The sequence below is a fragment of the Ovis canadensis genome, chromosome 15 (assembly GCF_042477335.2).
Source record: "Ovis canadensis isolate MfBH-ARS-UI-01 breed Bighorn chromosome 15, ARS-UI_OviCan_v2, whole genome shotgun sequence".
Taxonomy (NCBI): Eukaryota; Metazoa; Chordata; class Mammalia; order Artiodactyla; family Bovidae; genus Ovis; species Ovis canadensis.
In genome coordinates, this window is record NC_091259.1 from 34,829,256 (window position 1) to 34,901,344 (window position 72,089).

General features: G+C 46.7%; 1 long non-coding RNA gene across 1 annotated transcript; it reads left to right on the forward strand.

Moving 5' to 3' along the window:
* Positions 1-25,194: 25,194 nt before the first annotated feature.
* LOC138420313 (uncharacterized) lies at positions 25,195-44,624 on the forward strand. Its single transcript, XR_011249219.1, has 3 exons — positions 25,195-25,360; positions 25,644-25,850; positions 44,208-44,624. It is a non-coding gene; the product is annotated as an uncharacterized lncRNA (long non-coding RNA).
* The last annotated feature ends 27,465 nt before the right edge of the window (positions 44,625-72,089 follow it).

Genomic DNA, 72,089 nt, shown 5'->3' on the forward strand with positions numbered 1-72,089 from the left:
AAACCTACAAATAATAAATTCTGGAGTGTGTATGGGAAAAAGGGAACCCTCCTACACTGTTAGGGGGAATGCATATTGGTGCAGCCACTATGGAGAACAGTATGGAGGTTCCTCAAAAAGCTAAAAATAGAGTTATCATATGATCCAGCAATTCCACTCCTGAGCATATATCCAGAGAAAACTCTAACTTGAAAACATGCATGCACCTCAATGTTCATAGCAGCACTGTTTACAATAGCCAACATGGAAGCCACCAAAATAATCCATGGGCAGATGAAAGGATAAAGGCAGTGTGGTCTGTATATGTAATAGAATACTATTCAGCCATAAGAAAGAAGAAAGTAACGCCATTTGCAGCAACAACTGAAGCGACTTAGCAGCAGCGGCAACACGGATGATCACACTCTATGAAGTAAGTCAGAGAAAGACAAATACCATGTGACACCACCATTTCCACGTGGAATCTGAAATACAATGCAAATGAACTTCTTTACAGAACAGAAACCGATTATAGACACAGAAAACAAATCTATGGTTACCAAAGGGGAAAAGATATAGGGGAAGGATAAATTAGAGTTTGGGATCAGCAGATACAAGCTACTATTGATAAAATAAATAAACAACAAGGACCTACTGTGCAATACCGGGAACTATATTCAATGTCCTGTAACAAATCATAATCAAAAAGAATATATACTACATATAAATATATACATATATATTTGTCCAGTTCAGTTCAGTCACTCAGTCGTGTCCGACTCTTTGCGACCCCATGAATCGCAGCACGCCAGGCCTCCCTGTCCATCACCAACTCCCAGAGTGCACTCAGACCCACGTCCATCAAGTCAGTGATGCCATCCAGCCATCTCATCATTGGTCGTCCCCTTCTCCTCCTGCCCCCAATCCCTCCCAGCATCAAAGTCTTTTCCGATGAGTCAACTCTTTGCATGAGGTGGCCAAAGTACTGAAGTTTCAGCTTTAGCATCATTCCTTCCAAAGAAATCTCAGGGCTGATCTCCTTCAGAATGGACTGGTTGGCTCTCCTTGCAGTCCAAGGGACTCTCAAGAGTCTTCTCCAACACCACAGTTCAAAAGCACCAATTCTTCGGTGCTCAGCCTTCTTCACAGTCCAACTCTCACATCCATACATGACTACTGGAAAAACCATAGCCTTGACTAGACGGACCTTAGTCAGCAAAGTAATATCTCTGCTTTTGAATATGCTATCTAGGTTGATCATAGCTTTCCTTCCAAGGAGTAAGCGTCTTTTAATTTCATGGCTGCAGTCACCACCTGCAGTGATTTTGGAGCCCCAAATTATAAAGTCTGACACTGTTTCCACTGTTTCCCCATCTATTTCCCATGAAGTGATATGACCAGATGCCATGATCTTTGTTTTCTGAATGTTGAGCTTTAAGCCAACTTTTTCACTCTCCTCTTTCACTTTCATCAAGAGGCTTTTTAGCTCCTCTTCACTTTCTGCCATAAGGGTGGTGTCATCTTCATATCTGAGGTCATTGATATTTCTCCTGGCAATCTTGATTCCAGCTTGTGTTTCTTCCAGTCCAGCGTTTCTCATGATGTACACTGCATGTAAGTTAAATAAGCAGGGTGGCAATATACAACCTTGACATACTCCTTTCCCAATTTGGGACCAGTCTGTTGTTCCATGTCTGGAGCTTCAGCTTTGGCATCATTCCTTCCAAAGAAATCCCAGGGCTGATCTCCTTCAGAATGGGCTGGTTGGATCTCCTTGCAGTCCAAGGGACTCTCAAGAGTCTTCTCCAACACCACAGTTCAAAAGCATCAATTCTTCAGAGCTCAGCCTTCTTCACAGTCCAACTCTCACATCCATACATGACCACAGGAAAAACCATAGCCTTGACTAGACAGACCTTAGTCAGCAAAGTAATATTTCTGCTTTTGAATATATTTGTTACTATTGTTTAATTATTCAGTCATATCCTACTCTCGGCAATCCCATTGGCTATAGCCTGCCAGGCTCCTCTGTCCATGTGATTTTCCAGGCAAGAATACGGGAGTGCATTGCCATTTCTTCTTCCAAAGGATCTTCCCAACCCAGGGATTGAACCCAAGTTTCCTGCAAGTCACCAGCATTGACAGGTGGATTCTTTACTTCTGAGCCACTAGGAAAGCCCATATATATATATATATATATATATATATATATATATATATATAGCTGAATCACTTTGCTGTACACCAGAAACTAACACCACATTGTAAATCAGCTATACTTCAGTTTAAAAAGAAAGAAAAGAAAAAAGAAGTACAGACTGATTACACGTGGCACACAAAGTCCTGGCCTTTTTTGCTTCTGGCTGAACCAGCTCGTGGCCCTGCCCAGCTACTTTCCCCTCATCCTCTCCTCTTTGCTCAGGGTAATAATATTCAACCTAATGAAGAGAGACCCCAAATTTCATCCATACCCATTATCTCATTTAAATTTTGTTGCATTTTACTAATGAGAATATTGAGATTCATAAAGGTTAAAAGACTTAGCCAAGATCAGACATTCAATAATTGCACTTGAACCCAGGTCCCCAGAGTCTACAACTGGAACTCTTTGCATCTTATAACAGCTGCTGGGCAGGGATGGGAGGAGTGAGGCCAGCTTGTGAGTGGGCATCAGTCAACTCCCTGGCGGCAGGAGGGCAGCAGGGCCAGCGCTGATGGAAGCCCAGGAGCCCACGGCAGGACGGGAGAGTTTCCCCACAAAATGGAGCAGGCCGCCAGCATGCTCATTACCCAACCTTATTCCATTTCATAATAAATGGAGCCCCTGGAGGGCCAGGCATGATGGGGTGGGGTGAGATGGAGAGTGAAGACTATTACAGGATTTTAACCTTCGTCTTCTCTTTCCGGGCCTCTGAAACAGCTGTTCGACAAAATGGATCTGTGCAGACAATCATTTTTGCTGCATTACTTAATATACAGTTGCTCTCGGCAAGAGATATAATTGACTTGCTTAACTAATCAATCTTTCTATAAGCATAGCTGCTTTTCCTCTCCCAGTGGGGGAGGAAAGCAGAGGGAAGGCGGAGGAGGAAAAGAGAAATTGCAAGAAGCAACCTTTGGCATGAATTACAGAGCTCCAACACCCAACTGAGGTTTCAGAGCTAGGGGGTAAAAACTGCTGCCAAGTCTTGCCATCCAGTCTCCTTCTTGGTCCAGATGTGATCTGTGGTCACCTGGAGTAAAGATTGCACCACTGGAAATAAAGGCAGGAGTTCCAGAGGAAGTCAAAGGGGCTATGGCCCCAGCCATTCAAAATTCATCTTCAGTGGTCTTTGGAGCGACTTGCTGTATATTTAGAAAAAAATAAAAGTGTGCCTGATGACCTGGGACTTGAAACACTCAAATGCAAGGAAGCCACAGATAAAGGCTCATTTGGGCTAAGTGTGAAAATATCCCCCCTGCCCCATATGCCACCCACCCTCGCCCGACCCCAGCTAATTTCTCCATCTCTCCTCTTTTGAAATGAGATCCATCACCCAGCAAATTCCCCTAAAGCAGAGGCCCAGGCCACACTGTCCTCTCTCAAATCTCTTCCGCATCTGACTCCCCCTGCCCTCCATTCACAAGAGAAACTTCAACCCCCTTCCTTTTCTTCTCTCTCTCTCTCTCTCTCTCTCTCTCTCTCTCTCACACACACACACACACACACACACACACACACTCCCCAAGTACTACTGAACTGGGGGTTATCATTCTAAATTTATAGGGAATGAAGTTGAAGAATGAGTCACAAAGTAGAGAGGGTAACTGAGTTAAACATGATGATGACACCCAAGAGGCTACATGACAAAGTCAAAAATACCCCCTCAGGGCTCATCCCCACCCCCTCCCAGCACTCCAATCCTGGTAAGTCTATCTCCTTCTCTAAGCAAAGTATACCAAGCTAAGGGAAGTGCCCCTTGGCTGGCCTCCCACTCCTCTGCATCTAGATGGACTGACCAGATGCTGTTAATATTTGTCTATGTGTTCATCACTCCAATGCCACAAAGTGCTTTGTGAAAGCAAAGTTGTTTTTTTTTTTTTTTTGCTTGACCACTATTTCTTCAGTGCCTAGTACTTTACCTGAAAAACCTAGGCATTCAATGTAGGATTGATATGAAATCCTGAAGCCCAAAATGGCAATGTCTCCATTTCAAGGCCCCTCAGTAGAAGATACCTCTCTCTAGAGAAGAGATCCAAGACCCATCTTCTGTCTCATTCAATGTTTTTATCAATGGCATGGATGAAGTTTGAGAAGGGGTGATTACCTAATTTGTAGATGACAAAGTTTAGAGAAATTAATTGCACGGCAGACCTAGACTTAGATATCTGACTGTCTAAGTAAGCTAGAATACAAGCCAAAACCACACAGATGAAATCCAGGAGTGTTAAGGTTTGCATTTAGGTTCAAAGACTCAATTGTACAAGTCTAAGATAAAGGACTCTGGCTTGGCAGAGATCCTTGAGAAAAAGATCTGTGTTTAAGCTGACCACAAGCTCAATATGGTGCTGCAGCTGCTAGGAAGGGAAAGGAATCTTAAAAGTGCCCAATTAAAAGGGAGAAACAAAAGCCACTTGGTAGTTTGCCCTGATAGAACCCATCTGGCTCACTGGGCTATGTTCTTACTAGGTCATTTTAAAAGGGGCAGTGGAGAGTGACTGGATACCAAGGAGTTTAGAAGCAGTACAAAGACTCTGGGAGTGTTTTACCCAGAACAAATGACAGCTAGTTTCAAACAAGAGACAGACTGTTCCTTGCGAGAGAGAGGAGTCAAGATTTGTCTGGCAGTGTAGAGGTTAAAAAAAATAACTGGTTCGGAAGCCAGAGTTTCCTGGATTCAAATTTACCTGGGCTCTGCTGTTTACCAGGTGAATGAGCTAGGGCAAGTTTCCTGACTTCTCTGAGCCCAGTTATCAATAAATAGTTATAATGGTTCTCAACTCATTTAACCTAGAAGCTCAAACACACATATCTTAGAGAAAGGCACAAGGTCAAGTCTCCATAAATGATGGCATGTTACTATGCTGTGACTCTACAACACAGACCAGGAGGAAAGTGCAGAAGCTGGTTACCAGAGGCTTATTTCACTGGAGTGAGAACCTTTAACAACCAGGACTGCTGCCCAAGTGGGATGGAAGTCCCTGTGAGATGGAGAATTTCTGGTTGTTTGACTGCTAGACAGGCTAAGTGCTGTTGATGGGACCTTCTGAACCCGGTAAAGATTCCATTTAAGTTCCCTTAAAAAAAATCTATATATTTATTCATTTATGAATTTGGCTGTGCCGCATCTTAGTTGCAGTATGTGGGACCTAGTTCCCTGACCAGGGATTGAACCTGGGTCCCTGGCATCAGCCACTGGACCACCAGGAAATTCCCTAGGGTCCCTTTCAACTCTAAGACTCTTCGAGTCTCCAGGAAATCTTCTTCCTTCCTTACCCCTTGGGGGAGCTAATCAAGTTTTTCCCTTTTATGGAAGGAGTATAAGAAATGGAGCATCAATAGGATTTCCTACTCCATAGAGGAACCTTCCAACCCTCTCTGGTCCACCAGAGAGGCCTGGATTCCCACCCCATTGAGACAGACAGTCAAGGCCTCACCCCCAGAGGCCCAGAGCACTGAGCTCCCCACAAGGAAGGAGGAGGTACCTTCCTGATGAGCCCCTGAGCCTCACAGAGCAGGCTTAGGTCTTGGCCCCCAAGCCATGAGAGAGCACCAGAAAAGGGCGGGTTCCCAGTGAGACTCAGAGAGGCACTAGAAATGAGATTTAATTACTGGAGCCACCGAGCTCCCCCAGGAACAGAAGCTTTGCAGCCAGGTCTGAGGGTGACATTTTGGGAGGCCCAGGGAAAATGGCTCGCTGTCCCCTTGTGCCTTGCCTCACAGACAGCTGCCAGCATTATTTCATCAAGAAGGCAGCCATGGCCTGGCCCAGGCCCCAGCGGAAAGGCGCTGGTGGAGGTGTCTATTGAATTACTGACCCAGAAAAATGGGAACAGGTGGGAGTGGTCAGCTGTCCTGGTGGCTGCAGCAGAGGTTTTATGCTAAGGAAATGCTGTCTCGGATTCCCCTCCTCTTGAGATCCTGGCTCAGAATTAATAATAACAATGACTTTACCGTGTTCTGCCAGGGTGAACTTGAGCCAAGTACTTCCATCTCTTTGAACCTCCGTTTCCATATCTACAAGATGAGCAGCTGTGCTGGATGACCTCAAATGCCCCTTTCTGATCAAACACAATTTGCCAAAAAACCTCACAGTCTTGGGTTATTTAACTCTCCCACTGAGGTCAGCAGGCCAAATTCTATAGTTTATACAATAGGACCTTTAAAGAGGTAAGTGACTTACCCAAGGTCACAGAACCAGGAAGCAGGAAATGTGAGACCTATGCCCAAGTCCGGTCTTCCCAGGTGGTGCTAGTAATATAGAACCTTCCTGTCAATGCAGGAGACATAAGAGACGGGGATTTGATCCCTGGGGCAGGAAGATCCCCTGGAGGAGGGCATGGCAACCCACTCCAGTATTCTGGCCTGGAGAATCCCATGGACAGAGGTGCCTGGTGGGCTGCAGTCCATGGGGTGGCAAAGAGTAGGACAGTACTGAAGTGACTTAGCATGCACATGACTCCAAAAGGTGGTGCTTTTTTCTTTCTACATCCGGTTTACTCTCTGCACCACACCAGCCCCCATGTGTTTCCATGTCCTGTAGGGTCTCCCCTCTGGTGAAGGGACTACAGGGATGCTCAGTGAGCTGGGTAGGGGCAAGGAAGGGGACTGAGCTCATTCCAGACAGAAGCTCGAAATTGATCCTCCCAAGGAGGCCACTTCCTGCCCCCCAAGAGGAGATTGATCAGGGTTTGATGCTGTAAACGCACATCATTGTTTTGGTACCTTAGCGCTGAGCCTTGCTCTGCAAATGGATGTGATTTTTATGGCAGTGTTTATGGAGCTGAATATTCAGATTGATTCTCTTTTCCCTTTCCCAGGGCTCTTCTGGGAAGAAATAGACAAACACCCCCACCCAAGAGCGGGAAACCACTCCCCGCCACCCCCACCCGCCCCAAGCAGACAATGAGCCTGTCTCCCCACTCCCTGTAGGCCCCTGCACAGGTCCCCAGCCACATCAGGGCCAATTCCCAGAGCCTCGGATGCCTCCCAATCCTTATCCGTTTATTCCCTTGAAATCTAGAAGCCTGTGATTAGGAAAGCAAGATAAAACAAATACAGCAAAACAAAACCAACAGAACTGGCAGAAGGAAAGGCAGCTCTCTGAGCCATTTCCAGGGGGCTGGTCATCCTGGCTTCTGCTTCTCCAATCCTCCACGGAGCACCTGGTCGCCTGCTAATCTCCGAGCAAGTGTCTTCCCATTAAACCAACACGCCGGTTGCCTTTCCTTTACTCACTAACAGATCAGGGACAAGCTCCTTCCTTCCCTAGGACTAGAAGCCCTGCTCCAGGCCCTGCTTTAAAAGGGGCACGATTAAAGAATCTGCCTGCAATGCAAGAGACCCAAGTTCGATCCCTGGGTCGGGAAGATCCCCTGAAGAAGGAAATGGCAACCCACTCCAGCATGCTTGCCTGGAGAATCCCATGGACAGAGGAGCCTGACAGGCTGCAGTCCATGGGGGTCACAGAGTCAGACAGGACTCAGTGACCAGCACTTTCACTTTTCAGTTCATTCTCACCCCACAGGCAGAGTCTCCCACCTGACCACCCACTATTCCTCTGTAGGAAACTGCATCTCTTCACCCACAGTAGAATCCTTCCCATCCGAAACCACAGAATGGCCCCTGGGGCTCAGAGAGGACCTGAAAGGTCACCCCACCCACTGCTGCCATCAACTAGCCAGACAGGTTCATCCTTTCCCAAACCTTGATCTATGAATGTGCTCATTCCCCTTTACACACAACCAGGAAGGTTCTGCAGCCAAACACATTTTGTTAGGGTTCGTGAAGCACATTAACACTGAAAGGCTCCCAAAGACCTACATCTGAAGCAAGGTCTTTTATGCCTTTTATGTCTTATGGCAGAAAGCGAGGAGGAACTAAAGAGCCTCTTGATGAAAGTGCAAGAGGAGAGTGAAAAAGCTGGCTTAAAACTCAACATTCAAAAAACTAAGATCATGGCATCCAGTCCCATCACTTCATGGCAAATAGATGGGGAAACAATGGAGACAGTAACAGACTTTATTTTCTTGGGCTCCAAATCACTGCAGACAGTGACTGCAGCCATGAAATTAAAAGACACTTGCTCCTTGGAAGAAAAGTTATCCATATAAGCTTTTATAAGAAAAAGACAGAATATTAAAATTAATTATTTAATAATTAATTATTAAGAAAAAGACAGCTTATTAAAAAGTAGAGTCATTACTTTGCCAACAAGGTCTGTATAGTCAAAGCTATGGTTTTTTCAGTAGCCATGTATGGATGTGAGAGTTGGGCCATAAAGAAAGCTGAGAGCTGAAGAATTGATGCCTTTGAACTGTGGTGTTGGAGAAGACTCTTGAGAGTCCCTTGGACTGCAAGGAGATCAAACCAGTCAATCCTAGAGAAAAATCAGTCCTGAATATTCATTGGAAGGACTGATGCTGAAGCTTGAAATTCCAATACTTTGGCCACCTGATGTGAAGAACTGACCCATTAGAAAAGACTCTGATGCTGGGAAAGATTGAAGGCAGGAGGAGCAGGGGACAACAGAGGATGAGATGGTTTGATGGCATCACTGACTCGATGGACATGAGTTTAAGCAAGCTCCGGGAATTGGTGATGGACAGAGAAGCCTGGTGTGCAGCAGTCCATGGGGTCACAAAGAGTCGGACATGACTGAGCAACTGAACTGAATGGAACTTTTATGCCCTTAAACCAAAGTTCTCTAAATTTTTAAATCATGGATTCATTTCTCCCTAGGATGATTATTGACATCTTGGAACCAGAGTTCTATGAAACACAATTCCTGAAACTAAGTCCTAGCTGGTTCTCTGGGGGCTCTGTAAGCCCTGATAGTTCATGATTTTATAACTTAAACCTCTACAGTATCATTTAATGTGGTCCAGAAACCATCCAGCCTTTGGGTCTCTGTAATTTGCCTCTATCATCCTGTCTGAAGTGATGGACGTTTCCTCTATTCTCAATACCTGATGAAAAGAGATAGGGTTCAAGGGCTACACTCCCAAATCTCAACACTTTTCATTCATTGCCCCTGCAGTACAGCTGCCAAGGGCTCTAAGGAACCAGGTTTCACTCCATCTCTGCAGTTTACAACTGCAGGGCCTTGGAAAAATTACTCAAGTCCTCTGAGCCTCAGTGTAGAATTCAGAATTCTAAGATAGCTCCCTAGGGTCCCATGCCTGACACACACACCCCTGTACCCCTACCTCCTCTGGAGCATTGGATCTTCTCCATGAGATTAGATCCCTAATCAGTTGATTTTGAGCTCATCAAAAGGAGTTTCTTTTTGATGGACCTGATCTAGAATAAGGAGATCTGGAGCCTCACTTCTATTCTTCTTTTCTCTCTTTCAGGACTCTCCTTGAGTACCTTGGGATTAAGATGGGCTGAATGGGAACAAGCCATAATTTATCACCTGGGGAAAAAAAAAAAACCTTTCAAAAGTAGATTAATAGATTTGACCACATGAAAGTTGGTCCTACCAACTTTGTCCTAGGTCTCCCAAACTCCACTCACCAGGTCGATTTTCCAACTCTTTGCAACCCCATGGACTGTAGCACGCCAGGCTTCCCTGTCCATCACCAACTCCTAGAGCTTGCTCAAACTCATGTCTATCAAGTCATTGATGCCATCTTATCCCCTATTGTCCCCTTCTCCTCCTGCCTTCAATCTTTCCCAGAGTCAGGATTTTTCTAATGGGTCGGTTCCTTGCATCAGGTGGCAGAAGTGTTAGAGTTTCAGCTTCAGCATCAGTCCTTCCAATGAATATTCAGGACTGATTTCCTTTAGGATGGACTGGCTGGATTTCCTTATAGTCCAAGGAACTCTCAAGAGTCTTCTCCAACACCACAGTTCAAAGGCATCAATTCTTCAGTGCTCAGCTTTCTTTATAGTCCAACTCTCACATCCATACATGACTGCTGGGAAAACCATAGCTTTGACAAGATGGACCTTCATCACAAATGATGTCTCTGCTTTTTAATATGCTGTCTAGGTTGGTCATAGCTTTTCTTCCACGGAGCAGATGTCTTTTAACTTCATGGCTGCAGTCACCATCTGCAGTGATTTTTGAGCCCAAGAAAATAAAGTCTGTCACTGTTTCTGTTGTTTCCTCATCTGTTCACCATGAAGTGATGGAATCCAATGCCATGATCTTAGTTTTTTGAATGTTGAATTTTAAGCCAGCTTCTTCACTCTCCTCTTTCACTTTCACCAAAAGGTTCTTTAGTTCCTCTTCACTTTCTGCCATAAGGGTGGTGTCATCTATGTATCTGAGGTTATTGATATCTTTCCTGGCACTCTTGATTCCAGCCTGTGCTTCATCTAGCCTGGCATATCACATGATGTACTCTGCATATAAGTTAAATAAGCAGGGTGACAGTATACAGCCTTGACACACTCCTTTCCAAGTTTGGAACCAGTCCATTGTTCTATGTCCAGTTCTAGTTATTGCTTCTTGACCTGCATACAGATTCTCAGGAGGCAGGTAAGGTGGGCCGGTATTCCCATCTCTTGAAGAATCTTTCACAGTTTGTTGTGATCCACACACTCAAAGGCTTTGGGTAATCAATAAAGCAGAAGTAGGTGTTTTTCTGGAATTCTCTTGCTTTTTCTATGATCCAGCAGATGTCGGCAATTTGATCTTTGTTCCTCTGCCTTTTCTAAACTCAGCTTGAACATCTGGAAGTTCGTGGTTCACATTTCTATTGAAACCTGGCTTGGAGAATTTTGAGCATTATTTTGCTGGCATGCGAGGTGAGTGAAACTGTGTGGTAGTTTGAGCATTCTTTGTTATTCCCCTTCTTTGGGATTGGAATGAAAACTGACCTTTTCCAGTCCTGTGGCCACTGCTGAGTTTTCCAAATTTGCTGGCATATTAAATGCAGCACTTTAACACTATCATCTTATTTGAAATAGCTCAACTGGAATTCCATCACCTCCACTAGATTCGTTTGTAGTGATGCCTCCTAAAGTCCACTTGACCACATTCCAGGATGTCTGGCTCTAGGTGAGTGATCACACCATCATGGTTATCTGGGTCATGAAGATCTTTTTGGTATAGTTCTTCTGTGTATTCTTGCCACCTCTTCTTAATATCTTCTACTTTGGTTAGGTCCATACCATTTCTGTCCTTTATTGTGCCCATCTGTGCAGAAATGTTCCCTTGGTATCTCTAATTTTCTTGAAGAGACCCCTAGTCTTTCCCATTCTGTTGTTTTCCTCTATTTCTTTGCATCGATCACTGAGGAAGGCTTTGTTATCTCTCCATGCTATTCTTTGGAACTCTATATTCAAATGGGTATATCTTTCCTTTTCTCCTTTGCCTTTAGCTGTCTAGGTTGATCATAGCCTTTCTTCCAAGGAGCAACTGTCCTTTAATTTCTTGGCTACAGTCACCATCTGCAGTGATTTTGGAGCCAAAGAAAATAAAGTCTGTCACTGTTTCCACTGGTTTCCCATCTATTTGCCATGAAGTGATGTCATTCTGTCAATTGACAGTAGCCAACTGAGCATCCATTCAATAACAAGCACTAACTCTGTAACAACCATGTGTGGGCCTGGAAATAAGACAGCATCTTCACACTCAAGGAGTTCCCAGTGTGTTTGAGTTGCAAACAGGTAGTGACATTAAGATTTCCATCAGGGTTCCAGCCTTGGATTAGAATTCCATAAACCAACTTGGCTGTGAGCGTTAAAGGAAAGATAATGACTATTTATTCTATTGGTGGGGGTGACCTCAAATGCTCACTCATAAGATTTTCAAGCAGTTCTGTTACCAAGTGTGGGCGTACAAAATGGCTTCAGTCATGTCCAACTCTTTGTGACCCTACGGACTGTAGCCCGCCAGGCTGCTCTGTCCATGCAAGAATACTGGAGTGGGTTGCCATGCCCTCCTCTGGGGGATCTTCCAGACCCAAGCAAACCCACTGTCCTAGGTCTCGTGCATTGGCAGGTGAATTCTTTACAACTAGTGCCACCTGGGGAGCCCTCTATTACCAAGGCTACCCCCTAATTTTGAGGCAGTGAGTGGCCAGTTAGGGGAAGAACATGCACCGAATGGAGACCAAATACCTGAATCAGGTGTAGCAGCCAATCCCTAGAGGATGATGGTTGGTGGGGTTAAAAAGCATTGAGAGAAGCGCTGTGTGTGAGCCTTCACTGTCTCCTACCACTCCTAGCCCTGACAAAAGATGTTAAGAAATAAAAAGGAAACCTTTGTATAACAGATTCAGAAAGTCATCCTGGCAAATTCATTCAACAAGCACCAAGAAACTACACGTGCTTGATCATTGTTCTAGATGCTAGGCATACATCAGAGGACAGATGATAATTCTCCTTTGATAGGGCTTACACATTCTAGCAGAGAGAGGTCAACAAGCAATAGACAAGATTTTTTTTAATAAATCATATGTTCTTAATAGAAGGTAGTGGGGACTGCAGGTGTAGGACGATTTTGCGATTTTTAAGTAAGTAGTGAGTGTGGTCTCACTGAGAAGGTGAGATTGGAACAACGACTTGAAAGAAATGGAAGTTTTAGGCAAGAAGATACCTAGAAATACAGTTCTTCAGATGAGGAAAGGACTGAAGCAAAGACCACAGGGCAGGACCCGGGAGCAGCAAATGATCAGTGATGCTAGATCAGCATAAGGTCCAGTGAGGGTAGTAGAATGTAAGGAAAGGGGGTGGAGTGAGGTCCTTGAATGACTTCAGTTTGAATTCTGAGAGGGATAGGGAGCGGCTCAAGGCTTTGAGCAGAGGAGTGCCATGATCTTTTATAGTCTCTAAAAGGATCATTCTGGTTTCCATATGAGCAATTGCGGGAAGAGTAGAATCAGGAGAACCTGTTAAAAGGAGTGACGCAGCTATGAGATGAAGGTGGTTCCAGGCAGGGTGGGAGCAGTACTGGTATGAGAGCTGATCAGATCCCATACTATTCTCTATAAGTAAAACCAAAAGTAGAGTATTTCCTGGCAGGTTTTTTGGTCTAAACAACTGGAAGATTGGAGTCATCATCCACTGACATTGAGAAGGCTATAGGTAGAGCTTGCTTCCCAGGTAGTTCAGCTGGTAAAGAATCTGCTTGCAATGTGGAAGACTTGGATTCCATCCCTGGGGTGGGCAGATCCCCTGGAGAAAGGAATGGCTACCCACTCCAGTATTCTGGCCTGGAGAATTCCATGGTCTGTATAGTCTATGGGGTCACAAAGAGTTGGACCCAACTGAGCGACTTTAACTTTCATAGATAGAGCCAATGTGGAGCAGAGAGGGAAAGGGCTGTCCAGAGTTCTGTTTGGGGCATGTTGAATATGAGAAGTCTACCAGAATTTAATCAAATGCAGGGTGGTTTCATACTTGTAATAGTTCAGAGTAAGTCTGTTGAGGCTATTGGATACGTAAGTCTCTAACCCAGGAGAGAGGTCAATGTTGGTATCATCAGTAAACAGTCAGTATTTCAAGTCACAGCACAAGGTAAGGTCATCAAAGAAATGAGTATATTGAGAAGGGGACCTAGGAGTGAGCTCAGAATAAGCCCGACATTAACTCATTACTGACCATGGCATTTTTGCAGAAAATAATGCCTGTGGCCAGTGATTTTTATTTTGGCCAGCCAAATATTCTGTTATTTCACTAACACTTTATGGGTTATTACATTCAGTAGTTACATCTGACACACCTGTAAATTCTTCTTCAGCACTGTGAGTTTCATTTTCACTCTTCATATCAGAATCAATCACTAAGGTTTCTTTTTATTGGTCTAATATTCACACTGTCTGAATCAGAACTATATTCTGAAGAACTATCATCTTCTAGACGCTAGTATATATGTCACTGAGACAATCAGAGAAAGCATCTGAATAAAATTCACTGAAAAATTCTTCACTCAAAATTTCACAATGCATCATTTTTGAAAATTTTATGGTAATAAACTTGCATTCATAATAGACATGAAGTTGGAACAAAAACCTAACAGAGTAAAATGTGAATGATAACAGCAATCATAAGTTGCATAATGAACCCTTGATCAATTTCAAGCTCTAACAATTTTGCACAGTGATGCTAATTGTATCACTCTCTAAAAATGTATTGATACATCTCTGGTCAATAACATTCGGGTAACAAAAGACCTATTAATATGCCTCTGGTCAATAATGTGTAGAAAACTAGGAGAAGAGATGAGAAACCAAAGGGAGTGCAGAAGCACCAGCAGCAAGATAGGAGGAAAGCCCAGAGACTGTCACATGTGGGAATTCAAAGCAGAACGTGTGACCACCTGAATCAAAGCGTCCCTGACAATGTCTGGTCCACATCTCGCTTGACCTGTCCACTTAGCAACTGGAAGTCATTGTTGGCCTTGGTAAGAGCAGTTTCGGTGCAGTAGTGGGTGAAAGGCCTTCCCGGGTTGTACCAACTCTTCTTAGGAGTTTTGATGCAATAAGAAACAAGACGTGGGCAGTAATAAAAGAGAAGTGGGGTCAAGAGAGGATTTTCTTAACCTGGGGGAAGAGCATGTTTACATGCAAATGGGAATGGTCTAGTCCAGAGATAAAAATGGATAAAGTGTAAAAGAGGCAAGAATTGCCGCTTGTACACATGGGGGAAGGGAGAAAGAAAGGACTTTCATGCACACGCAAGTGTAAGAGTTGGCTTTAGCTAGGAGTATGGACTGTTCGCCCATGCAACATGTGGGAAAGGCAGACAAGGAGTGGACAGGTGCTGGTAGGTGGGCAGATGCTGCAGTAGGGTTCTGTGGAAGACCTCTCTCGATCGTTTCCATTTTCTCAACGAAGTAGGAAGCAGTCATCAGCTGGGAGCAAGGATGGGGGAGGTATCACGTGAGAAACCTTCATAATGATACGGTGTTATGACATACACTTATTGAGCTTTTGCTTTGCCCAGTGTACTAAGCTCTTGATGTGTATCATCTTCACAACAACCCCCAGAGGTTAAGCACTGTATTAATATATCCTTTAAAAATGGAGAAATGACCCTCAGGCATTCATAGAAATGACTAGGCAAATTACTCACGGTCACCCAGCTGATAAATGCCAGAAGATGCAAGCTTCAGCCTGACTCGCTGCAAAGACTTTGCTCTCAACCTGAGTGGGAGTGGAAGGTGGAAGTACGGAGTGCTCTCTAGAGGAGATAACAACACTCTCCCTTCCTCAAGGCAGTGATGGGCCCAGAGGAAAGGGCTGGCTTGGCTGCTTCAAGACCCATGAACGAATGAACTGAGTGCATCAGCGAGGTGCTCAGAGGTTCCCCACACCTCCGTGCCCCTTATTAGACTCTCACTGCGTTGCACATGCATTTATTAAAGACAGCAGGTTCATGGTCTGTTGTTGTTGTTCTTTAGTTGCTCAGTCGTCTCCAGCTCTTTGAGACCCCATGGACTGTAGCCTGCCAGGCTCCTCTGTCCATGGGATTTCCCAGGCAAGATTACTGGAGTGGGTTGCCATTTCCTTCACCAGGGGATCTTCCCGACCCAGGGATCGAACCCAAGTCTTCTGCATTGGCAGGTGGGTTCTTTATCCTCTGAGTCACCAGGGAAGCACTTCATGGTCTGTTAAAATCCGTTATAACATACCTCAGGCTTCCCTCCGTCACATCAGCCATATTGAGGACACCTTAGAAACACACACTTCTGTATTTGTTTCCTATTTCTGCTACTAACCCGTTACTACAAACTTGGTAGCTTGAAGCAGCACAGAGTTTTTATCCTATAGTTCTGGAGGTCAGAAGTCTGGAAGAGGTCTCACTAGCTAAGACCAAAGTGTTGGTCAGACAGTGTTGCCCTCTGGAGACTCTAGGGAATAATCCATTTCCTTGCCTTTTCCCAGTATTAGAGGCCACCCTCTGATACTCCACCCTCTAATAGCATTTCTTGGCTCATGGCTCCTTCCTCCATCTTTAGGGTCAGGAATGTAGGCTGAGTCCTTTTCACATGGAATCCCTCTGGCCTCCTCTTCTGCCTCCCTCATTCACTTTTAAGTCTCCTATAATTACTCTGGGCCTCCCTGAAGAATTCAGGCTACTCCCCTTAAGGTAGACACAGCTGACTAACTCCATGTTGACAGGTTCCAGGGATTAGAAGGGGCTGGGGTAGTATTGTGTCTACTACAATGGTAAATTCTGGAACACTAGCCTACAGGTCCTTATTGTCCTCATTCATTCTTTCATTTATTGATTTAGGAATCTGGGCTTTAGGAACCAGCCGTGGTCTGGGAGTCATTCTCCTGACCTCTCTATGATATTTATTTTACTAACAGATATGTTCTTTTGCCAAGAAATCCCACAGAAAGTCTGAAATGAAGTTATTTTGTATCTAATCCAATACAATTTCTGTGCTCTATCGGGTGGGGAGGGGGATGTGGGAGCATTGCTCAGGAGGATGGAGGGAGTTGTCGGGGGACAGGGAGATCTCCTCCATTTCCCAAGTATGTATTTTCCACGCCTTCCTTGTTCAGGAGGCAATACATGTACTGAGGGAGCCTTGATGGGTTATGGGGTTCTTCCTGACAAACTTTGTTAGCAGGGCTATTTAAATCATTCTAATTACTCCAGAAACACTCCATTAGGTTTCCCAGTGAGGGACGCTGCGGAAAAGGACTAGGAGAAATTGAGGAGGGGCTGAGAAAGGAAAACAGCAAAACAGCGGCAGACTCATTATTTGGCTCCTGCAACCTCTTCTGCCATTTGTTTCAAATAAGGAAGCAGGAGAGGGAGCCAAGGGCAAGGGAGAAAATAAACAGATACTGTCAGGTCCTGCCATTAGAAATGCAAAATTCATTAGAAAAACATTGATTGCAAAGAATTGATTTGGTAGTGATTTGATTGTCAGGCATACAGTACATCCAAGGAAAAATTTTCATTATGATTCAGAATTTGTTAAAAAGAAGATAAGACCAGAAGGTGGTGAGCAAGGACACACAGGCCGGGTGCCCTATTGTTAAAAACTCAAGCCTGGCCTGAGGGACTGCCCCCCAAGAGGACCATGCCTATTATGTTATGGAGGAGCTAGCGATTTACCTGTCACTTTTCCAGAATCTTCAGTCTGGGTACTCCACCGAGGGGCTCAAACTTGGACTTGACCGCACCTCCCAGTTAAGGAAGACCCCATTCCCAGCATCCCTCTACGGTGCTCCCCTGTGTCTCCCGTCCCTGCAGTGAGGTTGTCTCCCTGCAGTGAGGTTGCACAGCTGATCCTGGGGCAAAGTACAGGGGGCTTCAGGGTATCAAGGATGCCCGGCGACGCAGCACCCTGGTCCAACTTCCCAGTCCTCAGAGAACTTTGCTAAGCCTCTCTCGACACATGCCCTGCCTGGTGTTCTGAGCAACCCACCCCCCCACCACCTCCTTTTTTCTGACTCTTGCTCCGATGCCACCCTCTCACACCTTTACATCCCTGGAAAAGCCAGGTCCTTTCTGTTCAAGATCCTGGTATATTCCTTTTGGCTTCTGGTCTTAACTCCATCTTCCTCACCAATGGAACTTCTCTGGGAAAACCTTTACTTTCCTCTGCCCCACCTTTCTGGCCCTTGATAGAAGCTGGGATTCCTCAGCTGATTCTAAAGATGGCTTTCCATCCACTAACACCACTTGGGCATCTTTTAATTTTGTTACGGAGCTCTTTGTTCTAGCCAGCTGTCTCCATCCTCGCATATTCGCTGTCATCTTCTAGCCTCCTGCTTCTGTTTCTGTTCCTGCTCTCTTGTACCCGGGGTTCTTTGCTTCCCCTCTCTCTCTTTTACCAAATACCAACCACTAGCTGTTCCCAGCTCTGCTCCTTTAATCCCCTGGACAATTGGCCAAGTGTAGGATCTTCTCCATCACTCGGCTGAGACATCATCTCTCCTTACAAGGTTTCGCGACCTCCTAGCCTATACTCTCTTCTGTAAAATGAGCATGATGATAGTAATGAGCCTTCCTGCCTCAGAGGAGCAAATATAATCACATACTGTGTAAGTGCTTTGCAAACTGAAAGGGCTACTTAAATGTAAATTGTTGTACTTCTCCAATTCAGGGATTCACAATATAATTTGCATTCTGAAGGCCATCCTCAATGATTAGCATTAAATATTTAAGAAATACTTTCAGCCAGTGACTCTCAACCCTAGACAAAAAATAGTGGTTTCGTTGGCCCAGGTTAAAACTTATACAACGTTTGTTTGTTTGTTTTCTGCTGTGCTGGGTCTTTGTTGCTGCACGAGGGCTTTCTCTAACCGCTGCCAGCAGGGGCTACTCTTCCTTGCAGTTGCTGCTGCTGCTGCTGCTAAGTCACTTCAGTCGTGTCCGACTCTGTGTGACCCCATAGACGGCAGCCCACCAGGCTCCCCCGCCTCTGGGATTCTCCAGGCAAGAACACTGGAGTGGGTTGCCATTTCCTTCTCCAAAGCATGAAAGTGAAAAGTGAAAGTGAAGTCACTCAGTCATGTCCGATTCTTAGCGACCCCATGGACTGCAGCCCACCAGGCTCCTCCGTCCATGGGATTTTCCAGGCAAGGGTACTGGAGGGGGGTGCCATTGCCTTCTCCCTTCCTTGCAGTGCACGGACTTATTGTTGTGGCTTCTCTTGTTGCAGAGCAAGGGCTCTAGGCTCACAGGCATCAGTATTTGTGGGGCACAGGCTTTGTTGTCCCACGGCATGTGGGATCGTCCTGGACCAATGATCAAATCCATGTCCCCTGCATTGGCAGGCAGATTCTTGACCACTGGACCACCAGGGATGTCCCAAAGCAATGTATTCTTGAGAAGTTCCCCCAGTGAGGGAAACTGGCAGCCGGGGTTGAGAGCCAGTGATGTGTACTTGACTTTCACATTTAAACACCTGTCACCTATCGCCACCCACACCTATCCAGGAGCAGAGTCTTCTTACCTGCCCACTTTCCCCTCTCCTCTCCTTCATCCAAAGTAGGTCTGTGGAGAGAGATCTGTCAGAGGGACAAAGAGGCCCAGAATTTGGGAGATGGACAAGAGACCTGGGAGGTGACTGTTGCCCCCATCCAGAGTGTCACTTCCTTCTAGGGGTGCTCACTGAGTGACAGGAAAGCTCTCCGCCTCCTTCAAAAAAGAAACTCAGCAGGGGCTTTCCTGGTAGTCCAGGGGCTACGACTCTGTGCTCCCAATGCAGGGAGCCTGGGTTCAATCCCTGGTCAGGCAACTAGAACCCACATGATAACTAAAAACCCCATATGCTGCAATTCAAAGATCCTGGGGCAGCCAAGTAAATAAACAGATAAACATTTTTAACAAAAAAATAAATACAGCAGCAGTAAGACACCAAACTACACCCCTGCTTCCTGTTCCCTCTGATGCCTCACACACCTCATCCTAGCCCTGGGTCTGCTTCCTTCTCATGTCCAAGTCTGATGCCAGTGACGACTTTACTTAGCCACCCTTATCTCAGCCCTGACCTCTGTTCACAGGTAACTTAACCTATTTCCGCAAATCTAAGGTACATCCATTGTAACCTGCAATTTCTTTTCACTAAAAACAATGGCCTTTCCTTTTTCATTTCTATAAAAATTTTAAAGATTGTATTTCCCATTTACAGTTATTACAAAATAAGTGTATTGACTGCAGTCCCTGTGCTGTACAATCCATCCTTGAGCCCATCTTATACCCAATCGTTTGTACTTTTCACTTCTTCACCCCTACATCACCCCGCTCCCCTAGCCCCACTGGTAACCACTAGTTTGTTCTATCTGTGAGTCTGCTTCTCCTAGGTTATATTCACTGGTTTGTTGTATTTTTCAGATTCCACATATAAGTGACATCATATAGTATTTGTCTTTCTCTGTCTGACGTATTTCACTTAGCATAAAAGGCACTTTGCACTTACCTATCACTAAGAAAGAAAAGCATACTGTCCAATAAACCATGCAGGTTATCCATGGTCAGATCCTTCCTGATTTCAGAAATGCTAACCCGAGAACAAATGCAGGAGTGAAGAGATAAAGAGCTTCCTTGACTGACTGCACGGGTCACAGATGGAGTGTTCCTGTCCCTGACTGATGCTCCCCGTCTGGTCCTCTGGGGCTGCCCCTCTTCAGGCCTCTGGTCTCTCACCATGAAATTCTCACGAGGGCCTGAGGCCATGTGGGGACCTCAGACAAACCCCACTGGGCAGCCTGAGGCCCACCAAGATGAACAAACAAGGCTCTTGCTGTTCAAGCAGTATTTATTGCCACATCCATACTAAGCGCCAAGGGCGGAGCTCAATTCTGGGGCAGGAGGGTAATGGAGATTTGCTCCCTGACCACAGACATTTCATCTCATTACATCTCTAGTGAGGTGTGATCTAAATGGGAGGGTAAGAGTCAAGGAAGGCTTCATGAAGGAAGTGACAAAGGGCCAGGTCCACAAGGAAAAGAGGGATATTAACCAGTTAATAAGAGGGAAAATATTTTCCAGGCAGAAGGAAAAATATGGACGAAGAATTCAGACGTGAACAGTCAAGGCATTCTGAGGAGCTGCTGTGCCCCAGGGGTGCTGCTATGAGAGGACGCTTAGACCAGCGAAGGGGGAAAGTGGAGCCTGGTTGTGACAATCCTGTGTGTGTATTACTCACTCTATTACTCCAACTCTTTGTGACCCCATGAACTGTAGCCCACCAGGCTCCTCTGTCCATGGAATTTTCCCGGCAAGAACACTTGGAGTGGGCTGTCATTTCCTCCTCCAGGGGATCTTTCCCACCCAGGGATCAAACCCAGGTCTCCCACATTGCAGGCAGATTCTTCACTGTCTGAGCCCCCAGTGAAAATCCTGAAAAGCAGGTTAATGAATTAAGCCTGACCTCTCCGATGGTCCAATGGTTAAGACCTCACCTTCCAAAACAGGGAGTATGGGTTTGATCCCTAGTCAGAGAGCTAGGATCCCACATGCCTCTTAACCAAAAACCCAAAACATGCAAACACAGAAGAAACAGTGTAACAAATTCAATAAAGATTTTTTAAATGGTCCACATCAAAAATAAATAATTGGATGAATATTTTTTAAAATAAAACATTTAAGCCTGTGGCCTTAACAATAGGGAGTCACAGGTATTTGAGCAAGAGTATGGCATATACCTGCAGGGTAGGAGACCCGGGGTCAGTCCCTGCGTCTGGAAGATCCCCTGGAGAAGGAAATGGCAACCCACGCTAGTATTCTTGCCTGGAGAGGCCTATGGACAGAGGAGTCTGGTGGGCTATAGTCCATGGGGTCACAAGAGTCGGACACGATTTAGCAACTAAATCACCACCACCACCGTGGCATGTCTTCTGTGTATGCTTGCAGGATACTCATTGGCTAAGGACTTCTGCAAAAGAGCAGGTCTTGATGATTGTCTGACCTCTGACCTTCTTGCATTACTGTATAGTGTCAGGTTCTGTCCCTGCCTCTGACTCTAGCAGAACTGAAATTCCAAGGATGGCATAGATGCCATCTCAGAGGTCTCAGCTTGGGGGACTCTTCAGAGGCATTTAATGAGATCATTGGCACTGACCCAGGTTGCAGCAACAGAAGCTATTCCCTTCAACTCATGAGGCTGGGGTTGGGGGAGAACTCTCATCAGGACCATTTGGGAAGAGGAAGGATTTGAGAGGATTTGAAGAGGGAAAATCAAGGGTGAGCTCCTGGTCACTAATGCCATTTTGATCCATCCTCCAAAGGGCAAGGCCATTCGCCCCCTGGGCTGAGGTTACAAGGAGATCTGAATCTGTCTACAATTTTAAAGGATAATTCTCAGGCATCACAAGTAAAAGCCAGTGATCCTCCTGAAGAGTAAAATTTGCTCAGAGGACAGCCAGAATTACTGTAATGAGTACATCCATTAATTTTATTATACACCGCAGGAATAGCCGCCATGGAGACTCAGGTTTTCCCTCTGGGGCTGGGCTGCTCTGGGTAATCAAAAGGAGCCCCATTTTGTGATTTAAAGACAGTGGCAATGAGGAGGAACTTGGAAGGTTTTTCTTAAGGGTCACTTCCAGAAAAAGAAGAGGTAGTGTATTAATCAAGATGATGCTAGCTGCTGTAACAAATAAACATAAAATCTCAATGGTTTAATGCAACAGAAATTGTATTTCTTCCTCTCATGGGGAAGCACTCTGCTTCAAGGAGACATTCAAGGACCCAGATGGATATAAACTGTTCCACCATCAACATGTGGTTACTTCCTGATCTCTCTGGGCGGTCACTTCCAGTCAGCAAATGGAGGAAGACCAAGAGAATATATGCCTGGGAGGGAATTGTGAACAAGACCCAGAGCTGGCATATGTCAATCACTTCCATTTATATTCCATGCTCAGAACTCAGTCACATGACCCATGTAGATACGAGGGGTGATAGAAATATGGTCCCTGTATGCATGAGGATGTTTGCATGACAGCTCTCTACACTATAAAAGGGAAACACGAATCTTTGGTGGACCACTACCCATCTGGCCCAGGACACCTGGTATAACCAGGGGAAAGACACTAGACCAGGGGTCCAGCAATCAATGTGTGGGCCACAATGAGTCATCTTTCCTCCCCTGGCCTCAGTGTTTTCATCCCTAAAATGGGAGTGTTGGACTTTGTGGTCTCCAGCAGACTTTGACCATAATACTGAAGTTGAGACTGTCCTGTGGGAAATAAGCTGTTCCCTGAGCTCATAGAAAGTTCCATCAGTAAACTGCCTTCCCGGGCATCAAGTCACAGTGCTTTGGGAAGACTGTACCAGGCCACAGTCTCATTCTCAACCTGGCATCACGCAAACTGGACCCCAGAGAGGCTGGAAATTGAGCGATCCCCACAGGAGAGGAAACATTAAAGGTTACATGATTTGAGCCTGCACAGGGGTCCAAGTGACCTTTCCTTGAGTGGAAAGACACAGGCTGCCAGTCCAGTGGCCAATGAGGCAGACAGCGCCAGGAGCTGGGCTGCCCCCAGGAACCACGATTGAGCAGAAGGGCTCACGCTGCCTGAGTCACAAAGGTGAGCATGCTGAGTGCAGGCAGGAAATGCTGGAGCTCTATGGAAACAAACGCACAGTCCATCTGTTACACAAACACATGCAGCATTTACATGGCTGGATACCGAGGTCAAGCACACAGCAGAAATGCGAGAATGAGGATGTGCAAACACGGAGTTAAGTATAAATGGATACACGGCCAGCGCATGCTTGCTCAGGGTAGATAAGGATGTACTGTTCTTCGCGAGTGGAGAGACACACTTAGACACACGCAGAGGTGCATTTGTATGTTATATCAGGACCCATGTGGATGCATAATGAGGTGTATGTAGATGCATACCTAAGTTCATTTATATCCAGAATCCACTTCAGTACATTCATAGCATTCACCTAGAAGTCCACATAGTTTTCCACATACGAAAACACACCATACCCAGGAGCACATACACAGGAGCACACAAGCAGCTACCCAGGTGTGCAGGTATACACACAGTTCTACATAGAGTCCACACAGAAGAGCTTCTCACAGCTAACCATCTAACCTCAGAGCTGCACACAGAGAAGAGGCTGGGCTTGTCTTAGACCCTGGTGAATTATGTTGACCCTCTAGGCAAATCCTTTCCTCTCTTTGGGCTTCAGCGGGCTTCCCTGGTGGCTCAGCAGGGAAGAATCCGCCTGCCAGTGCAGGAGATACAGATTCGATCCCTGGGTCGGGAAGATCCCCTGGAGGAGGAAACGGCAACCCACTCCAGTATTCTTGCCTGAGGAATCCCATGGACAGGGGAGCCTGGCGGGCTGCAGTCCATGGGGTTGCAAGAGTCAGACATGACTTAGTGAGTAAACAACAAATTCGTCAGTATGATATGGGGGCTGGACTCAGAGATCTCCAAACACCAGTTCTAAACTGGCTGAGAGAGATTCATCATTAAATGAGAAGGCGGGGTCCCTCGTCACAGGGTGCTTCCAGTCTAAGGAGAAATGGGCACGCACAATCTGGAAATGCCTGGGAGGCGCAGAAAGCGACCAGCTTATGATTAATGATGGCATCTATACAGATAGTCAAGGTCTGAGGAAATACAACAAGGGTGGTACCACGACCTCCTTTAAAGAAGACTTAGTTTCCTCCACTGAACAACACCAAAATGAACCAGATGGCCTCCGGGACTTCCAGAGGGGGCGTGCATGCCAGGGCAGCCTGCAGAGGGCAGTCTCAAGGGGGACAGAAGGGGCAGGGGATGATTTCTCCCAGGCTCAGGACCACAGCGGGCAGGCGCATCTGTCCGGAGGCCCCTGAAGGCTGAGAGCCCACACTAACAGGCCCAGACTCAGGTGACCTGCTGTGAGCAGGAAGAAATGACCAGAGTGACTGGTTGGAGGCCAGTCCCTCCGCCTACACTCAGCACACACAGCCCTCTGGCTTAAGGAACTCCACAAAGTGGCCTCTGAGCAGATCTGCACATTCTGTCTTCTGCTGTGAAACAGCTTACGGACTCCTGCAGGACAACACTGGCCAAGATCCAGGAAAGAGGGCTACATCCTACGGGCACCTGCATCCAAACTCGCCCACACGTGAAAACCAGCACACTCGCACGTGGGCGTGGGCGCTTAAGGCTCCCAGTTTGCACACGCGTGCCCGACAGTGGATACCACACAAGCATGACTGTTTACAGGTAATCTCTGCCCACCTGAACCTGCTGTGTAATGCACACTTGAATATGCAAATCATTGTATGTGAGGGTGTCTGTATCTGGTTTTTTCCCACTGACCCCATTCACGGTGGGCTTACTAGGTGGCTCAGGGGTAAACAATCAACCTGCCAATGTTGGAGATGCGCGTTCGATCCCTTGGTCGGGAAGATCCCCTGGAGTAGGAAATAGCAACCCACTCCAGGATTCTTGCCTGGAGAATCCCACAGACAGAGGAGCCTGACAGGCTACCCATGGGGTCACAAAAGCCAGATATGACTTAGCCACTAAATAACAACAACCATCAACAACCATTCACAGTACCCAAAAGTATCCATCTCGAAGGGAAAACCATTTCCTGTTTTCCTGTCCTGCTCACACAACCAGAAGTTCTGCCCTCCAGGAAACAGTGGGAAGAAATCTGCCCGCCTCCTTCCTGCTGCCTTCCTTCCCTGACCCACTCCTTTCCTGACCGAATCGGCAAGACTAGGGAGAGACCAGAGCATGGCACCTGCATCGTGGGGTCAGCATGGACTGCATACCCCCGCCCCTCCTCAGCAGGGTGAGTTCTGCCCCAAAGCAGGGTCTGCAGCTGTCTGGGTTCTTGTCTTGTGACTCTGGACCACTGCAACACAAGAGGGAGGGGTGGGAAGCCCCTGTGAGCCTCATTTCTTTAAATTGCCTTTGCTAGTAATAGAGTTAGTATTCACAAATCTAATATGTGGCCAATTGTAAACCCACACCACAAATTCAGAAATGTGAAACCATGTGTCTTAAAAAAAAGAGAGATGAAAATACAGGAATAATTTCTTGGTCACTATTAGTCTGTTTTTTACCTGGTCTAGAAATCGATAGAAAGAAGGATGCAATTAATCATCACTCTCAAATCTCTGGACGTTTGCTCACCCTGGACACCGGGTACCTGTGTGTGGGCCACTATTCTAGCTGGCCTGTGGAGCCTGCCCATCTGTGGTCACTGACGTGTCCACTGATCACTGAGGATCCGCACTGACACGTGTGATTCACTGAGACGGTAACGGCTGCACGTACAGGTATTTCTATGTGGGTGTGGATGATTTCATAGCTGACTACTTCTGTGTCAGTATTCGCGGCCTTTGTGTGTGCATGTGAATCATAACCCCAGGCCCGGATTCCCCACCCATCATCTCGGAAGGGTCACAGCTCTGAACCAGGAGAGATGAGAGGACGCCAGGCGGTCTTCCTCACTCCTTCGCTCTCCTCGCGCTGGCTTCTCCCTCTCCAGGAAGAGGTCACCCAGAGGCCCCTCCAGAGACAGGCCCCGCCTTGCCTGTCTGAGAACAACAGGCGCAAAGCAATCTAGCAATTAGTAATAATCGTGCCTCTCTGACAAGCCATTATTTCTCCAGGACAAAGAAGGCACTTGGGGAGGTGATGAGGGCCAGGAACAAGAAGGATGGAGAAATAGCCCCTTCTCGTCTCTGGACTGGGCGGGAGTTTGTGACTCCTCAGGGGAAAGTGGGGACCCCACACTGACTCCCCCTTGACTTCCTCCCTGGTCCCCCATATCTCCCCTCCATCCTCTCCTGCCCTCTTTCTCTCTCTCTCTCTTCTCTTCCTCTCTTTCTTCTCCTTCTCTCCCTTGCCCCCGAGTACCCAGGCAGGCCTCACTTCCAGCCTCATAAAGGGAATTAAATGATTCAGGCTCAGAGGAACCCAGGCCCAGCCCGCAGCTCAGAGAGGAGTGCAGGAATGGCTTTTGGGGAGGTCAGGACTGACCAGTGTTTTGCAGGACTTGAGCAGGCACAGAACTGCCTTAGAAAACCAGCTTAGGGAGGATATGCCTCAGCATTCAGCCACCGCTGGTCTCATGGACGTTCCCTGAAGACAGGTGGTTCTCTTTTTTTTTTTTTAATTATTTATTTGGCTGCTTGAGGTCTTGGTTGCAGCTTGTGGGATCTTTTGTTGCTGCGTGTGGGCTTCTTTCTAGTTGTGGCAAGTGGCCTCTGGAGCACACTGCTTCTGTAGTTGCTTCATGTGGGCCTAGTTGCCCTGGGCACGTGGCATCTCAGTTCCCAACCAGGGATCAAACCCATGTCCCCTGCATTGGAAAGCAGATTCTTAACCATTGGACCACCAGGGAAGTCCCCAAGACAAGTAGTCCTGCAGTCGCAGAGGCTTCTGGGGTACAAGGAACTTTGACAAAGGGACACAAATGTCTAAACAACACGATCCCTTCCCTTGAGGAGCCTAAACCCAACAGGAAGGAAAGGAAATCTTCACTAATGGCTGTAATACAGAACTGAGTGTCAAGTACCATGACAAAGGGGTCAGCAAGCACTGTGAGAGACAGAGTCTCGGCACCCGGGGAGATCGGGCAAACTTCCTGGGAGAGAAAGTACAGACAGAACCGTTCAGAACAGAGAAATAAAGGATTCCCAAGGGAGCAGAGGGGCACAAGGGCATCTGGCAACCAAGAAGTTATGGAGATGAGGAGGTGGACTCTGATGATGTCAAGTAACAGCAAAACTGTCCTTGTTACTTTCTAGCATGTTCTCCTGGGTCCAGGCCCACTCCGCTCATTACCGCCTGACCACACCCAGGCCTCTTCACCTCTCCAGTGTCTGCTTCCTGGAACTGCTAAAATGCAGAGGTCATCCAATCTGCCCTCCATAACAGACAGAAGAGATAGGTCTTTGGTCCAGGCTTAGTCCCAGGACAGTCTGAGAATAGATGCTGCTGCTGCTGCTAAGTCACTTCAGCCGCGTCCGACTCTGTGCAGCCCACGAGGCTCCCCCATAGACGGCAGCCCACGAGGCTCCCCCGCCCCTGGGATTCTCAAGGCAAGCACACTGGAGTGGGTTGCCATTTCCTTCTCCAATGCATGAAAGTGAAGTCGCTCAGTCCTGTCCAATGAGAGGATAACAAAAGGAAAGAAAAAGAAATACTTTGCATCTGAATAATACAACTTTCAAAGCACTGTGATACACACTATCTCACATTGGCAAAAAAAAAATGGTGATATCGACCACACTGCAAAGATGACAACCAGACTCAGAGAGGTAGGGGGTTAGGAAAGATGGCATAACTGGCCTGGCTCTATATGTGGCCATACAGCAGTGGGACCTGTGGACCCACTTGGAGGCCGTTTAAGAGGAAGCAAGAATATGCGCTAGGATTAATCTCCCCAGCTGTCCAGAAAATGGGGGGAGTCAGATGTCCAGCAAAGCCCATGCGCAAAGAACCCTGCACCATACCCAGACACTGTTTAACTCTAACTGGAAACCCACCCCTCGGTGAGCAAACCCTCCAGGAACTGCTGAGAACGCAGCCCTGAGCACACGCTGGGGACAAAGCCACCCCAGAGATGCTCCTCAAAACCAGCAGAGGACTCTCCCCCAAAGCGAAGCTGAGCCTTCCGTGATCTGGCCTAACCCAACCCTCTCACTGCTCAACCCTGGCCATCTTTTTCTTTTGTGACACCATTCAGCCCCCACGCTCCCTGCCTCTGTGCCTTTGCTCTTTCAGTCCCTCCACTTAACACAACCCCCACAGCCTCTCTGCCGACCTTCACAAGGTCTCTCTCCTCCTCTCATTCACATCAGAATCCACCTCTGCCTCCACCAGCACTTTCTACCTCAATAATGCACTTAACCCAGCCCACCAGGCAGCAGGTTGATTGATGGATACCTCTGCCTCCCTCCAGTGGGCTGTGGGCCACAGAGAACCCCAGGGCAGGCCTCCTTTATTTCTGCACCTCCCCAGTCCCTGCCACACACACACACACACACACACACACACACACACAGTAGCCACTTGGGTTAAATATATTAACATGTTGCTTCATCCAAAGGTCACAGTGACTCTCATCAGTGCCTCTACTAAACTTAACACAGCAGGACAGGGTCACACCAGGGTGGTCCAGGGGGAAAGCCAGGAAGTTATCCTGGGCTAGACACAAACCTGGCTGCATGAGCAATGGAGTGTGGATGAAGAAATGTGCCCAGCCACACAGGAATGACCCACCTGGGAAACCCCATTAGCAAGCCCCTCTCTCAATTTGGCTGATCCACACAAAGAAAGACCCTGAGGACCATTCAGATCCCCTGGAAATGTCAACACTCCCCGAAAGTGGTCTCCACTGGTCCAGAAGTCTCCAGGCTGCCTGCACTTGTGATAAGCACAATAAATAAAACAATGAGACCCATTTGAAGGCACTTGTGAGACAGTGGAGCTTTGAGAACTTGACTTTGATGAGTTTGAAAGGCAGAGGAAAGAAAGAAGAACAAGTTTCCTCTTGGGCCCAGGTTTGTTTATCCTGCTTCTCAGAAGCCAGAGCCTACAAATGCAAGTGTGATGGTTTTAAATGGCTGGATGTGTTTCTCCTACAGGCCCCAAGGCACTTGTCTGCCCTGGGCCAGGTCCCATGTCAGCCCAGAGGAGGCACAGCCACTGGGGTGGGGGTTGGGGGGAGCAAGCCCAGAGGAGGGCAAGAGTCCAGACTTGAGCCCTCCCTTGGGAGAGCACAGAGGAAGCAGGGGAGCTCCAGGTAAGGGGGAATCACAAGGTACAGGTAGCCAAGAGGTGCAGCCAGTGACGCCCCCCAGCCCCACAGGAGTGGAGGACAGAGTTGAGCTCAGAGCTTGGGCCTGGATCTGTGCCTGCCTTGCCTGGGGCCAAGTCTCTTTCTCTCCAAGTACCTTATCTTCTTTCTCTCCAAGTACGTGGCTTCCCCGCTGGCTCAGAGGTTACTGCGTCTGCCTCCAATGCAGGAGACCCAGGTTTGATCCCCGGGAATCAGGAAGATTCCTGGAGATGGAAGTGGCAACCCACTCCAGTATTCTTGCCTGGAGAATTTCATGGACGGAGGACCCTGGTAGGCTACAGTCCACCAGGCCGCAAAGAGTCTGACAAGATTCTGTAGCCTTCACTTACAGGCCCCGCCCACCAGCCCCGCTCACTGGCCCACAGAAATTCCAGCTCTGCACCAGCAGAAAGCTGGGAGCAGCCAGAGCGCATGCTGTTTTGTGTTTTAGAGAATTCTTGGTCCGATGGGAACTTCTTTGAAGTAATCACTTCTCGGAGCCAATTAGTGGCTGGCCGTACTCTGGAATGATCTAGGGGGGAGGCAGGGCGGGGGATGGTCTTACTGTGACAGAGATAGTGGATGGAGGTGGGAGAGGGGAGCGAGCGTGTCTGGTCGTCCTAGGAAGGGGTGCAACAGAGTGCGGGGTTCAGAGGTGCCTCCCTCTGAGCAGAGCACTCTGCTCTGCTTCTTAGCTGCGATCTTGGCAAGCAGCTCCACCTTTCCCAGCCTCTCTTTCCTTTTTGCTACAATGGTAATACCTGGCTGCTGACCTGGCAGATGCTGCTGTGAGAATGAGACGGGTGCCTGGGCCCTTTGTAAAGGCAGCAGGAGGGCAAGTTACTGAGTCTTTTTAAACTTTGGTTTTCTCTTATCCGTGGAAAGCGTTGTACCCAGTAGGAGAAGGCGCATAAAGCGCCTGACCTATAGTGGAGACTACAGAAATAGTCACCTTTGGTAGTGCTATTACCGATGGGTGGAGCGCACATGTGTGTATAGGCTGTGGCCCCCGGGGAGCACGTGCTCCGGTTTCCATAGTGGGGGCAATGTCTCAAGGTACCACAGTCAGGGTTTTCAGTTGAATAAGTGGTCTTAGGCGGGGGTGTAATGACCCCTGAGAAGGGGCAAGGCCCCTGTAGAATGGGGTCCAGGTGAGTCTGGTGTGACCTGGGGAGCAGAGGGGTCAGGAAGGAGCTGAAGACCCCCGTGGAGCCACCTGGTTAGGTGGTCAAGGAGTCAAGGCAGGGCCGAGGCACCTCGGAGAGGACTCTTTATGAACATAAGGTGAAAGTGAAAGTGAAATCATTCAGTCGTATCCGAATCTTTGTGACCTGGTGGACTGTAGCCTACCAGGCTCCTCCGTCCATGAGATTCTCCAGGCAAGAATACTGGAGTGGGTTGCCACTTCCTTCTCCAGGGAATCTTCCCAACCCAGGCCCTGTCCTGGCCCCTCCCCGCTTCCCTCTTGCCCACCACCCTGGCAACACCTGACCTGGAAGCATCTGTGCTGGGAGGCACTGAGCGGTGTGAGGCCAACCCCGTGCAACCAAGGTCGGAGAGGTGACGTGTCCTCTCAGAGTCACTCAACCAATCATTAGCAGATCTGGGCTAGACCCCACCAGACTAAGGCCCAACCCCACATCACCCTGCATGAGTGTGTACTTCAGTCGTGTCGGACTCTTTGCAACCCCATGGATTGTAGCCCTCCAGGCTCCTCTGTCCATGGGAATTCTCCATGCAAGCATAGTGGAGTGAGTTGGCATTCCTTTCTCCAGGGGATCTTCCAGACCCAGGGATCAAACCCACATCACCCTCAGTTCAGTTCAGTTCAGTTGCTCAGTTGAGTTGGACTCTTTGAGACCCCATGGACTGCAGCATGCCAGGCCTCCCTGTCCATCACCAACTCCCGGAGTTCACTCAGGCTCATATCCACTGAGTGGGTAATGCCATCCAACCATCTCATCCTCTGTCGTCCCCTTCTCCTCCTGCCTTCAGTCTTTCCCAGCAGAAAGTCTGTTTCTCAGAGCACAGAACCCCAACCAGGCAGGATGCCACCTGCCCACAGGTAAGGATGGGTGGAGTGCTGCTCTGTGGAGAGCAGGGGGCCGACCAGAGAAGGCCCGAGATTCCCACCCTTGAGCGCTCTGTTCCTTCAGCACATGTGCTGACCTGCTCTGTGTCAGAGCTGGCGCTAGACCCTGGGCCTACAGTAGACAGGAGCTGCCCTCCAGAAGGCTACAGTAGCAATGGCGACAAGGAGACTCTCCTGTGAGCGTTCTCCTCTCCCCACCACCACACCTTCTGAGAAGGAAGGATTTGTGGACAGACGTCTGGACAGCCTCTGCCCTTGCCCTTCTGTACTGTTGAAACCAGCACCACAGCACGAAAGTTTGGTCAGAGGTCTTGACAGAACGTGGGCCCCTGGCCACGGGGATGTACCCACAATTATAACTCCGATTTCTCTCTAACTTTCAGACTCCTGGCTTCTCTTGATAAACTCAGGAGATCTTGTAATACCTGGCCCATATTCCTTCATTCATTCATCCGTGGGCCTGGTCCCATCCCCAGTGCTGGGAATACGGAGGTGAACAGGGCCGTCCAAGTCCCTGCTCTTGAGTCTCTTCAAGGGACCACAGTCAGTTGGTGTTGGTCCCTTTGTAGGGCAGGTCCACTCTAGTTCACTTCAGCCTCCGCCATTCCCTGGACCACTCTTGCCACTTGTGATCTTGCTTGGCCAAAACAAGCTGATCAGAAGGGCGGAAAGCTGAAGCAAACATGCTGACCTCACTATAACCTGCAGTGGGTTCTGGGGTGTTTGCCAGAAGGTATTCTGCATTTATATGAATATTTGAACATTTTTTTTAATTGAAAATAAGAATGAAAGTATAGAGAGTTACTTGTGAATGAAAATCTACAAAAATGAAGAAAGGGGTGAAAGAGATAAAAGCCAGCCAGGGCTGTGCTTGGGGTGGCTTTAGGAAAGTGTAGGGAGAGGGGAGAGAGAATATGGGGATGTTGCCACACTGGCTGGGAGAGTGTGAGATGGAGAGAGATAGAGGAAGGGGTTTTTTAAAGTTTTGCTACATGTTAGGAATGAATGCCCCCTTGGCATCTTTCAAGCAACTTCGTGAACATTTAAAATTATTTTTCAATGCTTTTTTGACATCCATCTTCTGATTCTTTTGAATGTAATTCTGCTGGATGGGTGTTAAGAAAAGAATCAATAAAGCATAGTGAAGTGAATAGTGTGAAAGTCACTCTTTGTGACCCCATGGACCATACAGCCCATGGAATTTTCCAGGCCAGAATACTGGAGTGGGTAGCCTTTCCCTTCTCCAGGGGATCTTCCCAATCCAGGGTTTGAACCCAGGTCTCCCACACTGCAGGCGGATTCTTCACCAGCTGAGCTACCAGGGAAGACCAAAGCATAGTGAGTGCATGATCAGGAAGTAGGGGCTCCTGGGAGGAGCACTGCTCCCAATCTGGGAGTCAAGAACAGCCCCCAGGGAGAAGGTCTTTAAACTCTGGATGAGCAGATGCTATGGCAACACAAGAAGAAGGTAATGAGACAAGGAAAGTCAGGGAATCTTCCAGGCAGTGGGGGTAGCTCTGGGAAGGCTCAGATGGCAGACTCTAGGATCTGCCTGTGGGTCGAGATGGGAGGACAGTTGACTGGGGGTAGCAATGAAAGGAGAGATAGGGTGAAGGGGTGGGCAGGAACCCTGCAGGCCTTCCGAGATCCATGGTGGCTCATCGGCCTTGGCTGGTGGGCAGTCAGAAGCCACTGAGGGCTGTAATCAGTGGCTTTAAGATACTCCTCCGTCTGTTCTGTGGTAAATGGATTGGAATGAGGCAAAGTAGAGGTAGTTGCTGCTGCTGCTGCTAAGTCGCATCAGTCATGTCGGACTCTGTGTGACCCCATAGACGGCAGCCCACAAGGCTCCCCCGTCCCTGGGATTCCCCAGGCAAGAACACTGAAGTGGGTTGCCATTTCCTTCTCCAGTGCATGAAAGTGAAAAATGAAAGTGAAGTCGCTCAGTCGTGTCCGACCCTCAGTGACCCCATGGACTGCAGCCTACCAGGCTCCTCCATCCATGGGCTTTTCCAGGCAAGAGTACTGGAGTGGGCTGCCATTAGGCAGGAGGCCATTGGGATAAATCAAGCAAAAGACGAGGGTAGCTTAGGCTGGGCTTCTGGCAAAGAAAACAGGAAGCAGGGTTTGATTCTAATGACACACAGGAGATGAAGGAGAGTGATGGTATAATTCAGCGCCATGTCCCTAACACCCAGCATGCTGCCTCACACTCAGTACAAATAAAATGAATATGTATCGAATGCATGGGCAAATGAACCAAAGACGTAATAAATTAACAAGCAAATCTGGTAGGTGAATGTTAGCTTGCTTAAACCTAATCCCTCCATTGCACAATGTTAAAAAAACAAAAAAAGGCTACCATTTCTGAAGGCCTACTACGTTCCAGGCAGTGGTATCAGGTACTGCATACACATCATTTCTGCACAATCTCTAAGCTTCACGGAATTCTTGCATTCCGGAGTTATGATTCCCATTTTGCAGGCAGGAAATAAGAGTTAATGTAGGTTGCTCACATCCACCCGAGGAATAGGAAGCAGAGCTAAATTCTCATCCAGGGATAGTCTTTCTACCCCTCACAGATCCTCAGAATGGTCCCCTCCATGAGGATTTGATGCCCAGCTCCCCCTTGCTCTTCCTCCACTCCCTACAACTTTGTATTACAGGTGAAAGGAAACAGTTACCAAGTGAAATGGGAGGTTAGAAAACAGGAACCCCAAGTTCCTGAGCATTTAGCTCTGCTCCTCCTTCTAATTATCTTCACCATCACCAACAGACAGTGAGTGCTCACTGTAGACCAGCTGCTGTACTAGACAACAGGGCTATGAAGGAAAATTGGATGTATTCCCTGGATGGGGGAAAATTGTCCCATATCTGGTGAGGAAGGGTAGTGAGGAGGAATAACGGGTTTTGTGAGAGCATGTGCAAAGAAGGCTCAGAGACGTAGACGCGTTGAGACCAGGGTGTAGGACCCTCAAGGGGAAAAGGTGGCAGATGAGAATGGAAAGGTGGTGGACACGCACCTGAATTAGGACAATAACAGGGACTAGGAGAAGAGACAGCAGTAAAAGAGGCTTCAGGGATGGGCCAAACAGGACGGTGAGGCTGGATTGGGAGGATGAGTGGCCGCTGCCCACCTGGAGGCACTGAGAATCTGGGTATTTCAGCCTGAGCAGCTGCCAGCTCCTTCCCCAACCCCAGGGCAGTGGCTGAGACATTTTATTGTCCCCCAGGGTCAATGCATCAGGAACAGAGAAGGGACTCAGTCTCTGCCCCAACTCCCTCTGCAAGCACAGCTTCTGTTTCCAGACACAGGGTTGTGCCCGGTGCACAGGGAGGCTGATCAAGCCAAAACATCAGAATCTGGAGCCAAGAAGGGCGTATTGAAGGGCCAGGCAAGGAGGGGTTTCCTCGGTGGCACTAGTGGTAAAGAACCCGCCTGCCAATGCAGGAGACACAGGAGATACGGGTTGGATCCCTGGGTCGGGAAGATCCCCTGAAAGAGAGCATGACAACCCACTCCAGTATTCTTGCCTAGAGATCCCCATGGACAGAGGAGCCATAGGGTCACAAAGAGTCAGACATGACGGAAGCGATAGAGCACGCAAGCAAGGAGAACGGGTGGCTCGTTCCCCCGCCCCTCGAAAAGCCCAGACTCCCCCAAGGGTTTCATCGAAGCATTTTTAAAGGCTACATGAAGGAGGGAGTCGCACAGTTCTTGCACAATTCTCTGATTGGTGGATATTGAGATAAGGGGGTTAACATTATCAATCCTTAGGCGCCAGCAGGTCTGAAGGCTACGTGCTTTTGATCATCAAGTAGCTAATTTCTTCCACTGGTGGTGGTTTTAGCATCTGTAAAACAACTCAGGAAGTATGCATCAGATACTGTTATCTGGGTACTTCGGAGAGGAAACTACAGCAGAGATGTGGGGGAGGGGTCTGTCCAGGGAAGGCCCCAGCGGGTCCTGCTTGGTTATACTCCTGCTTCTCAGGCTGCTCTCCTTACCTGTCAAAATTCACAAATCTGATCAACCCACTTGCCCTCAAGCCAAATAACTCCGTCTTTGGCTAAATAGAGAAGAGGAGATCAAGGATTTGAAGAGACACTTATTTATCTCTTTACCAGACAGTCTAATGAATAATTTCATGTTTGCAAAAGCTCATTTTGAAATTTGAAGACAAGAGATATATTGCCAAGGCAGCTCTAATACTGCGACATTAATTTTGCACTGAAAGATTTACTCAAAAATTAGATTTTACAATTTTAATGCCTCCATTCTTTTCTTTAAATAAGCTGTGAAATACAGTTAATTAGACTTAAACCCTGGAAGCTTAGACGTTTGAGCTTTGGTGTAAGCTACAAAAGAATGCAAGCTTTTTCACTTGCAAATTAAATCTAAATTCATTACATGCCTAAACCTATACTACTTGCAGAAATCTTGCTGGGCTGAGGAGGGGTCTTCTTGAAGCTCCAGATGTGGACCCCATTCCGGCTGCAGAGAAGGGTTGTGAAAATGAAAAGGAAGGGACGGGAGGTGGAAAAAACAGAGGCCGTCTGACAAACTTGGGCAATGTTAGTGTATCCTTTGGAACACCAGCCTCGGGAACTGCTCCTTGGGACATGAAGGTTCTGTACTTGAAAAAATCAGGGAGATGTCGCTTCTGATGCTCCCTTCTTAAACAGTCACAAGGTTCTAGGAAGTAGAACAAATAAGCAAATAAACAAAAAGCTGTTTAATTTTGTTTCATCCAGAATTCCCAAATATATTTGAGAGTGAAGCCTTTTTTATCAAAATACCTAACATTCAAGTCTTTCCACTGCTCCACAGAACAGCCTGCTTTGGGCTCTGGCATCCCCACCAGGACTGCCTTCTCCTCCTTAGACCTGGCCTTGGAGACCCAGCCCAAACCATCTGTTCTCTTCCACACTGATCTCCTCACTGTGACCTGAACTGAAAGCATCAGTTACACAGCTAGCTGAGAAATACAAAACTGAATTTGAAAGGGCTGAGAAATTTAGGGGCCCAACCTAGATGCAGTACCGGTATCCAGCTAGGTGATCACGTCTTCAATACGCTGCTTAACATTAGAATCGGAGAAATAATCGAAGGTGTAAGAACACGGGCTTCCCTTGTAGCTCAGTAGGTTAAGAATCTGCCTGCAATGCAGGAGACCTGGGTTCAATTCCTGGGTCAGGAAGATCCCCTGGAGAAGGAAATGGCAACTCACTCCAGTATTCTTGCCTGGAGAATTCCATGGACAGAGGAGCCTGGTGGGCTACAGTCCATGGGGTCACAAGAGTCAGATACAACTTAGCGACTAAACCACCACCACTGTGAGACCCCACACTGCCTGGAGGTAAACTTGTCTAGGACCCTACCAATTAGGCTCCAAGTTCACTGGGCTGGGGTCTTTACTCTTGCCAGCCCCTAATACTTCCCCATCCATAACTTCCATTTCTGAGTCAAAGGACCCTTCTTTCCAGCTACCAGCTTGTGCCTGATTCCATGGACAAGCCTCTTTCCTTAGGCCACTGCCTCCTCACCCTCTGGGGTCACCATGGATCCCCCTGAGAATCTAATGAAATCAATGGATCCTCTTCTCAGAATTGTCCAGTATTGAAAGCTTCACAAATGTCTTGAAGCCAGTCCATCATCTCTGTCTGTGACTTCTTTCTAAGAGGCATCTTGATCTGATTTAAGGTGTTAGTGAAATCTAACCAATCCTGATAGACTGCATGGAATTTTCCAAACATCCAGTGTGCGCCTTTGTTTTGTGTCCTTTGCTATTCGGGACATGACCCTTGTATCCACTGCCTGTTACTCAACTCAGGGCATAATTCATCTTTGGAGGGTAAAAATGATAACAATAACCCATCTTGCTTTTGCAGTTTACACAATGTGGCATTACCTTAACTTGACCTTCACGAAAGTCTGAGTCATAGGAGTTATGTTTTGCTTTTAACAAAGGGCAAGAACAGGCTCAGAAAAGTTGAGTGATGTACCCAGGAACAGAGTGACAGGGCAGCTTCCCTAAGTCCTCGTTCTGTATCCTTGTAAGCTACCCTGCTGTCTCCAAATTATAAACCCTGAACCCCACATTTTCTTATGGTACCCATAGCTCTTGGTCACAGAGGAGAGGGGAGGCTATTTTTCCTTTACATAACAAGTACAAAGACCAACAGATCATTTTGGTTACAACAGGGTTCAAAACAATGCTTTGGATTTTAAAATACTGGGTTCAATACCAGTATTGAACTCGTGGCTCTGTAACTTTGCACAAAGTACTTCAGACCTTTGGAATTAATAGCAAAGTTGAAGCCACAGAGCTACTGGGGGGACAAAATGAGATAACACGCATAGAGCACTTGGCACATGGTACACGCTCGACAGATGTCAGACTAAAAAGGAATGTGGGCTTGGGAAGCCGGAAAGTTCTTCCTGAGAGAGGTAGGATTTAAATTGGGCTCAGGAAGTGAGTTGTAGGTATCGGAAGATAGAGTGAGACCTGTGAAGAGGTGTCTAGGGAGGAAATTGCAAAGTGCGTTGGATGGAGGAGGGGGGAGCATCATAAATAAGCTCCAGTCTTGGGCAGTCGAGGGTTCGATCCCTGGGCTGGGAAGATCCCCTGGAGAAGGAAATGGCAACCCACTCCAGTATTCTTGCCTGGGAAATCCCAGGGACGGAGGAGCCTGGTGGGCTACAGTCCATGGGATCTCAAAAGAGCTGGATATGATTTAGCAACTAAACAACAACAACAACAACTTGGGCAGTAAAGTTTGCATGGGTGGAGGGAGCAGAGAGTGGAAAATAAGGTCAACTGGGGCGGTAGAGCTTGGACTTCTTTTTGAACCCAAGGAGAGTCACTGAAGGTTATGCACTAGAGAGTGATAAAGGATGATGCTTAGTCAGTTGAGTGATGGGCACAAGCAGAGAGAGACTGGAGAGCAGGTAACTTGGGAGGTTATTGCAGTGGCCCGGGTGACAGAGATGTAAACCCATTGCTTATATCTTGTGTGACTCTAGCAAGCTGCCCTGCCTTATTCTCCACCACCAGGTCCCCCTCCCATCCTAACCTGGAGTGCCCAGGTTGAATGACTGGGCCACTGCTGTGGGCCCCGTTCCAGGGTTCTCATTCTAATGGCCTTATTCGTAACACAGTTCTAGCCTTAGTCTGGGATAGTTCTTTTTATTATTATTATTACTGAAGTATAGTTGAATTACAACGTTGTGTTTGTTTCAGGTGTACAGCACAATGATTCAGATAGATGATAGATAGATAAATGGATAGTCAATAGATAGACAGATGATTGATAGATACAGAGATACAGATATATTCTTCTTCAGATTCTTTTCCCTCACATGTTATTACAAAATATTGACTGTAGTTCCCTGTGCTATACAGTAGGTCTTTGTTGGTTATCTATTTCATAAAGACTATTAGTGCTTCCCAGGTGAAGGCAGTGGTAAAGAACCTGCTTGCCAATTCAGACAAAAGAGACCGGGTTCAGTCCCTGGGTGAGGAAGATCAAGATCCCCTGGAGAAAGAAATGGCAACTCACTCCAATATTCTTGCTTGGGAAATCCCATGGTCAGAGCAGGCTGGTGGGCTACAGTCCATGAGGTTGCAAAGAGTGGGACACAACTGAAGTGACTTAACACACTCACATTAGTTCAGTTCAGTTCAGTTCAGTCGCTCAGTCGTGTCTGACTGTTTGCGACCCCATGAATCGCAGCACGCCAGGCCTCCCTGTCCATCACCATCTCCCAGAGTTCACTCAGACTCACGTCCATTGAGTCAGTGATGCCATCCAGCCATCTCATCCTCGGTCGTCCCCTTCTCCTCCTGCCCCCAATCCCTCCCAGCATCAGAGTCTTTTCCAATGAGTCAACTCTTCACATGAGGTGGCCAAAGTACTGGAGCTTCAGCTTTAGCATCATTCCTTCCAAAGAAATGCCAGGGTTGATCTCCTTCAGAATGGACTGGTAGGATCTCCTTGCAGTCCAAGGGATTCAAGAGTCTTCTCCAACACCACACTTCAAAAGAGTCAATTCTTCGGCACTCAGCCTTCTTCACAGTCCAACTCTCACATCCACACATGACCACAGGAAAAACCATAACCTTGACTAGACAAACCTTAGTCGGCAAAGTAATGTCTCTGCTTTTTAATATGCAGTCTAGGTTGGTCATAACTTTTCTTCCAAGGAGTAAGCGTCTTTTAATTTCATGGCTGCTGTCACCATCTGCAGTGATTTTGGAGCCCCCAAAACTAAAGTCTGACACTGTTTCTACTGTTTCCTCATCTATTTCCCATGAAGTGATGGGACCAGATGCCATGATCTTCGTTTTCTGAATGTTGAGCTATAAGCCAACTTTTTCACTCTCCTCTTTCACTTTCATCAAGAGGCTTTTTAGCTCCTCTTCACTTTCTGCTGTAAGGGTGGTGTCATCTGCATATCTGAGGTGATTGATATTTCTCCCGGCAATCTTGATTCCAGCTTGTGTTTCTTCCAGTCCAGCATTTTTCATGATGTACTCTGCAGATAAGTTAAATAAGCAGGGTGACAATATACAGCCTTGACGTACTCCTTTTCCTATTTGGAACCAGTCTGTTGGTCCATGTCCAGTTCTAACTGTTGCTTCCTGACCTGCATACAGATTTCTCAAGAGGCAGGTTAGGTGGTCTGGTATTCCCATCTCTTTGAATGTTCCACACTTTATTGTGATCCACACAGTCAAAGGCTTTGGCATAATCAATAAAGCAGAAATAGATGTTTTTCTGGAACTCTCTTGCTTTTTCGATGATACAGCGGATGTTGGCAATTTGACCTCTGGTTCCTCTGCCTTTTCTAAAACCAGCTTGAACATCAGGGAGTTCGCGGTTCACGTATTGCTGAAGCCTGGCTTGGAGAATTTTGAGCATGACTTTACTAGCATGTGAGATGAGTGCAATTGTGCGGTAGTTTGAGCATTCTTTTGCATTGCCTTTCTTTGGAATTGGAATGTATATGTTAATCCCAAACTCCAGACATGAAAAACAACTTATAGGATAATTCTTCACTGTTGCCTTTCTGGGAACTGGGCCCCTGTTCTTGACCCCAACCACCTCTCCTGTAACTCAGTGTGCTGAAAACAGCAGTATAGCATTGGCTTTCCTTTGGTCTCAAACTCACTCCCAGGGATGTTCATCCCCTCACGTGCCTTAGACAAGGGGCTGTGCTGAGTGCTGTGGAGGGCGCAGAACTGGGTCTAGCAAGTTCACAGCCTTTAGGAAGCTTGCCATCCAGTACACAGAAGGTAAGCCATATATAAAAATGAATATGATATAAGGTCAAGTATGACACATAGAAACAGCTCTGGCTGTTCTAAAAACAAATGACCCAGAAAACCATCTTAGTTCTCCATTTATTTAGCCAATACTATCGTTCCCGTCAGAGCTGCATGCCACCCATGTGTGAGGAAGCAGCTGCCATGGGAAGCGGTCAGCATCCCATCCTGCCCTGCCCTGTGCCCCTTACTTCCATCTCACTGCACGCTCCGAATTCCTGTGTTGGCTCTTCTTGACTGTGAGATTATGGCTGATTCTCCTTCTAGCCATTGAAGCCTAGTCCCCACTTAGGTCTTCAAACAACACCCATGGTGCGATTGGAGGGAGGGAAACCTTTCAAGGAAAACAAAGGGAAAATACCAAGGACTATAAAAAGAAACATGTTTGCAGAGTTCTTTTTTTCTGATTGCCAGTTGAACATGTAGCAAAATATTGACTTGGTGAACACAGCCCAGTGAGGACTCCCAGGCCTTGCCCGGGTCTCCTCTTGTCATTTCACCATTTTTTTTTTTTCTAAAGGCTTAAGAGATGCTTGGATCTCTTCTCCAGACAGTTTAGGGCTGATCCTGCTCTGAGGTCCTATGGGATTCTCAGTGACTTCCCGAACCTGCTTTGTCTCTGAATTGGGGTCCTTATTTGTCCCCACTGGGCCAGCACGGCTGCCCCGACACCTCAGTTCTACTCAACGTGGCCTGATTTGGTTGGGGTGCTACGCATTACCCCACCCCAGCCTGGGCCTCCCTATAATAAGCTAGCAGATCTTTCTTTGCTTCCACTCAAGAATCTCCTGGGACTTCCCTGGTGTTCCACTGGTTAAGAATTCACCTTGCAATGCAGGGAATGCAAGTTAAATCCCTGGTCAAAAAACTAAGATCCCACATGCCACAGGGCAACTAAGCCCGAGCACCACAGTTAGAGAGATCCTATGTGCCGCAACTAAGATCCGATGCAGCCAAATAAATAAATAAATAAATATTTTTTTTAAAAAAAAAGAATCTTCTGACTTGATCTGGAATAGCCTTCTTGCACACGCACCCACTCGGCTATGTGTGCTTGGTTCGCGGGTCACCAGTTAAAACTTGTTTCGTCCCCAGGACAGCCTCTGCAGCCTTGTTTATCCACACCTCCCTCTCAGCCTTTAGAGCTGACATTGTCTTTCCCTGGCTGAGTCATGCTGCCACGACCAAGAGTCAGAAACAGGCACGATGTCCCTTTCTGCCTATAAAGGCCACTCCTCCTTTACCCCCACCATCCCATCTTCCTGGGTGCGAAGCAGAGTCAGCCTGTCACAACTGCAGTGTAGGCATCCTTCCTGCCTCGGTCTTGCCCTCCCAGGTCTGTGTTCCATGGTGCAGCAGAGAACAGAGCTTTCTTCAGTGTCCATTTATGCTGCTCCCTGGCTTCAGACTCACAGTACTGTCTTCATGTAAAACCCACTTCCTTGGCACCACTGACAGTGCCCAGCATGGTAAGCTCATCACCTGTCTTCTACAGAAGACATAGCCCACCTGCCCTCTGGCCATTTGGGTTGGAAGTTACCTAACGTGCCCTGCTCTTCATTCATCCCTCTGCTTCCTTCCTAACTCACCCAGTACACCTAGAGAATGCCTATTCAACCTCCAGCTCAAACTTTCCCTCCTCCAGGAGCTTTCGTTGACCGGCTTTGATGGAGGCAGCCCCGTTATTCTCTGTGGATCCCACAGTGCTGTATTTGGGCCCATATTATTACAAGATTATGCCATTATTACAAGATGATGCCATTTCTGTAATTATGTACATTCTGTCTCTCCAAAATATAAATCATGGCCAAGAGCTCAGACTCAGAGTCTAACAGAGCAGAGATCAAATTCTACCTCCATTTCCTGGGGTTTCCCTGGTAGCTCAGATGGTAAAGAATCTGCCTGCAATGCAGGAGACCAGGGTTCAATCCCTGGGTAGGAAAGATCCCCTGGAGAAGGGATGGCAACCCACTCCAGTATTCTTGCCTGGAGAATTCCATGGACAGAGGAGCCTGGCGGGCTACAGTCCATGAGTGAGGTACCCTCATGCAAGAAGAGACTTCATCTCAGTTTCCTCCTGTATAAAATTGTAGGGATGATAAGAAACCTGCCTTAGAAGGCTGTTAATGGTCTAAATCTCATTGCCTGGTACACAGCGAGCAGCCATCAATTCTGGTTCATTCTGTTTTAGACTCTGAAACCCTATGTTCTTACCACATAGAAACAGTTACTACATTTATTTAGCAATTGCTTATTTTACTTGCATCAATCCATTTAACACTTGTACAGCTATGTCAAGATGGTACTTTTGTTATCCCCATTTTGCAGATGGAGAAACAGAAGTAGAGAGGCTGCCTAACATGCCTAAGTGAACACACACAGTCAGCAGCAGATACAAACCCAGGAAGTCTAGCTCCAGAGCCTTCCATCCTAAGGACTATACCAGTGGCTCTTTAGATAGGCACTCAACATTTATTTTTAAAGCTGAGCCAGTCAGTCTGTTCAGCATTGTGTCCTTCATGTCCATCATGGACCCAACAGGTCTGAGTTCTCATAAGTGGCTGCCGACTGATGAGGATTATAAGGCGGGGAGTGAGGCCCTTCCTAAGATCAGGTCTCTCCCTGCCCTCCGTGCATTGACGAGTCCTGACTCGGGAGCCCCAGCGTGTATGTATTTACCCTCCCCCATAAACAAGTAAAGAGAGCAGACTACCCACTCACTGGCTCAGGTGGCCACTGCCCCTGGGCCACCCCATACAAACCCCCCAACACCTGCAGCTGTCTGCAGACAGGCAAAAGGGAAAGAGCCAGCCTGGGACAGGGAGAGATAGAGCATTTGACTCATTAGCTGCATATTCCGTTCTGACATTTGAACCTGGCGGAATCCGAGTAGGGCTGGAGTAATGAATTAATCCCAGGGAAGAAGACAGGTCTGCAGCTCCTCAGCTATTAGCATCCCGCTGTGACGGGGAACCCTGCTGAGCCGACATGTGCCATGGAGTTTGTTCCCCACCACCTGGCTCCTTTCAGAACCTCTCTGGTCCAAGCCAGCCAACCTCAGAGAGACCAGCCCATGATCGGTGTTTGATATGTATCTGCCAACTAAGGGACTGATTGAAGAGTGAGTTATTCTCCCCAGGTTCAGTAGGGCCAGGACCAACCATCCTATGATTTTGAGGTTCCAGATAGCAGTCTCTATACTCCTAGAGGTCAATACTCCCGGCTCTGGGGAGTCTGTTCCCTTTTTCCAGGGTCACAGATCAGGGTATCACTTATCAACAGTCATAAAGGAAAAACAGTCTTCGGTTTCCCTAGATTTCTTTTCACTTGTTCATTCATTTGTTCATTTTCTATTTGAAAAAGTCTTTATTAAATTTGTTACAATATTGCTTCTGTTTTTATGTTTTGTTTTTTTGGCCCCAAGGTACATGGGACTTTAACTCGCTGGACCAGGGATCAACCCCGCACACTGCATTGGAAGGCCAAGTCTTAACCACCGGATCTCAGGAAAGTCCCTCATTCATTGATTTTCTTTCTCTTCCCTATTCTTTCCCCTGTTTCTCTCTCACAACACACACGCACACACCCTTCTCAAATTCACCACTCTCTCTTCCAGTCTCCCTGGCTACCAGGAGGCCACAGGATGGTGCCGGCACAAATCTTCTGCAAAAGAGAAAGACAAGAGAGAAGGAACAACAGAGAGAGGGGGAGGGACATCAGCGCACCCCCCGGCTCTCTTCTCCAGACTTGGCTGTCTCTAACCCCAGGCCACAGGATTCATCGCTCACCCTGATTCAGTGGGACAGTTATTTTATATTATTAAAATAAGAGATTATCATCACCACCGATCTCCATCTCCTTTCCAATCTCATCTGAAAAGCAGGCATTGCCTCCTGCTCCCGGACCCCTAATTCTCTCTGCCTCGGCTGTTAAATCATTTAACCTAGCAAAGTGTCGGGATATGCATTTTACATGAGAGACACGAAGCAGGATAAATCTGGGCTGGCTGCAGAGGCTGAAAAGAAATATCTGAGGTGCGGACAAGGGTCAAAGAAGCCTTGGATGGGATGCAGAGTCTGGCGGGAGGGGGTCTCCTTCCTCTCCTCTCAGGCTTCAGGGATAAGAAAGCCGAAGCCTGGTCCTTCTTTGCAGAAAAGCAACAGACACCAGTAACAGGGGCCAGCACATACCATGCAACCAAGTCTCTCCTAGACTTTTAAAATGGGACATTACCACCCATGACCTTACCAGGCTCTGCAACTCAGAGCCAGGATCCAGCATTCAACTTGATCCATTCAAAGTCAGGCTGCGGAGTTCAGCACTGCTGGAGCCATCTCAGAATGTCTGGGCTGTAAAGACCCCAAGCACAACTCCCTTCCTTCACTTACAGATGAGGATACCAGAGTCCAGGGTGGATAAAGACTTAGTCAAGCGTACAGGATATTAGCCAACTCCAGCACTTGCACCCAGGGTTTGAGTCTAGGGATCCTGGCCCCTCATCCAATGCCTGGTCCAGTGGACTTGAGACTGGTTCTGACTCTGGCTGTGTCTGTACACTTAACCCTCTGTAATTTATAAATGACAAACTCTAGTTACTCAGGAGCCTGGGTGAGAACACAGGGGAGGTTCATTTACTCACGAATCCATTTTATTAACTTATATTGAGGGTCTGCCATGTGTTAGCCCTGGGCTGGGTGCTGTGGATGCAAGTGTGGACCAGGCACATCTGTGTTATCAGGGTGTTCCTGGTTAGTAACCCGGACAGGGTTAAAAGCTAAAAGCAATGCCAGGTGTGTGCTCTTGGTTGAGAATATTAATTTTCCATACATTTTATCAGTCATACAGAAATTTTGCAAATGACTGTGTAAGAGGCCCATAAACACCTACGTGCCCCTGAGTTCAAAGTTGCTTGTTTTCTTGCTTGACCTGGAAAGAAGAAGCAATGCTCTCTAGGAGATCTGGCATGTAGATAGGAGGCCCAGGCCTCAAACCCAGGAGCCGCACTTCAGCTATGAGGTCAGGTTACTAAAACAGGGTGGGGGAAGGGTTGCCAGATTTAGCAATGAAAAATACGCAAGGCCTGATTACATTTGAATTTCAGGTAAACAAAAATAAAATAATTTTGTAATATAAGTGTGTCCCAAATACTCCTTGAAACAGACATATCAATATTAAAAACAGTATCCACTATTATCTAAAATTTAAATTTGACTGGGCATTCTGTGTTTTATCTGGTAGCTCTACAGGGATGGGAGAGAAAACCACTTGGAAATTAGATACACCATGATTCGGATGAGAGAAGGTGAGAGATGCTGGGCCTGGGAGCCAGGAGAGGCTGCTGGAGCCCAGTGAGTGTCTCCTCTGCTCCCAAGGGAGGCTGCCCCCACTCCCCCAGCCCAACGGCAACTTGAGCGGCCTCTGCAGCTGTGTTAACGAGAAGGCTCTTCCCCAAACAACAGATTAATTGATTTAAAACTTTTAATGCCAGATGCTTGGTGGAAGCATTTTAATAATCCTCGAGTCAGAATTAATCATGTCTCCTGATCTTTGAGGAGGGCAGTTATTAAATCCTGCAGAGGCAGGGGATGGGCCCAGGAGGGGGGCTTGCTGCTTCTCCTGGGTCCTCTCCTGCTGTGCTCTAACCCTGAGCTCTGAGGTCCCCCTGGTGGGATGGGGTGGGACCGGAAGCAGTGGCAGGCTGTGGTCTGGATCAGCCCCAGAGGGGCAGGAAGTCGGCCTGCTAGGCTCAAATGGGTAAGGAGTCCGCCTGCCAATGCAGGAGACACAGGAGACGGGGTTCTGATCCCTGGGTTGGGAAGATTCCCCTGGAGGAGGAAATGGCAACCCACTCCAGTATTCTTGCCTGGAGAATCCCATGGACAAAGGAGCCTGGCAGGCTACAGTCTATAGGGTCACAAAAAGTCAGACACAACTGAATGACTGAGCACACACATACCAAGGCCAAGGTGGACACGTGCAGGGGAGGCCTGCTCCAGAGGTTCCCCCACGACCTGGCCACTGTTAACTACAGAGCCAGACACCCTTGCTCAGGCCTGGGACAGGGCTGTCTTTCTTCCTGAATCCCTCCCCCTCCCTCCCTTCTTACTTCCAAGGAACTTTAAAAGATACTACTACTCTGAGTCTAGGGATGAAGAGAAGGAAATGAGGGGCTCCTCTATGCCACTTACCGCAAACTCTCTTCCTGCTTCTTGGCAACCTCTCCCCACACAAACTGCCCCTCCATGCGCTCTGATGCCCTTTCTCCTTTGCCTGTCTGCTGTCTCTGCCTATGGCTTGAAGCTGTCCCTCCTCCATCCAGAAGCCACTGAATTCTTCCTCTGTGTCTCCAGACTTCCCCTTCCTCCCCTCTCTCCCGTCCATCCAGTTGCTGTTCTCTCTCCCTAGCTTGTGCACACTCAGTTGTGTCCGACTCCTTGCAACCTCATGGACCGTACCCCACCAGACTCCTCTGTCCATGGAATTTTCCAGGCAAGAATATTGGAGTGGGTTGCCATTTCCTACTCCAGAAGGTCTTCCCAACCCAGGGATAAAACCCGCGTCTCCTGCAGCGCCACCATTGGCAGGTGGATTCTTTACCACGGAGCCACCTGGGGAAGCCCCTTCTCTGCCCCTAATTTCTCTCAGTTCAGCCTCCTAAACTGACAGTACACTAAGCCCATCCCCAACACATGTTCCAGTCTTTATAATTCCCTGTTCAGTAGATTATTACTAGCCTTCGTTTGCAGAGGGATAAACTGAGGTTGGTTATGTTACGGGGCTTATCCACAGCCATACATCTACATTAGCCTTGAGCCCCACCCCACCCAGAAGCTTCTTGGCCCCCATTTCCCTCTTGGTTTCAGAGTTCTTAACATCATAAAGTCAGAGGGACCTGATTTTGCATATCATGATATCAAATGCTTTGCCCATTCAAAGCTCCTAAAGGTTCAAAGCCATGTTGTATGCTTCTGTGCAGAGTGGTGGCATGTCAGCTCACCTGGAAAGACTTGTTCAATGACAACAGGAAGCTTTAGCCTGGGGGAAGATGTGTGGGCATGGGCTTCCCTGGTGGTTCAGTAGTAAACAATCTGCTTGCAATGCAGGAGATTTGGGTTCAGCCTCTGGGTCAGGAAGATCCCCTGGAGGAGGAAATGGCAACCCACTCCACTATTCTTGCCTGGAGAATCTCATGGACAGAGGAAACAGGCAGGCTACAGTCCATGGGGTACCAAAAGAGTCGGATAGGACTTAGCGACTAAACAACAATAGCAGGATGTGTGGGCACCTGGGCTTCCACTAACTGAACCAAACGGCTCCACTTCTCTTGAGAGTTATACCGTGGATGGTACCCTCACTCCGTCACTCCCCGCTTTCCTGAAACCCTCACGTGGCCCTCTGCACTCTCATGTAGACCCTATGCCTGGAGCAGGCAGGGTCTTGCCAATGGTCTCCACCACATACGAAGTCCAGTCCCAAACAACACAGCCTAGAGGGTGACACGGTCTGCCTCTATTAATGCTGAGCACCCTTGGGCTCCCTGGTCCCCTGCTGGCCCCCTGTCAAAGCTAAATCAATACTCCCTTTTTTCTCTGCAAGAACATCTCAGTAATCCTAATTGGTCACTATGGCAACCCCATCTGCAGCTCTTCGTGGCCTCAATGAAGAGACAGAAGGATGAGAGGGGGTGAGATGGAGGTTAAGCCTACTTATTGTATAATGCTCTGCCTTTGATATCACCTAGATCCACATGCTAAGTACCTGGAAAGAAACAAAATCCCGTGTAAATTAGAATGATACCATCCAATCCCCTGCTTATACCCTCACTAGTAGCGGCCGATAAGGCCATTGTCTGCAGCCGCTGGCCCCGACCTCCTCTGCCTGGCAGCAGATGGGGTTTCGGTGGAGGGTCACATTCATCAGAAAGGGTGGGCGGGGCGGTGAATCCTGCAGGGCAAATGGCCCTGCCGGCCACTGCCTGCAGCATCCCCACCCCACCCCCACCAGGAGGTGTCCGAGGGAAAAGGAGAGACAGGAAGACCACTGCCCAGAGCCGGGTCCCAAGTCTCTTCCTTGGCAGAATCTTGACCCTGCTACTCCATTTCCTCAGTGGATGGATCCTCCCCTGCTTGACTGGGGTACCTTCAAAACCCCAATCCTGCCTCAGGCTCTGGGGTGAGGTCTCCCCATCATGCACGCACGCGCACACACACACATGCACACACGCACATGCCTACACACACATACACACTTCCCGCCTGCAAATGGGTCTTCCCATCCGGCCACTCTCAGAAAAAGCCTCTGCTCTTTCCACTGCTCAAGGCTCCCTCCTCCCTCTCCCTTCAGTGTCACTGCCCCGCACAGGCTGGGCTTTCCCTCTGTGACCCCATGATGTCACTCTTGCCAGGGTGGAGATTGGCTCTGCAATTGCCCACATTTGCCAGTGACCTCCATGGTCCCCCCTCTCAGCCCTCCGAATGGTCTTTTCGGAGTCCAACACCTTTCCCATCCCAGGTGGGTTTCAGATTTCCCTCCTGACACACATTCGGCTGATTCTCCTCCTGCCCCATGGAACTTCCATCCCATTTCCCACTTGCTTAAACAGAAGACTTCCGCGGTCATAGTCCACCCTGGCTGGGGCCAGAGCCAGATCAATCCTGCTATAAAGGATGGGATGCCTTGCCGTTCAGCTTCTTTTCTTGGCCCAGCTGCCCCAGGTCCATTTGAGCAGAGCTTTGTAATCCTATCCTGTGGACCCCAGAGAGATCTCTTTGCTGGGAGTTCCTCCAAGTTTTTCTATGGTCTGTTTTGGTCCTCTCCCCCTAGGAAATCCATGGCTGGACACCGGACTTTTCTTAACGTTAAACAGAAGGAGAGAAAGAAGTCCCGTCCATTCTGCCGTCCGTCTGCCCCCTTCATAACTTCTCCTCGCTCCGTACGTGGATCTGTGATCAACATCCGTGTCTGAATTCTGATCAGCGCCTATGGCTCTGCCTGCCTCCTGACAATTCCCTGTCAACCGAACATTGTCGGAAAATTTAGGGGGCATTTTGCCACATCCCAGGCAGAGTTAGAGACACAGAGAACCCCAGAAGTTCCCATTTCCCAATCCAAAGAGGACTAGAGTGCCCATATCTATCCATATCTAGTCTGGAGAAGATAAGGCATTTCTCTCTGTATCTGGGAACAGAGAGAAAGAACGGCTGTGGTGTGTGGGGAGGAGACACGACTTTGGAATCAGATCTTGTTAGGGAACCTTGAACAAATTACTCACAGTCTCTGAGCCTAGGACTCATGGAGATCATAATGCCTGGCTTGGAAGGTTACTGTGAGGAGTGAATGTGATACAGCCTGGAAGAAGGCTTTGTGGGTGATGAAATATGGCACAAATGTCAGGAGATCTCATTATCATGGCAGTGATATGAGACCATAGTTTTCCTGACCTTGGGTGGGTAATCTTCTGTGTCTCCCCTCACGGAGCCTGTTCTGGGACAGGAGGAATCACAAGTCCATGTCAGGCTGTGAGCCCATGTCTTCTTGCCTTTCTTCCCCCTTGTTGCTTCAGGACAGATGATTGTTCCTAGAGAATATAGGGGGCTTCCCAGGAGGCGCTAGTGGTAAAGAATCTGCCTGCTAACGCAGGAGATGTGAGAGACATAGGTTCGATCCCTGAGCTGGGAGGATCCTCTGGAGAAGGGCATGGCAACCCACTCCAGCATGCTTGCCTGGAGAATCCCGTGGACAGAGGAGCCTGGCAGGATACAGTCCATAGGGTCGCGAAGAGTCCGACACGACTGGTGCAACTTAGCACACAATCATGTGGGTGTAGGCACATTTCAGATAGGTCCCTCAGGCCCCAACACCTCCTGTGACGCAGCTAAAGAAAGCACTGTTCTTATCCTCCTTATACCAACGAGAAAACTGAGGCAAGAGAGGTGAAGTGACTTTCCCAAGGCCACGGAGCCAGCAAGTTGCCGATCTGAGACGTCTAATTCCCAAACGCAAAACCTGCACTCTCTTCCACTGCGCAGCTGGCTGCCTCCTGGAAGCTGCTCCCCATGGCCCGCTCATCTGCTATTCTGGCAGGGTAAACACTTGAAGGAGGCCCTTTGCTCAGAGGGCATGTTGAGTGGCATAGCAGGTCAGGGTTCATCTGCATTTTTGGCAACAGAAGGCTGCTGAGATAATAGGAGCCCCTTTGTGCTCTGTGGGCTGGATGGGAGCAAGCGGATGTCTGAAGGAGATTACAAGCAGTTATGGATATTGCTTGTCATGCTACCATCAGCAGACGCCTTTTTCAATTGACTAGTTGCTTGTATTTCCAGAATAGGGAATGCCAGATGTATTTACTGCACCGAAAGAGAGTGCTGAAGGCCCTTGGAAAGATACCCAGCTGTTGGGTGTCCATGGAGGCTAGGGTAGTTTAACCCCTCGTGGGCAGGTGATCAGAACTCTTGGAACACCAAGGACAAACAGACAAGACAGCCCACATCTAACAAATGAATGGAGGCTTTCTAAGTTGCTTGTTTGGAATCCAAAATTTACTTTCCCGTGTAAACAGTGTTATTAGAACTAACATTTATTGAGTCTTGTATGCACTATATATGGGGTTCCCTGGTGACTCAGTGGTAAAGAATCCACTTGCCAGTGTAGGAGATGTGGGTTCAATCGCTGAGTCGGGAAGATCCCCTAGAGAAGGAAAAAGCAACCCACTCCAGTATTCTTGCCTGGAGAATCCCATGAACAGAGGAGCTTGGTGGCAGCTACAGTCCATGGGGCTGCAAAGGAGTCAAAGATGACTTAGGGACTACACAACAACAGCACTATATAGGATCATGGCATTCTTTCTGCTTTCTTTTTTTTTTTCTCATTACATCTTTACCTCCTCACAGCCTTACAAGGCAGGAGCGGCAGACACTGACTTGTTTACCACATCAGTAACCTCTTCTTCTTAGAGACACGGTGAGTCCTTCTTTGGTCATCCTTGTAGTGGGGACAGCCTTGTGACAATGGAGGGCAGATGGAAATCCTGTGTACCATCTCTTTATCTAGGAGGTAAAAATACCTCCTGCCCAACCCTTTCTGTGACCTCTCCTCCTTCATCCATCTGCCAAATGCACAGATCCGGTAAAAGGCTCCCAAGCTCTGGAGAATTATGCAGTCCACTAAATGGAATGATTTGTGGTCCCTGAATGACTGCATGGAGCCAAACCCTACTGTTGACCTGTGTTGGACTGTGACATGAGTGTGAAATAAAACTTTACTGTGTTAAGCCACTGAGATTTGGTGGGTTTTGTTACTGAAGTTCACCTACCCAAATGAAATCAGTATCAGACTCTATTAATAGCCTTCACTTTACAAATTAGAAAACAGAGGCTCAGAGAAGGAGCATGATATGCCCAAGGCCACATAGCAAGTGATCTGTAGAGCGACGATTAGAACCCAGATATCTCAGACTCTAAAGAATCCACCTGCCAACATAGGACATGCAAGAGACTCAGGTTTGATCCCTGAGTCGGGAAGATCCCTGGAGGAGGAAATGACAACCCACTCCAGTATTCTTGCCTGGGAAATCCCATGGACAGAGGAGCCTGGCGGGTTATAGTACATGGGGTTGCAAAGAGTCAGACATGGCTGAAGCAACCGAGCATGCACGCATGTATATGTCAGACTCCAAAGCCAGTAACTCTCCGTGCTGCCTGCCACAGTGGGTGGCCAGGATCCTAGGCCGTCACAAAAATCGATTTAACCAATGAAATACCCAATGTACCTTCCAACTACTTTTAGCCATTTCTCATAGCAGTTTCTATGGGACGATGATTCAGGTGCCAAACCTGACTCTGAGAACACGTCTCATCACCATAACCTCACCCCCACTAATTTTGGACCACACTTAGAGGTCTGCATAAAATCAGATCTTCTATAGATGTGGAGGCTTCTCAGTCAGTTGTTCCCTAAAGACTCTGAACTAGAGTTAAAAGCATGTGTCTCCGTGGGAATGAGGGGCCCACACTCAGCCTTCATCCATGTATTCCATGTAACCCTCACTGGGGCATTTGTTGGTAAATGAGAAGTTTGCTTATGACCTAGGACAAGTAGGTCAGTACAGTATACCAGTACTTAACAGGTATATTCTGAACTGGTATATATATAGGTATATTCCTATATTGGTCCTAGTAGCATGGATCCTAGAACCATCTTTTTCTGAGCCTGAGATACAAATGTATGTTCTAACCAGCTGAGGTACAATTATGGTGACAAGGGGAAGGAAGATTTTAAATTGTAAGTGACCTTGAAACCCTGAGAACTCTGATTGCTGTAGGCACAGGAAAGCTCATGCTTCTTTGCTGAATGGTGCTCAGCCAGAGGAAACAAACCATCTCTGCAGTGTAGCCTGGGTGTGCAGTGTGGCCCACCAAGGTACCAGTCCAAGGGAGGGCAGGAGGGAGGAGGAGAGGAGGCGCCACGCCTGCCCCTTGAAGGATGATAAGCCAACTAGGGAGAGCAAGCTGAAACACAGGAGACAAACTCTAGGATCTCTCCCCCACCACAGCCAGGGAGAAAACTCTCCAGCCAGTGTTAATCTGCATGTGTTCACATGTGGAACACAGACCTCTGTCCCTTTCAGCCTTCTCTTCAAACCTTAGGTGAATCCAGCTGCGCATAGGTCAGTAGTATGGGAATACTGAGTATTTGGGAGGGAAGATGGAGACTTACTTCACATGCCCCACTGGAACTTTTAAAAATGTTTTCCTAGTTCTTCTCTCTCTTTACCCCAAATCTCCTCTCTTCCTTGCCCACCCTTGGGACCTATCCTTTCTTACTACCCATATACTTTCTCACTCCTGAATCCAGTTTACACTGGGAAAGATTGAAGGCAGAAGGAGAAGAGGGTGACAGAAGATAAGACAGTTAGATAGCATCACCGACTCAACGGACATGAACTTGAGCAAACTCCAGGAGATAGTGAAAGACAGGGAGGCCTGGTGAGCTGCAGTCCATGGGATCGCAAACAGTCAAACATGACTTAGCTACTGAACATTCACAAATCCACCTTAGTTTCTGAATCTCTCACTCCTGCTATGCTATGCAGAGAAATGGGACCCTTTCCCAGATCATGTCGTCAAACCTTTACCTTCAAAGATACCTCCCTTGTCCCAGCATTTGCATACTGTCCAGTCTTTAGCTAGTAGTTAACTAGTACTTTCTAGTTATCAGAATATATTCTAGGGGGGAGGTGGGCATGTTGCAAATAACCCACTCAAAACATTTCTGTACTAACGAGTTCCATTCCAAGAGCAGGTTTATAAATCGAATTTGTTCATAAGTCCAACAAAGTTAGCCTAGGTACTCAAGCAACACAATTGACTATATAGTCCTGCACTGTAATAGGGTTTTTGTAGTACTTTTCACACAAATAACACATAAAAAACAAACACAAAAAATAAACGAAATATTTTTAATCTTTCAGGACAACACCTTGAAAAGTACGGTAGTACAGTATACCAGCTGGCACACAGGACATCTTTGAAAGCTCACAACTTGAAGGCTTGTATGTAAGGGACTTACTGTATTCTGCTTGTGGAATTTCACCCTCCAGAATCTCATCCAGGGTCTTGCCTGGAAAGTGACTTTTCTCTCCATGGTGCTAACCTCGAGGCTAAAAAAACAAACAAACAAAAATTCAAAAGTAGTAATTCTTTTTTAACTTATCATTCAGCCAGAGAATTGGATGGTCTTGCTGTCTGCTCTGAGCCTCACTCCACTCATCTCTAAAATGGGATTATTCACAGCACTTACCACATGCAAAGCATTTAGCATCCTACCTGACACAACGAGATCCATAAATGGTAGTATTTATTATTGTTGTTATTACTATGCTATTATCCTATTGGCTCCTATATATGCACTGCCACTTCCCAGATATATTCTTTCCTCAAAAACCCAGCAAAATAGAATTTGGATAAGTGATTCCAAACTTTTCTCCCCAAACTTTGCTTCAGAATGAACACAATTTTCCCAAGATTTTTTGCTTTCACAGTGAAAGAGAAGCAGAAGTTAATAAAACAACTAACTGGCTTCACTGGTTGAAATATGAGTGGAGCTAACTCCAGAATTTTTTCAGCTTTGATTTTGTCCCTTCATTGATTCATCTCCTGACTCTTCACATGGGAATAAAACCCACTCAAATGCTCCCTTTTTTTATTGCTGTTCTTGAAAGCATGCGTTCCCAAGATTCTCTGTGCTTGCCTCTCTCATAGTTCATCTCGTGCTCTGCTGAGATTGCCTCTTTACAAAGACTATGTCTTTCACCTTTGTATCCTCAACAACTTGCAGAATGCCAGGTACATTATTTGGATCTGAATGAAAAAATTCATTAATAACCAAATAAACAAAAGAACAAAGGGAAGGTGGTGGTTTGCAGTTGTTTGCCCCAATCTTTCACTCCTCCCTATACCCACACACCCTTTTTCTTGCATCTTTGCAATTCTTCCCACTGAAGGAGTGGAGTAAATAATAGTGGGCCAGTTCTAAGCCCAAGCTTTAGGAGGCCTTGCACCTCTAACATCATTATTAAAAACCACGCCCTGCAGAGCCCATGGTACCAGGAGGAAGATGAGAGACCTGCCAGAGCTGCCACAACCCAAAGCAGAGATGCCTCAGCCACTCATCCAGCTGAAGCTCAGAAGTGAAACCACGTAGCTGAGCCCATTCTAAATGAGCCACATCTCAGCTGACCTTCAGAAGCGTAAGCAATAATGGTTACAGTTTTAAGCCACTGAGTCTGAGGATTAATTTGTTACATAGCTTTGTTTAGGCAATAGCTAACAATACATAGAGAAAACACACAACAGACTTAAAAAAAACGGAAGATCATAGCTGATGACATTCAGCAGCTCACCTTCTCCAAGCCTTAATTCTTCTTCTGTGAAGTTTGGATAACAATTTCCAACCGAACTAGCTCCCATGGTTAGTTGAAAATGATATAAGAGTAGGAGAGCACAGCAGTGAATTAACAGAACAGAGACAAAGGAGTATTATTATTAGGGGCTGGTTTTCATAATTCTCTTTAATATCCTGGTACAACCAGAGTCTCTAACCCTGGGTGCTGTAAACCCAATGAAAATGAAACACCAGATGGCTAACGATGAGTATCTGGGTCCACAAAAATATTGGTAAAATTAATTCTCTTCCAAGAGGCAACTTGAGACTGCATCTTTCAAGTTCAACTGGAAATTCAACTGAATTTCTAGATTGTTGCATTGGGAAACTCCCATTCTACTCGACCAAGTGCTTAATGCACTTTATGATACCCCAACCAGGCCTTCCCAGCCTCCACTTAAATGCTTCAGTCAAAGGAAACTCAGCTGCAAACCACCTATTTCAACTTCGGACAGCTATGGTTACAAGAAATCTTTTCCTTATCTTCCCTAACCCCTGCTGCTGCTGCTGCTGCTGCTAAGTCACTTCAGTCGTGGCCGACTCTGTGCGACCCCATAGACGGCAGCCCACCAGGCTCCCCCATCCCTGGGATTCTCCAGGCAAGAACACTGGAGTGGGTTGCCATTTCCTTCTCCAGTGCATAAAAGTGAAGTGAAAGTGAAGTTGCTCAGTCGTGTCCGACTTAGCGACACCAGGGACTGCAGCCTACCAGGCTCCTCCGTCCATGGGATTCTCCAGGCAAGAGTACTGGAGTGCGGTGCCGTTGCCTTCTCCGTCCCTAATCCCTAGACTAGGTCAATTTCCCTAGCTTCTCATAACACTCTATTCCTTCAGAGCATATAGTAAAGATTAGAATTTGAAAGTTACTTGTATAATAATTTCTTCAGTGCCCATCTCCCACATGGCACAGTAAATGTCTCTGCAGGGCAGAGATTGCATCTTCTTTGTTCATTGCTGTATCTTCAGTATCTAGCATGATAACAGTAAACTAATAAGCATTCAATAAACATTTAGTGACTAGATATACAAACAAGCTGTTTTTAATCTTATTTAAGGAGATCCAACCAGTCCGTTCTAAAGGAGATCAGTCCTGGGTGTTCTTTGGAAGGAATGATGCTAAAGCTGAAACTCCAGTACTTTGGCTACTTCATGTGAAGAGTTGACTCATTGGAAAAGACTCTGATGCTGGGAGGGATTGGGGGCAGGAGGAGAAGGGGACGACCGAGGATGAGATGGCTGGATGGCATCACTGACTCAATGGGCGTGAGTCTGAGTGAACTCTGGGAGATGGTGATGGACAGGGAGGCCTGGCGTGCTGCGATTCATGGGGTCGCAAAGAGTCGGACACGACTGAGCGACTGAACTGAACTGAATTGAATAATCTTATATGCATGCATGCATGCTTGCGTGCTCAGTTGCTTCAGCTGTGTCTGAGTCTTAGTCCACAGGCTTCTCCAGGCAAGAATACTGGAGTGGGTTGCTATGCCCTCCTCCAGGGAATCTTTCTGACCCAGGGATCGAACCCACGTCTCCTGCGGCTTCTGCATTGCAAGCAGATTCTTTGCTGCTGAGCCATGGGGGAAGGCAATAATCTTATAGGGAACTTACTAATAAGGATTACGTCAACAATGAAGGAATGAATGAACAGAAGACAGTGTCTTCCTAAACTTCCTCCTCACCAAATAGTGTGAACTCTGTCTTTCAAGGGTCTACACTGCAAGTTTCTTTCCGGTGTCATCCCTTCACATTTCGTGGTAATAGAGCTGAATCCTGGGAGATTTCTGATTAGAAGAGATAAAGGATTAAAAGTGAAGGATTTACCATTTATATAACAAATATTTATAATTCATAACAAATATCAGATGCCAAACATACTTATGGGTATCAGAGATACAGCAGTAAGAATGATAGACCAAAAAAATTCTTCCTTTATAATTTTATGTCCTAATGGGAGGACAGAGATAACAAACAAATAAGAGAGTAAAACATATAGCCTACCAGATGGTGTTAAGTGCAATGGTGAAAAATAAAGCAGAGGAGGGAAATAAGGAACCCAAGGGAAAATTGCTGTTTTAAGTGAGATGGTCAGGGAAGGTCCTTTGGAGAAGCTATTTGCACAATAGATCCAAAGATGGTGAGGGAGTGAGCCATGCAGTGAGATGGCTCTGGGCAGAAAAGAATAGCTGATGGGAAAGGTCCTGAGTGGGGAGCCTGCCTGGCACGATATGAAAAGAGTACGGAGGCCAGCGTAACAAGGGAGAGAACAGCATGAGACGAAGTCTCGAGGGTTGTGAGGAGCCTTGTAGCCATTGTAAGGACCTTGGTCCTCACTCTGAAGAAAATAAAAAGCAACTGAGTGATTTTGAGCAGAGCATTCCAACATTGACTCAATGCAGCTGGCTGGTCTAGTGTGCAGACAAACAAGGGTAGATGCAGGTCACTTAGAAGGATCTGACAGTAATCTAGTCAGATGATGACAGTCTGGCCCAGCGTGGGGTTTTTCCCAGCACCGCACATGTGCGTGCTGCGTGCTCAGCCACTCAGTCATGTCTGACTCTTTGCAGCTCCATAGACTGTAGCCCACCAGGTTCCTCTGTCTATGAGATGTTCCTGGCAAGAATACTGGAATGAGTTGCCATTTCCTTCTCCAGGGGGGCTTCCCAAATGACACAGTGGTAAAGAATCTACCTACCAATGCAGGAGATGCAGGCTCGATCCCTGGGTCAGGAAGATGTCCTGGAGAAGGAGATGGCAACCCACTCCAGTATTCTCGTCTGGAGAATCCCATGCACAGAGGAGCCTGGCAGGCTACAGTTCATAGGATTGCAAAGAGTTAGACATGACTGAGTGACTAAGAACATACAACCTTGCATTTAGATGATGCTGAATAAATCAATGAAAGGTTAGATAGATGGAGAAATAGAATATGCTCTGGTTTTGGAGTCAAAACAACTAGATTTGGGCTCAGAATTCCAGTTAAGTCTTGCCAATGCCATCTGAATAATTATCCCTAGAATCCTGTCTTCAGTCCAAGGATAAGAGTTAAAGTTATTACAGCATGCGTAGAAGTAGCCAGCCCAGCCAGATACAAGAAATCACATCTTACATGATTCCATTTACCTGAAATATCCAGAACAGGCAAATCGATAGAGAGTAGATCAGTGGTTGAAAGGGGCAGGGAAAAGGGAGTCCTGGACAGAAAAAGGACAATAGGCCAAAACTAAGGAAATGTGAATAAAGTACAGACTTTAGTTAATAACAGTGTATCAATATTGGTTCATTAACTATAACAAGTGAACAGACTAATGCAGAAGGTGAATAATAGGAGAAACTGGATATGGGGGTTATAGGAGTTCTCAGTGATGTCACTTTCACTTCTCACTTTCATGCATTGGAGAAGGAAATGGCAACCCACTCCAGGGTTCTTGCCTGGAGAATCCCAGGGACGGGGGAGCCTGGTGGGCTCCTGTCTATAGGGTTACACAGAGTCGGACGTGACTTAAGCGACTTAGCAGCAGCAGCAACAGCAGGAGCTCTCAGTATTATTTTCATAATTTTTTAATAAAATGGAAGTTATCTAAAATAGAAAGCTTAACTTTTTAAAACTGAGTGGCCATTCAGACCTGAGAAATGGAAGAAAGAGTCTCTGTGATTTACCTGCCAGGGAGCGTGGGGTGTCCCATCCCATGTGCAGAAATGACCCTCCCCTGGAGGCTTGAGGGTTCAGGGAGGCAGCCTGCCTTGCCCATTCTTCCATAATCCATTCTTAGAGCTGCTCCCTTCGGTGTACACCCTGGGCAGTCACTGATTGCTTAAAATAATAATAATAAGATAAGAAAAGCTTGATGCAGAAAATATTTCTAAATGACTTTAACTAATGTCCTCTGGGCTTCGGGGTGGGTAATCAGGGCCCCTTCTGTATACAGGCAAATGTGATTACAGCGGGGCCTATATTGGTGGGTCTCTGAGCTCCCAGGCCCCCAGGCCACTGCCTGCCCTAACCACATTAGCAGCACTAGAGCCATCCATCAGACTAATAGAGGGCCTGGGACTGGGCCTGGCCCTCCTGCAAGCAGCTAGGCTCTGCCATCAAGAGACATCTGGCTCCTACTTCTTCCTTATCGTTACCAGATCAAGGCTGTGGCTATGGGATGGACCTGTCTGTCTTTCCCCTTCCTCCTGCCTGCTTTGGCCATGCCACTGCATCCTCAGAGCTGCTGGGAGGGGCCTGGGGAGGGGGCTCCTTGCTGCCTGTAGACAGACCAAATCTGGCCGGGGTGAGAGGCCACACTTCAAACCACCATCTGCCTCCCACCCCCAGTTCAGCAGGCGACCCCCTCTTCCGCCCCCGCCATCAAGTCTCCCAGTCTCCCTGGCCCAAGCCTGTCAAAAATAGAACTCGTTGGCAGCAGGAGCAGGAGAGTGGAAGGGGCAGGGGGTCTTGTTTACCTAACACCGTGCTAGTTGCTACAAAGGTCAAGGCCCATCTGCCAGGCAGCGGGTGCCAGGAAACCAGCTGCCTTCATGGCACGGGCACTAAGCATTAGTGAGGGGCAGGTGGACAGACTGAGTCACACACACACACACACACACACACACACACACACTTCAGGCCTGGAACTGACTCGGTAAGCCATGGGTAATGCATTTGCTGTATGACTCGTGGCAAATGTTGAGACCTGCGTTGGCTTATTGGCTTCTTCCTGTCATTTAAAATGCCCACATGCCACCATCCCCGCTTCTTGGGCAAGCTCAGGGAACCCATTTTAATATGAGACTAAATTCAAGGTAATTAAGAAGCCTAATCAGCTTTTGTTTGGGGGGGAAGATAACCAACAACACTCTGACTCATTTTAAATCTGAACAGAAATAATTTGGGAGCACTTTGGCTTTGGGGATAAACGTCAGTCAACTGAGAGTTGCCTTTTCAGGAGCCCATACGTCCTGACTCCCAATTCTGCCCCTCTTCCCCACTGTGCTGCCTCAGTCCCTGTGGGAAGTCTGCTGAGACAGCTGATGCTGGGCAAGAAGGGAGCCACGGCCCCCGGGAGCATGCAGAGGGCAGGCAAGGGTGGTGTGAACCAAGAGGTGTGGGCTGCCTCCAGCCTCAGAGTCTCCAACAGAGGAAAGGGTGGGATACTGCAGCCTGACCCTAAGAGGAAGAACTGGCTTTGAGGAACTTAAGGATGAATCACTGGCGCATGTCCCCTGCCAGCCCCAACTTCCCAGGACCTCAGCTGTAGGCTCAGGGAGCCAGGAATTTAAGTGATGTCCCAGCAGGATCGCCCATTTTGGGGGTGTTTTATCTACACATAGGAAGGCTGAAGAGCCTATTGTTGTTTAGTCAGTGAGTTTTATCTGACTCTTTTATGACCCCATGGACTGTAGGCCCCCACGGCCCTCTGTCCATGGGATTCTCCAGGCAAGAATGCTGGAGTGGGTTGCCATGCCCTTCTCTGGGGGATCTTCCCAACCCAGGGATCAAACTTGAGTCTCCTGCATCTCCTGCATTGGCAGGCAGATATTTTACTACTGAGCTACCTGGGAAGCCCTAAGTGCACATAGTCCAGGCAAACAGGCCTTGTGTTGACAGCAAGGGTGGTTGCTCACTGCCCTGAAGGAAGTACTTGAAGGTGGACAAAGGCTTACCAGCGTGGACGCACGTGGGTGCATGTTAGGAGCCACCGAGACCCACTCACATTCAGAAACATTAGCAACTTCGGGCGGGGCCGGCGGGGGGGGAACTAGGGGCTCTGGGAAGGCTTGTGCCAGCTGTGTGACCCTAACAAGCCTCTTTCCTTCTCTGAATGTGCTTCTAATCTGTAAACTGTCAGACTTTTCCCCTGAGTGTCAACCTTCACGGTGCAGCAGAATCACTTGGAAAGCATTTTAAAAATATATGTGCCCAAGTAAGCCCAGAGATCTGGGGTACATTGGTGGTAGGAGGGTCACCAGTAGTTTTTAAATCTCATCAGATGACTCTAAAGTTTAGCCAGGCCTGAGAAATGTCACTTAGCTTGTACTGGCCCAACTGGAGGGCTTATTAAAACAGAGATTTCTGTGCTTCCCTGGTGGTCTAGTGGTTAAGAACTGCCTGCCAAAGCTAGGGACACAGGCTCTATCCCTGGTCCAGGAAGACCCCACATGCCATGGGACAACTAAGCCTGTGAACTGCTGCTGTACTGAACCCCCTACACCAAAGCCTGAGCTCCACAGCAAGAGACGCCACCGCAGTGAGAAGCCCGTGCACCACAATGAAGATAAACCTTGCTCGTTGCAACTGGAGACAGCCCACACAAAGCAACGAAGACCCAGAACCCAATACATAATAAATAAATAAATATTTAAAATAAAATAAAACACAGATTCCTGGGCTCTGCCCTGAGAACTTACATTTCTAACAGGTTCCCAGATGATGCTGAGGATGCTGGCCCAGGGACCACACTTTGAGAACCACTGTCCTGGACCAGTGCCACTCAAAGCGTGATTCTCCAGAGTGGCAGCAACATTATTCTCTGTGAGTTTATCAGGAATGCAAATTCAGATGCCCTATTACAAATTTTAAGATAATATGTCCTTCTAGGATGAAGAAGGGCTTCCCTCATAGCTCAGTTGGTAAAGAATCTGCCTGCAATGCAGGAGACCCCTGTTCGATTCCTGGGTCAGGAAGATCCACTGGAGAACGGATAGGCTACCCACTCCAGTATTCTTGGACTTCCCTTGTAGCTCAGCTGGTAAAGAATCTGCCTGCATGAGAGACCTGGGTTCGATTCCTGGGTTGGAAAGATCCCCTGGAGTAGGGAAAGATTACCCATTCCAGTATTTGTTGGAGAAGACTCCTGAGAGTCCCTTGGACTGCAAGGAGATCAAACCAGTCAATCCTAAAGGAAATCAGTCCTGAATATTCATTGGAAGGACTGATGCTGAAGCTGAAGCTCCAATACTTTGGCCACCTGATGTGAAGAACTGACTCATTAGAAAAGACCCTGATGCTGGAAAGATTGAAAGCAGGAGGAGAAGGGGATGACAGAGGATGGCATGGTTGGATGGCATCACCAACTGGATGGACATGAGTTTGAGCAAGTTCTGGGAGTTGGTGATGGACAGGGAAGCCCGGCATACTGCAGTCCATGGGGTTGCAAAGAGTGGGACACGACTGAGTGGCTGAACTGAACTGAACTGAGGGTGAAGAAAAGAATGGTGATGATGATGGTGCTGATAAAGGAGCTGCAGAGAGGTCAAGGAGCAGGGAGCCCAGGTGAGAGAAAGGAGAAGCTGACCTGAGCCAGCCCTGTGTTGATGTGGATGGAGTGACTAGTGCCCTTCTCAGAGGTCTCTTCTCTCCTCTTGCCTTTCCATACTACTGTGAAAAGCTTTCATAAGAGCTTCCCCTTGCCCTCAGGTATTAAATTTGCATAAATCACTGCTCAGCCCATACCCCCATCATCCACCATTATATCCAAGTCCATCACCTAGCTTGCATTACAAATAAAATACACACACACACACACACATATATATATATATATATATGATTTGAATAACTGCCTGAAGACCCCAGGGCAAGGCTTTAATTCACGTTTGATCCTGTCTGGTTGCTCTGTGCTGGAGCAGCAGATCCTCTCCATCAGCAAGGACTGAGTCGCAGACTGAGCATGCTGTGACTGACCCCCTTCCTTGGCCTGCTGCCTGGTATCTAGCAACAGCCCTTCCTCACACCCTGAGCTTCATAAGTGCTTTGAGATGCTAAGAAGAGAAGTAGGACAGGTTGGTTGGGAGAACGCTGGCCTGGGAGACAAGAACCCTCAGGTTGCCTTGGGCTTAACTCCAATCTACTAGGACCTTGACTCAGCCTACTCTCCCCAGATCTTAACATCACTCTCAGCAAAGTAGAAAAAGGCATCCTTGCTGGGTTCCTTCTGATGGGCTTGCAAGCTCCTATACACCAGACTACCCTTTGTTTGATGTCTTCCCCTCCAGTCACTGTTGGGTTTTCTATATTTAAAGAATATAGAGCAGACATCACTTGGAATGTCCCCAAAGTCCCATTCCTGTATCTTCACTCAGTGGAATGAAGCTTGGCCATGTGACTGATCTTGACAACATAAACATCAAAGTAAAAATAAGACCTTCTTCCAAGTGTGGTTCCATTACTTACCACATCACTCCGTCCCCATTCTGGGAACTGCCAGAAGAACCTGCTACATGTTACTTTAAATAGCCTCCTTGGTGGCAAATCTTCATCCTAGGAGGGTGGATTTGCTTGTTGGAAACAGCCCAAAGCTATACAGAGCCAAGAATGGTGAATAGAGTGAGAGATTAAGGCTGGGAAATATCATTTTAGTCTGAAACAAGGTGTAACTGTAATTAAATCGATCCAGGGGTTGGTCTGAATGGCCTCTAATTTCTCTTCCAGCTCCAATACACTGTGATTTTCTTGTATAGATAGAAAATGGATTCTGAAGGCAAATGAAAACATTCCACAGGTGTCTTGAAGGAAGTAACTTCTAAGAAACCTGTATAAAATTACTCTTCCCAGGATGACTCCTTTAAGAGGCAATTCTCTGTTAGATGCATACTTTATTTCATGGCTTCAGAGGTCATTTATTCTCACATTCTATCTCTGAAATCAGGATACAGAAGATGTTCAGGAGAGGGTCATAGTTTAAAGGGCGACATTTTTTCTTTCTTAGTGATACATAAAGTAATTTCTATCAATGGCATCACGGATTCAGTGAAACACTGTAAATCCAAAACTATTCTGATTTTCAGTTACAGCTGCTTTAGAGTCATACTTCTTATATCTTTCTCACTTCTCAGATAGTCTTGATTCTCAACTTTGGATGCACCAAAGACCAATTAAATCAAAATCTCTGGCTACAGAAGTCAGGCATTACTAGTTTTTAAAGCTCTCCAGTTGTAAAGATCTATGACACCTTAAGGTAACTCTAGCTCTCTTGTAGCTCCATAGGAATCCAGGCTTGCAGGGAAGCCAGGATCATGGCTGGTCAATCAAAGAAATGGAAGGTTTTAAGAATAAATAAGTGTTGAGCTCCTGGGTTGAGCCATGTCTAAAGTCTTCCATTAAACTTTGCAGTTTAATAAGCAATAGATCTTCTGAGTTGTTTAAGCTGGTTCAACTTCTATGTATGTCTTGCAACAGCCATAAAATGAGGGGTGTGTTAAATGCAGTTGATTGGGCTGAGAAAGGAAAGCCCTGGGCAATGAGAGGTCTACTATCCTGGGCCAGGAGGTTGGTAATCCTTGTTCTGAGGTTGCAAATAGCTGATTAAATGATGACCCCCTTTTTTTTTCTTAAGACTCTTACCATCTATTTGCCAAGTTTTCAGCACCCCAGAATTTGTTAGCAAAATTTCAAAATGTTATATTTATAGACTGAAAGCTGATTTTTGAAGCCTTCATAAAGGCTTACAACTAGCTCATCTGAAAATGGTTCTAGAGAAGAAAACATGGATTTGCTAAGAGAAGCCCTATTTAGCTTGTGGTCTGCCATATATATTCCTCAGGAGTCTGGCAATTAATAATTAGTCTTGCAGAGTTGCAAAAGCCACACTGTCTACTTTGAGCTCAATTTCCTACAGGGTGAGGCAGGAAGTAAGAAACTATTCAGCAAAAGACAGATTAGGGCCCCAAAGAAACCTAATCCCCCAGGTGTCTCTCAAATACTCCTGCTAAGTATTTCCCCAAGGAAAGGATTTATCACTTCCCTGGCTAAAATGTAGCTGTAAGCCAGCCAATTTAGAGAGACGTTCTGACCCCAGTCGGAGATTTCCAATTGCCCCAAAGTACAGAAAAGAAAAGCACTGATGCCAGGGCTGGTTGAGGGGATAGAAATTTACAAAGGCTGTTCTCAGAAATAATTTCTCTCATTTTAATAATCCATGGTCCAAAAACAACAGGACCTGTTAGGACTGAGTTTAGTTGCCTCTCTAAAAGACTGACTGGTGACTTCACCAAAATTTGTGCTTGCTTTTCTTATTATTCCCCTGAAATAAAAGATGCATCCCAGGCATAGAGCTAATACTTGACATATGATGAATAAATGAGTGAATGAATCAGCCCCAAGCACTAGCAACGGTATACAGCAAATAACACAATGCTTTCAAATTGTGGTGCTGGAGAAGAGTCTTGAGAGTCCCTTGCAAGGAGATCAAACCAGTCAATCCTAAAGGAAATCTACCCTGAATATCATTGGAAGGCCTGTTGCTGAAGCTGAAGCTCCAATACTTTGGCCACCTGATATGAAGAACTGACTCATTGGGGAAAACTCTGTTGCTACGAAAGATGGAAGGCAAAAGGAGAAGGAGGTGGCAGGGGATGAGATAGTTAGATAGCATCACCAACCCAATGGACATGAATTTAAGCAAACTCCAGGAGATAGTGGAGAACAAGGGACTCTGGCATGTACAGTCCATGGGGTCACAAAGAGTCAGACATGACTTAGCAATTGAACAGCAACAACGTAACTCAAAATGAAGCAAAAGGACAGATGGTGGGAGCAGAGTTCCTCATTTTAGCATGTGAAAAAGGAACCCAGGATGAAAAATTTGGGACTTAATCCTATAGACCTGAGCTGGCCTCTTCTTCATCTCTCACAAGGATCTCCATTTTGCCAGGTAACAAACACCAGGGTCTTCCCTGGGGGTGTGGGTCAATGCTGAGGACCAGGACAGGGTCCTGTTTCCTAGGAATCTTTCATGTATTGGGTGACAGACAAGATGAATACATCCAAAGTCATTCTCTATGGATGATAAAAGGAAATAGGGTATCAAATTCATATGAAAACCCAAAGGACTCAAAATAGCCAAACCAATCTTGCAAAAGAACAAAGAGGATTTATATTTATCAATTTCAAAACTTCATACATGACTACAGTAATCAGGATGGCGTGGTACAGGCATAAAGGAAGACATATAGATTTTTGGAATAGAGCCGAGAGTCCAGATATAAACCTCTACAGTTATGGTCAATCGACTTTGGCAAAGGTGCCAAGATAATTCAATGGGGGAAAGAACAATTTCTTCAACAAATGGTGTTTGACCAGTTGGATATCCAGGTGTAAAAGTACCCTTAACTCACACTGTAGCACAAAAATTAAATCAAAACCCATCATGGATATAAATGTAAGAACTAAAACTATAAAACTCTTAGAAGCAATCACAGGAGTAAATCTTTCTGACCTTGGGTTAGACAATGACTTCTTAGATATGACATCAAAAGCACAAATGATAAAATTAAAAAATTGGTTAGTTGGACTTCATCAAAATTGAAAACTCTTTCTTTTCAAAAGACACCAAAAAAAGTGATAAGACAAACCATACATTGGGAGAATATTTGTAAATATATTTACAAATCGTGTATTTGACAAGGACTTGTATCCCTGTGTGGTAGACAGAATTATGATCAGCCCAAGATGCCCACATCTCAAACCCTAGAATCGTGTATATGTTACCTCACGTGGCAAAGGAAGCTTTGCAGATGTGATTAAGGTTAAGGATCTCAGATGGAGAGGTTATCCTGGATTATCCAGGTGGCCTCATTCTTAATCACATGATTCTTCAACATCAGAGACTATTTCTAGGTTGTGGTCAGAAAAACATACGATAATAGAAAAATGACAACAGAAATGACACATTGCTGGCTTTGAAGATCGAGGAAGGGGACACAACCCAAGAAATGCAAACCTCTAGAAGCCAGAAAAAAACAAGAAATAGGTCATCCTCTAGAGCCTGCCAACGCATTGATTTTAGCTCAGTGAAACCAGTGTCAAACTTCTGACTTTCAGAACTATTAAATGATAAATTTCTGTTGTTTTAAGCCACTGAATCTGTGGTAATTTTTACAGCAGCAATATAAAACTAATACATAAGAATACACAAAATTACAGAATACACAAAAAATTACTCCAACTCAATACTAGACTAAGAATCCAGTATAAAAATGGGCAAAAGATATAAACAGACATTTCACTAAAGATGCATGAATGATCAGTAAGGACAAGGAAGAATGCGCAACATCACTAGCAAGTAGGGAAATGCAAATCAATACAGTCATCCCTCTGTATTCATGGGGGGTTGGTTCCAGAACCCCTGTGGATACCAAAATCCAAGGATGCTCAAGTCCTTATATAAAATGTCATAGTACAATCATTGGTCTGTACCCAGAGATACAGGACCAGCAGATACAGAGGGCCAGCGGTACCATAATGAGATACTGCTGTACACCCACTAGGATGGCTATAATTAGAAAGACATACAGTAACAAGTCTTGGTGAGGATATAAAGAAACTAGAAAGCTGGTGGGAATGTAAGAGTGAAATGGCTTGGCATTTTCTTCAAATGTTTATTATAGATTATATGGTAAATATAAATATACAGCATATAAATATGTGGACCAGTAATCCCACTCCTCAGTATCAACCCATGAGAAACGAAGCCATATGCATGTGAACATTGCATGTGAACATTTATGACAGCTTATTGGTGTTTTTATTGAAGTATAGTTGATTTACAATGTTGAGTTAGTTTCAGGTATACAGCAAGGTGATGCAGATATATAGATATAGATATAGTCTTTTTCAAATTCTTTTCCATTCTAGGTTATTACAAGTTATTGAATATAGCTCCCTGCGCTGTATAGTAAGTCCTTGTTTTTCTTCATCGATTTTATATATGGTAATATATGTCTTTACTCAAGCTCTTTATTTATCCTCCCCTCCTCCTTTAGTAACACTAAGTTTGCTTTCTATGTCTGTGAATCTGTTTCTGTTTCATAAATAAGTTCATTTGGATAACTTTTTTAGATTCCATATATGAGATATCATATGATATTTCTCTTTCTCCATCTGACTTCACTTAGTATGAAAATCTCTAAATTCATCCATGTTGCTGCAAATTTCATTCTTTTTTATGGATGAGTAATATCCCACTAGGAGAAGGAAATGGCAACCCACTCCAGTATTCTTGCCTGGGGAATCCCGGGGACAGGAGAGCCTGGTGGGCTGCCGTCAATGGGGTTGCATAGAGTCGGACACGACTGAAGCGACTTAGCAGCAGCAGCAGCAATATTCCACTATGTATATATATCACATTTTCTTTATCCATTCATCTGTTGATGAACACTTAGGTTGCTTCCGTGTTTTTGACTATCGTAAATAGTGCTGTTATGAACACTGGCGCACATATATCTCTTCAAATTAGAGTTTTCATCTTTTTTCCAGATATGTGCCCAGGAATGAGATTGCTGAATCATATGGTAACTCTATTTTTAGTTTTTTAGGGACCCTCCATACTGTTCTTCATAGCAGCGTCACCGATTTACATTCCCACCAACAGTGTAGGAGGGTTCCCTTTTCTCTACACCCTTCCATTTTGGGGTAATTAAACTGTTGTAAAATTAGATTGTGAAGACAGTAGCCCAATTCTGTAAATAGACTAAAAATCACTGCATTGTACACTCAAAAAGTGAAGTTTATGGCATGTAAATTATGTCTCAGTAAAGCTAAGGAAGAGAAGTGAGTTCTGCACTGTGGAGCTGCCAAACCCCGCCTTGTGAGCGCTTCCTGGAGGCAGCAGGTGGCGATGCACTGAGAATTCACATCCATGGAGAATTACCTGGGTTCCTCATTGTACTGATTAAATACAGAGTTTGATTTTACCTCAGGAGCCTACAGCATTGGGCAGGTTGGCCAGAACTTTCCAGTGAGAGAAAGGTATCTTTTGGGGGAGCACTCTCTAAGAGAGGATAGATTGGGGAGTGAATTTGGCCAGAGGGAAGGTTGGCTACCGTACCCACGATTTCTAACCAGAAAATAAGTCATAGGCAAACATATTTAGAAGACATGAGACTAATTTTACAAAACCAGGCTGACAAGAGCCATATTAACCTCGGTCTGCAGCCTGTCCCCTAAGGGCACAGGGAAGAGAGGCCAGGAGTGGGCTCCAGGGAAAGGATGTTGAGTTGCAGTCCACGTAATGAATGGCACCAACCGAACAGGCAGGAGACTCTTGCAGGAATCAGCCTGCTCTAAAAGCAGGACCTGGGCTGCTGCGTTCTGAGTACATGAAGCCCATCCTCATCCATCTATCTTCACACCTGAGAGAGAGAAGCTGCAATAACAAGCATCTTGATATATATGAGTCTACAATCTGGTTATGAGGTTATCAAGCAAGAAAGACGCCCCCAGGGAATGCATATGCTTTTTTCATGGAGGAATCGGAGAGTAAATAGCTGAAATTTATCTTGAGGGAGATAATAGAAGCACTTTTTTAAATTGTGGAAAAAACAATATTTTTCCCCAGAGCATTCAAGCCCTTCCAGGTTTTGATCATGTTTCTCATTAATGGGCCTCCACACCAGATTCATCTTAGGTTCATGGGAAAAGAAAGGAAGTGGATCTGCTTTGGCCAGTGTTTTGAATCCAAGCCAAGTATGGGGAGGGGAGAGAAGAGAAGCCCAGCCACCCCAAACCAGACCTCCGTTTTGCCCAACCTCAGAGAGACTAAGAAGGTGGCCCAAGAGCATACGCTGCCAGTGACCTCAGGGGCACTGTACATTTCTAGAAGAAGGCATGGCTTCTAAGTCTGTCTGTCTGCTGGGATCTCTATATGCCATCACTGCCTTGGTGAGGGACATTGGTCTCTTTGCCTGCATAAATGTAAATACTAAATGTATTTACTTTACTGACCTATTTGTGTAAGAACTATCTTTGCTGGCTGAAACAGTCAATGAGATCATGAATATGGAAGCTTTTATGAACCAAGAAGAACTGGTGGTGGGGGCAGCCGGGGGTGGTGGTTACAAAGGAGGTGGTAGGGATAAGCATTTTCTTGAATACATTCAGGCATCAAGCTCTTTCCTTTTATTTTATAAATACTTATTTTTTTTTAAAGCTCACAAGGTAGACATTTCCACTTACACAGGGAGAAACAGAGGCTTAAAAATTACACGCGGCATGTCTGACCCAGTCTATAATTGGCAGTGTGAGATCTGAACCCCAAGTCTGTAGGGCTCCAAATCCACAGCTGGTCCTGAAGATTGGCCACGGATGTTATCAGACTAAAAGTACCCTTGGGACCATGACTGGCACTGGACTCCTTCCTGTTTGGAGTTTCAAGCAAACCACAGTCCCGCCTGGGTTGCAAAAAGATCCTCCGAGTCACTAGCACAACAGTCCTGGTATCTCTGACTTGTCGTTTAGAAATCCTCTTTGATCTCTTCTTCCTCTGCTTAGTGAGCAAGTCCCTAACTCCAAGCACTCAGATGGTCCCCTCCCCAGGAGAGGCAGGAACAGGGTGAGGGGTGGGGGTGGTCCCTGTCCCTGGCTTAGCCATCATCTTTTTTCACGGGTGGCAGATGCTTGTCCAGGCTCAGCACTCAACCTCTCTGAGCCTCGATCTCCAAACTGAAAGGTTGGACCAGGTTGATGCTTTTCAAACTTAGGTCATCACAACTGTCAGTAAGAAATATATATTCTCTGACAACTCAGTTCAAGTGCAGGCATTTTTCTTTCCACAAAACAAAGCTAATCCATGCTACACATGCATATGTATATGCACTCTACTATTTTTCTATTTTACTCTGTTTTTTTAATCCTGGTCACAGTCCATTAATTGGTTTGATTTCACTTCCCAAAGGGATCGAGACCCACAGTTTGGAAGATCCCATTCTAGACACCCTCTAATGACCATTCCAGCTGTGACACTTGATGAATCTTTACCCAGCCTTCCCCTCCTTCAGAGGGGGTCCTTCTGAGCTGATGAGCTACTGTGGAGCCAGCCAGGGCTCTCTCCCTCCCCGTGCTTGGGAATGTTTCTCCTGCCAACCTGTTTCTTGTGTACATGTTACCCTCATGAATTCCTCAAGGTAAAAAGACTCACTCAAAGTCACAGCACTAATAGCTGGAGCAAGGACTTTTAACTTGCACAATCTGATTGCATGCCGCAGCCTTTCACACCAATATCTGCCTTCTGAAAAGCACCCTGTGGTCTGGCAGCACCCAGGCCTTCCAGGAAGAAGTCCTCCACCCTCTGACTTGCATGCCATCAGACTCCCTTTGGAAACCATGTGACTCAGTTTGAGACTTGAACCTATGGTCTTTTAACTGAGATCACACACCTGGTTCAGGGCTTAATGAAGCTTGCGTTCTTGATGTCTTATCACAGAAATAATTCAGTGAGAGACAATGTGATAGGTAAGAAGTGGATTTATTGAGAGAGATGCACACTCCACAGAGTGTGAGCCATTTCAGAAGATGAGAGCAGCCCCAGGGTACAGGGTTGTCAGCTTTTATTGTTGTTCAGTTGCTAAATTGTGTTTGACTTCTTGCAACTCCATGGACTGTAGC